The sequence below is a fragment of the Pinus tabuliformis genome, chromosome Q (genome assembly GCF_031772625.1).
Source record: "Pinus tabuliformis cultivar Carrire ecotype Pingquan chromosome Q, CPIR1, whole genome shotgun sequence".
Taxonomy (NCBI): Eukaryota; Viridiplantae; Streptophyta; class Pinopsida; order Pinales; family Pinaceae; genus Pinus; species Pinus tabuliformis.
Genome location: NC_142296.1, coordinates 209,972,025 through 210,044,113, shown reverse-complemented (window position 1 = coordinate 210,044,113; position 72,089 = coordinate 209,972,025).

Genomic DNA, 72,089 nt, shown 5'->3' with positions numbered 1-72,089 from the left:
ACAACCTCCTCCCCTCAACTGACTCAGTGGACGATCTTGGCCAGGTGGCATGGAGAAGGATTGACCAATCAACAATCATAGTCACTTTACAAAATAATGATGAATTAAGAGTGAATCGTGCCTGACAAGACTTACCATAGGAGCATTTGATTTCGACACAAACAACAATCAATGGTGATCAATTTGGTGATAGTGGTGATAAATTATGCAATGATGACAGTGGTAGAAGTAACAATAGTAAGCATAGTGGTGTTGCTACATGGGAAGTTGCAGCATGCCATATCCAGAAGAAGTTCCAGCAAGTGTGCCTTAGGATGTAGCAATTGTGCCTAGGGGTCCAACAGTTGAATCATTAGGGAGTCGCAGTTGATTAATAACTAAGTGTTGAAATCAAAAAATGTTGCAACATTTTTATTTTAAGATAGTATATCTATATATATATATATATATATATATATATATATATATATATATATATATTATTGTTTTATTTTCCTATACTATCCTACCTTACTTTACTTGAAGAAAAAAATATATCCTTCAAGTGTAGGAGTACTTCCAATGCAACCATGTGTGTAACAGATGTAGAAATACATTCATACCCATGTTTGAAATGTAGACTTTAATGTATACCATAGCATGAGGAACCAACTAATTCAATTGATATTATGGCAAGAGTTGTTGAAGAAAATAGCAGTGCTCTAGCCTGATGCTTGTTTAGAACCAAAGTTTGATATAGTTTTAATGTTCTTGAGTTGATTCTTCATCAATGTTGATCCATATGCCACCCTTTGTCATGCCACATGGATATTCTACTAGTTATTGTTGATTGGTTTATTGTGTGCATAAAAGATATGAAAATAGGCATGATAAAAATTCCTCGTTCTTGGGTTCTTTTATCTTCTCCTCATCACATCCGGGAATACTTAAGAGGTATGGTGATAAACATGCCAAAAATTCATCGATCTTTGGCTCTAATGGCTCCTTCTCATCAAATCTAATCCATGATTATTTAGTTTCCTCAATAGATCGATCCATACAGTGCCACATCATCTAAATCTAGTGAAATAGGTAACCCACTAAAGTAGACGTGTAGGTTCTTACGGTTAGCCTCCTATTGCAATAGGTGTTCATATTTCATGATTGACAGTTGAAAGTGCCAAATATGTCATCTTTTCATGCTGCAAAGTTCCATATTTCCGGAAAGAGGCCATGAAAGTGTGCCAGTCTAAATGCCACTGTTGTATTCCAGTTTTGATGAAGTTATTCGATTTTTGAAGAATTTTTCAGTTAAAGGAAAGCCAAACAGCTTAATCTTGGCTTCCCTAGGTTTCAATTGCTTGTTTTAGAATATAGAGAATGAATATCTGTCCAAACTGTTTAATCTTGGCAGATCAGTAGCTAGGTAGAGAAATAAAGGAGCCCAACTGCTTAATCTGGGCCCTTGGAAGATATAAGGGTACGTTTAGATAGGAGGGCAGTCAAAGGAAAAGAATATAATCAGGGTCTGCAAGTCCAAGTGCACCCATGCAAAAAGAAGAAAAAATGCTAGGTAAGTAGGCTGGGTAAGTAGTTTTGTGGTTGCAGAATCAAGCTATGTGATCCATTTCATGTTTTTAAGTGTTGTATCTATTCATATCACAATTATGAGGCACTTTTTCATCTGGAAGAGCTCAAGCGAGGCATGTCTAACTCCCCCTTCTTCTCATTCCCCAAATCTCTCACTAACATCCCCATGAGGACCTTGGGATCTGCCCAACCAATCCTGTTACCACTTCATTTTTTGTATAATACTAAGTCAAGCTTTGACTTTCTTCAGTGAAAAGAAGCCACATTTCTTGTGTAAAAATCATTTCTCCACAGTCCATTCACTTCCTATGCCTAAGTTTCAGTTCACAAATTTAGCCCCTTACACTTCACCTCACAAACTCATATTAACTTCTAAAAAAACATTATTATGTAAATCCCTATCTTTTTCCCCTTCCCCTTACTAAAAGCACTAAATAGCTCCCCTATGTACATATTCCCATCCCCTAGCACTATAGCCCTATAATATCTATTTGGGGAAATTTTGAGTTCATTTGGGGCTTAGAATTAGCCTTCCGCGTCCTAACCCTGGAATTAATTTAACATTTGGTTAAGGTTAATAACCTCTTTCCTCACCCCTCTACCCATAAACCTTAAATATTTTACCCTGCGCGCTCACATTTTCGGGTTTGGTTTAAATATTTTGATTAAACTTTACCCCCGGCGCACAAACCATGTATAAAACCCACAAACCCAAAGTCTAAACCCCCGCAGCATTGTATAAATATTCGAATATTCCAGCGGGCCCCGCGCACAAACTTGCCGCCAGCTCTGCGCTCCGTCAGCCCTCCGATCTGCCCTCCCAGATCCGACGGCTCTCAGCGATTTCGGAGCCGCCCCGTCACTTGACAGTTAGCATCCGATAGCCTGGCGGTTTTGCCGTCGTACAGAGGGACGCGTGTCCGCCCTTGATTGCATCGGAGCCCCTCTGACATTTACCACCCTCGTACAGAGGGCGGTCCGACGAAACCACAAACCACCTTCTGTCTCTCCTCCCCTGACGACAGCACCAGGTCAGCGCCACGTCACCTCTGCGTCGACCCCCCCCCCACTGCTACGTGTCACTGCCACCACATCACCCTGTCATACTGCCACGTCACCACCGTACCGGGACCCACTGCTGACGTCATGCTTACGTCATCACCGAAAAAAGGCGCGAAGGGCGAAATCGCAGCGAAGGATGCCCAGAATGAAAAACTGAGGCAGTTTTTGATGCGCGATTAGCGCATCGCTAAGAAAAAATGGTCAAAATGGAAAGTTGCCTGTGGCTAGGCTACCAGCAGGCCCGAAAATGCGCAGTTTGACAGGATTTCTTCATGAAGGTTCAGAAAAGGGGCGATTTGACAAATTCAAGAGTATCAGAGGAAAGACGAAGCCCAGATTAAATTAAAAGAGTATCAGTGAAGCGGCAAAGAGTATCAGATCGGCAATACCAAAGCAGGTGAACATTAAAGACCCCCAAAGCAAAGTCAAAGAAAACGGTGAAGCCATCTAAGGCTCTCAGATCACAGTTAATGCACATCAAAGTCACTTGAAAGCAGGGGATCAAAGCCCAATGCACAGTTATGGCTAGATGAACAACACAGAGCCAAAAGGACACCATATTAACTCATTTTGATTTTGTTGCCTCTAGCGCAACACAAAATTAGGTTAAAGACATCAAAGTCACTCGAGAGCAGGGGATCAAAGCCCAATGCACAGTTATGGCTAGATGAACAACACAGAGCCAAAAGGACACCATATTAACTCATTTTGATTCCGCTGCCTCCAGCGCAGCTCAAAGATATTTTCCTGCATTAATTTCAGGACAAAATTAGGTTAAAGAAGTTATTTCCCTCAGACCTGTTTTAGGTCTGCTGTAATAGATATTTTAGATATTTTCCCTATATAAACCACCCTAATTCATTGTTTAAAGGGTTGGTTGGCTGATATTCCTCATGCTGGACTTGCGCTGTATTTTTGAGAAGCTCTGTAATCAAAGACTGCTGGAATGCTTTGGATGAAGAAATGATTGTTGTGTTATTAATGGTTAAAGAGTGACTGTGGAATTCCTGTGCTACTACATGGCTCAATAAGTTTTTCTACCTCTGTTTACAGTTTTATTATGTTCATGCACAATTGTGTTACCATCTAAATAGCAAGGAAAAAGAATAGCTTAGGTTTTGCTTGACTGCACCTTATGCTCAGTTCTTGTTATTTCTATATGTTTTCCTCAGAAATGGTTATGAATATGCATACTTAAATGATCATGTTTACCCTGTTTCTTTCACATATGGCTATTTTTTAGGAATTTTTTACTGCTCCTAAACAAACTTTCATCCACCTTCCCTCTATGTTAGCTAATGAAAGATTCTTAGTTGCCTTTCATTTCTGACCTTCATTCCATCTTTATTCCAGCCTGATATTGTTCTATGTGTAGCTATCCTGCTCTATATTCCTCTTGTGACCAAGAAAATGCAACAGCAAGCCCTAATCCATGACTCCATGCCCAATGGTTTGAACTTCTCACACTATGCATCCCAACTATGCTTGAAAACATCTCCTTCCCACAAAAATCAAAACAGAACCCTTGTACACCATAGCTAGCCTAAAATTAACCCAAAACAAAGTTAAATCATAAAGAGAGAGCCCTCTCTGGCTGCAGGTAGGCTAGGACCTCCAGCCCAAAGATTGGTTTGTGCTTACCTCGGTCGTATCCCTTAAGGAGCTAAGGGACGACCTGAGTGCTAACACTTACCTCTCTTATCTCTTTGTGTTTTAGCATGTTAACACTGCAAGAAAAGAGAATCCACAAATAAACAAACCAATCAATACCTAATTCTTCAACACTTTTCTGGCAGCAATACCAAAAATGTTGGGCAATTTAATTGATTAAATTGTTGTCCTATTCAATTCCCACTACATCTTGAGTCCACAATTCATAAATTTTATAGTAACACTAGTTACTCATATGGTAGGGACTAAAACAATTATATAAAGGTTCTATATTTTCATATTGGATACACATGCCATGGATGGAATTTTTTCAAATGCATTCCATCAATATGATATAAGGGGTGGTGCTCATATCATGGATTCCTTCTTCAAAAGCCTAAAATTTACTTCCACTTCCCCCTGTTTGGGAATGGGTGAAGGTCCAGCCAACTAGGGACAACAGTGTTAGTATACAACTTGAAAGCAATGTATTGTATGTTAGGCACATGTTTCTCAAAACTATTGAGGTAAATATCCGATGGATCCCATATATTTAACAAATATTTCCACACAATCAATTATCAAAAGAGACTATATGCATGCATAATGGTAGTGTACATTTATATTGCTTACATATTTCCATTTATTGAAATGTAAGGTACTTCCAAATGATATTGTACTCCTAGGAAATGATGAAGAGGTAAAGCAATTGTTGAAAAGGTTGGGTTTTAATTACATATCATATGAATCTTGTCCAAATTATTGTATTAATCATAGAGGAAAATATGTGAACAAAGAGATAAGTCTGAAATGTGGACATGACATGTATTGTAGAGCCCTACTTCGGAAATTTAAACTGAATACTCAAAATTAGCAACAGAAAACAAGCCCTAATTTGTATTTTTAATCAGACATGAAATTTTACATCTTAAATCTATAATTTAACCACACAATATATATTTTAACAAATCATTAGTAAGTACTTACCTGAAGATTTCGTTTGGAGATGTTCTGAATCAGTTGTTGCTCATGTTCCTGCTACCAAACTGACTGTTTCCTCCCAGCCTATATGGGATCAACCTGTTTGGTTCCCAAATCCAGAAGACTCGTCTTCTGGCCCCCATGCCCAAAACTCCAAGAACAAAAGCTCAAACTTCCTCTTTGTCTATGACTTTCTTCGTCTTTCCTTCTTTGTCTGTGAAAGGAAAAAGAACTCTCCAGTCTCTAGTTCTTCCCCCCTTTTTCAAATAACACCCTCATTCCTTCCTTAAATCCCTGAGGTTCCTACCTTTCCCCCTCATCTCGTCACCGCCTTCAATTAGAATATTGTCTGAAATTCTTCAGGCAGTCACCACCCTCTGACAAGATAGGTTAATAGATTAGGGGCATCGCCTTCATTTAACGACCAAGACTATTTATAAACCTATATGAATTGTATTTCATCATTATTTCGTTTATGTCTTATTTCTTTTAGATTGTGAAATACATATATTATGATTCCTTTTGTTAATATACTATTTATATTAAAATTCTTTTAATTTGTTTAACAATTAATATATATATATATATATATATATATATATATATTATAATTTTCCTTTTGTACAATATAATTATATTCCCTTTTATACTTTGTATAACCCATTATATATATTTTTTTGTATAATATATTCTAGTTATATATTATGATGGTGATACACACATTAAGTACCCTACTTAATATATTCATTATGTTCTAGTAAGTTAGGTATTTACTCAGTATTTCAATAATTAATTTGTTACTTTACACTTCGACATTTTTCGTAATTAGTTAGTAAGCATACTAGTGTAGTGCATGTGATACATGCATATGGAGCTATCATATGCATGTATTGTATGCATGCTTATAATCATATTCTATCCATAATCCGAGATGGGTCATTACATGTACCATGAATTTTTAAAAAGGATATGGCATTTGGTCCTCATCATAATATATTGAACCACATGCCTATAATCCTGAGGATTCAAATGATATTTCATTGCAAAGAATTAGTCATGTTGTGGGAATGGTATGCCTTGCTTGAAAGTGAGCTAGGAAGTATGTGGATCCTAGTGAAATCAATAGCCATGAAGCCTATAGAGGATACATGGCTTGATAATTGCAAGCATGAGTTATAAAGCCTTTGATTAAGAATAACTTGTGTTCTCCATAAAACACCAACTATTCTATTTGGCAAGTGGTAGTGATCAATAAAAATATCCCCCATTGGTTGTCCGTGAATAATAAGCATCTTATGTTTAGATTTATAGGCCCTAGTAAAAGCCAAGTGAAGAGAATGAATGTCTACCTCCATCCAAGTGACCAATTAATTGAAGAAATTATAGGAAGGGATGCATGTATACAATGTATCAAGACCTATCGTAAGGGAAAGGTGTTTTAAGTTGAATGGCTTATGTGTATACATTATACACAATTATATAGGACTATGGGTTTTCTCTGGTAATCATGTTAATAGATTTTTATATCTGTAACATCATTTGACATATTTAGCTTTGTGCAACTATCTTCTTTGGCACTAGCAAGTAATATGGATGCAAATGTCGTGGATCTTTAATAAAGGCTAAGTGATTATATATATATATATATATATATATATATATATATATATATATATCGAGAAGTATTACACTTCATCTGGTATCAGAGCCAACACGAACTGGTGACACCCACAAGTTCTACTGGCCATCAGGCCCTACGGGCTTTCAGAAAAAATGCGGTGCATGTGGACTGTACGTAGTCTGCCTGGAGAAATACGTTAGCCACAAGGAAAAGTTGCGGCCGTCGAGCAACCTCACCCTGCAACTGTTGTGGCCCTACCACAGTTCCATACATTCGTACATACAGTATTTGTCGCTACATTTGCAAACACAATGAAAGTTATATAAATAAGGGTACTTTTTTCGCAAGTGTTAGCTTGTTAGCCATCCTTGCAAATCGTTCCGTTGCACTAATCACCAAAGTGATACATTACTAGTTTAGCCATTTCTTGATTAACCGTTGTTAATTAATTAGTTGTCTATACGTTAGTCATAAATTGTAGGAGCCAGTCATACACAGACCAGCAAACTGTTCAGCCACCAATTATAATTGAATTTTGCACACTCACACACCTTATCGCAACAATTTGCATCCTTATCGACTGCCATTCCCAGCGCCGGGTGTGCTTGCTGCACCACGTCCATCTGCTTGTTCGCTGTACACAGCCCCATTCGATGTCCACAGTCATCCGTTGTCCGTCTGTTGTACATCCCGTCCACTGTTCTGTGCAATGAACCTGTTGTCCGTGCGGTGATCTCTACGGGTAGTTAAAACCATCCCGATTGCTCAAAACACGTGACTGTGGCAGGGGGACATGACGGTCAACTATATAACGTTATTTCCAAATATATATAAGGTCGTCCAATATATATTTTCAATATACATAACGTTATATAACATTAATTTATATATAATATATATAACATATATATAATTATATTATATATTTTATATAATACATATAATTTAATTAATTAAATTTATTTTAATTAATTAAAAGTTATATATATAAATTTAATTTAATTAATTAAAATTATTTTAATTTAATTAATTAAAATTATTTTAATTTAAAAACAAAAACAAAACAAAACAAACAAAAAAACTTATGTCATATAATTAAATTATTAAAAAAAAAAATTACACTAGCAGATAAATACACGCCCCCGCAAACCCGCTCATTGTCGACAATGACAATGGCGGATTTCCAAAAAAAATTGTTGGACTCGGAGCATAAGATAAATAACCACCACGATGAGGTCAATAAAAGATTAGATGAATTCCAAATCAAGCTTGAGAGACAGGCTCACGATATCAAAAATCAGGCTGACGAAATCAAAAGTCTTCAAGATATGACAAATCGAATAGAATTAAAGATGGAAAATTACCATGTCCAAACAAAGTAGACATCAAAGAGGTCTTAACAATGCTGAAAATTCTGTGTAAAAGGGCGAATTGTACACTCGAACAACTACTAAAAGAAAATGAAGAGAATCAAGAACACATCTCATTAGATTCAACAAAGTCAACAGACTCTCATGACAAAGTTGAATCCCCGAAAAAATCAGCGACACCCCACCAAGAAGTGAGTAACACAACCCTTACAAACAAGCAACTCTGGGATACCTTTATCAATCAAAACCCCTTTTTCGCTCAACCATTAGCAACATACCAGCGAAGGGAAAAAGGCGAGATGCCTAAATTCGATGGAAACGAAAAAAACAATGTTGCATGGATAAATAAAGCAGAAGAATACTTTGAGATATATGACATCGATGACGATGACGAAAAGATCCGGCACGCATCCATGAAAGTGGAAGGAGAAGCATATAATTGGTATATGTGGTGGAAAAAGACAACACACGTCATTAGCTGGGGAAAATTTAAAGATGCATTCTTTGAAAGATTCCAAGGTGTAAATGAAGAAGAGTTCTTTTCAAAACTCATCAAATTACGACAAAAAGGAAGTGTGGACGAATACACTCAAGAATGGGAAACCTTAGTAACACGAGTACCTGGGTTATCAGAATCTCATCTAATTCAAGCATATGTCTTGGGACTCAAAACCCATTTACAAGCAGAACTTGAGATGCATGACATTACATCAATAGAAGTAGCAAGACAAAAAGCAAAAACAGCCGAAAAGAAATTCGAACCAATATTTTGGTCAAAAGCGGAAAAAACATATGCAAGACGAAGGATACCCCAGTATGTGGACTCAAATAATACAAGATATGTTCCACCACATCGTCGTGAAGATGAAAAATCTAATGTGGAAATGCAAAGGATAAAAGAGGGTAAATGTAAACGTTGTGGTGAGATGTGGGACCCCAAACATAGATGTGCTAAAGGAAAAAAACCAAAGAACCTATATAATTGTGAAGCAACCAATGATTCAAACAGTGAAGATTATGACATAGAAGAAACAGAAGATGCCCCAGAATTCTCACCAGAATTAGATGACGGAATTATTCTGCAAGTGTCACTATCTACTATGATAGGTATATCACAACCTCAAACCTTAAAGTTAAAAGGACACATAAAGAAGAACAACGTAGTGGTTCTCATCGACTCTGGTAGCACACATAACTTTTTAGATGCAACCATGGCAAAGAGACTCAATATTTTTTCATTTCCCTTAACAACATGAAAGTGATGGTAGCTAACGGTAAGAAGATTGAAAAGGTGGGGAAATGCCATAAGGTCAATTTGCAGATTCAAGACTTTAAATTAGAGTCTTCGTTCTTCACGGTACCGTTAGGAGGAGTAGATGTAGTCTTAGGTATCCAATGGCTATGAACTTTAGGTACTTATGCCGCCAACCATCAAGTACAATTTATAAAATTCAAATGGCGTGGTCAGAAGTACAAATTACATGGATTCCAAGCACCAGAGAATCAAATTGTATCATCGTCTCAGATGATGAAGATGAGTCGAAAAGGAGCACCCACTTATGTACTACAATGTCACCAATTAGAAATGTTATCTGCAAATATGACCAGTGAAGAGTCACCAAAGATACAAGATCTAATTCGGAATCATGAAAAAGTAATTCAAGACCTACCTATGAAGATGCTGCCTAATAGGGAAATTGAGCATACAATAGAAGTCAAGGCAAGATCAGACCCTGTCAACATCAAGCCATACCGATATCCACATCACCAAAAAACGGAAATTGCGAGATTAATCCAAGACCTTTTAAAATGTGGGACCTTGATCATCTTGGAATATCTGATCAAGTGGAAGGACTTACCGAAGAAGACGCTTCTTGGGAGAATGAAGCATTTTGTCAACAACATCCGTCGTTGCGTATGCTTTGAGGACAAAGCATTCTTTCGAGAGGAAGGCAATGTTATGTAAAAAAATAGTTAATTTTAGGTTTATTGTTTAATTTTAGGTTTAGTTAGACGAAAGGGCACGATCATAAGATCATGCTCTTTCCCAAAGGGTGCCATGGCGGTATATAAGCCAAGAACCCCATTGTAATCATTCATCATTTGTCAATTAATTATTAATAAATATTATATATATAAATATATATTCTGTATATCGAGAAGTATTACACTTCAATGAGATTTCATATTGGGAGCATCTTAATATTTCCTACTTACTAGATTCTATGTATATCTTCAAAAATGTTTCATCTTATTTATGGAGGCACATATCATTGAAAAAAGTGACACAATAGCTATGAGGAGAGATGTTATTTCTTTGAATACTAAAAAGTAACATTGTCCAAGAAAATAGTAAAAGAGAGCCTAGTCCCTCTTGGTATTTTAAAGAAGGCGATGTCCAATGGACTTTTATGAAAGATGTTATATATGGTGAAGGATTTTATATTGGGTGTAAATGCACTTTGTTGATATAGGTCAATTCTATGATGTTGTTTCACCATAGAAATACATTGATGGATTTGAAATTTCCTGACCATATAAACCTTCTAAAGATATGTATGTCAATTACATGCTTCATTTTGTGCAATGTAGGTTTATGCTATGTCATATTTAACACCAATTAATTTTTCATGTGTTTATTTTGTAGTGTCATTATCCTTTTCTTGTGCATGTTTGTTTGAGCCATGACTTCCTAAGATATACAACATGCCATCCATATACACACACACACACACACACACACACACATCAAAGGATATTCACATGGTGAGCATTCCACAGTGGTGTTGAGATATAGCTAAGATGGTTTTTATGTTTAATAAAGAACTACCCATCACATACTTGTAATTCCATCTTCTAATTCACAAGTTATTGAGCTTAAATTAGTTGATTATCACATATCATTGGATGTTCTTATTGGAGAGGTATATGAAGGTTTTGAAGCACTTTGTTTGAAAATGGGAAAAACCCAAGGGTTCTATGTAGACAGAGGGATACATAATATATTATTCACCCTATTATGATAGTGAGTACATCAAGAAAATTGATGTCACGCCAAGTAAAGTGGTTCGGGATGGCCATCGAGATGAGGAAAAAAGTGTTTATTTTCTTAGTGCAATTAGGGTTAGCACAATATTTCTGAAATTCTAATAATTACTTTTTATGTAGATATTATTTTAGCTTATTTCAATATATCATTCAGAAAATATACTTCAAAAATTCAACCATAAAGAATAGTAGAATTGTACAGATTACAACACATAAGATTTACCCTAGAAAAACCCAATACCGGGAAAAACCCAACGACATTTTCAATAGAGAAATTATTCTTGTTCAATGAGAGAACACCTAGGTCTATGGTCAAACCTGGTCTTCTCCTTGAATTCAAGTCACCAAATATGATCCTACACCTTTCTCTTGATCCTGCACTTCCAGCTTTTCGGCCCTCCTACAATAATTAGTTGCCCCAAAATTTTGGCCCTACAACAGTTGCCCCAATAACCCAGAAATTTTGGCCCCCTGCAATAGTTGCCCCACAAAAATGCGAACCACGGAGAGAGAGATTACTCCACACATGCGAGTTGTTATAGAGAGAGAGAAAACATAAAACATAGCCTTTATTTTCGTCCTTCTTGTCCTTCGCTCACTTTCCCAGAAAGTATTTTGTGTGAGAGAATGTGAATGTGCCAATGCAAGAGATCTAGTTGCCTTTACATATTAGTTTGTCTTCGGTGAATGGACGTGTCTCTTGGTTGGGGTCGACTTGACTTGGAGGGAAGCTGACTTGTCACTTTTGGAGCCAAAATTTATATTTTAAAAATTAAAATTTTCATCTTTTAAAATTCACAATGGAACTTTGACTCAAAATAAATTTTCCTTTGACTCAAGCATTTATAAATACAATTAGATCAAGTGACCAAATATACATTATGAAGACCGACCATATTTACAAATTAAACACTCCCTCTTAACTAGGGAGGTATTCATAATATTTGTCATAAATTTTCTCAAATTGAACAAATTTATTTAAAGAAAAGGTTATTCATTATTATTAGCATCATCATCCATCATCAGCATCTACTAGTGGCCATATCTGGGGTATTACCAAACCCATGGCAATGTCATCAACATATTAGGACTCACTCCTCCAGAGTGATCAATCCTTGAATCCCTTGGCCTCTACCTAGGCCAAAATGTTGAGACCCTCAACTAGAAAGCACTCACTCACCCTTCCTAGTGAGCTCTCTGGGCCAAGACCTCACTCAACCCCTTCCTGGTTGGTGATTGGGTTTAGATGCTAAAATGACCTCACTCCACCCTTTCTGGTGTGTGATCAAGGTCCATTACCTCACTCCACCCTTTCTGGTGTGTGATCAAGGTCCAAGACCTCACTCCACCCTTCTGGTGTGTGATCAAGGTCCAAATGTTGAAGGACCTCACTCCACCATGCCTGGTGTGTGATCAGGGTCCAAGACCTCACTCCACCATTCTTGGTGTGTGAACAAGGTCCACCTCCAAGAGAAACTCACTCAAAATTTCCTTTTGAGCCCTTTAGATCTCTTGGACCCATTCTCCCTTTTGGGAGAATGTTTGTCCATTCTGCAGACATATAAAAATTCCCTCTCAATGAGAGGGGTAATCTCCATGGGTCCCATCTTGTCTCTAAAGTACATGAACTTGTCTCTTATCAACGACTTCGTCAAAACATCAGTTGTATGCTCATCGGTGGAGATGTACTCGAGCCTTAATGCTCTCCTTTGCACCATGTCACAGATGTAGTGGTACTTGATCTCAATATGCTTTGACCTTTCATGGAACACATGATTCTCTGAAAGCTTCACACAACTTTGATTATTGCAGCGTATCACTATCGGTTCCAACTCTTAGCCAAACAATCCTGCAAACAATTTCTGGAGCCATACTTCTTCAGTATAAGCCTCATTAGATGCAATGTACTCTGCTTCAGTAGTGTTGAATGCGATCGACCTTTACTTCCTACTCATCCATGATATCATATCGGATCCCAAACTGAAGCATACTCCTGAGTTACTCTTCCTATCCTCATCACTTCCTGTCCGATTAGCATTTGTATATCCCTTAAGTTGTACATCCTTGTTTGAAACATACCTCAAGCCATAGTTCATTGTACCACACAAATATCTCAAGACGTATTTTGTTGCAATCCAATGCTTGTTTCTTGGTTCTATCTGGAACTAGATCAAGGTGTTCATAGCAAAGAAGATGCCCATCCTTGTGTTAACCAAACACATCAACATACCAATAAACCATTGGTACATAAATGCATCTACCAATCTAGAGTCGGAACCTCTTAACTTCTTCAAGTTAGTCACCATGGATTTGCAATCCATCATACTGAATCTCTGAAGGATATCTAATACATATGTTCCTTGACTAAGGAAGACTTCACCAAGTTTCTTTCATACTTTTAATCCCAAGTAATAGTGCATCAACCCAAGATCCTTCATGTCGAACTCAGAAGCCAACTGCTTCTTGCACTGAATGATAAGAGGCTTGACACCTGTTAGAAAGAAGTCATGAACATATAATAATAATATCGCAGGTGCATTCTTCACAACCTTGAAGTAAAGGTTTGGATTGGCTTCACTCTTGGTAAATCCCAGTCTCGTCATATAGCTATCAATATAAGCATACCAAGCTCTTGGAGCTTGCTTGAGTCCATAGAAGGCCTTTTTCAACTTGCAAACACGAGACTCTTTTCCATATACCTCAAATCCTTGATGTTTCTCTATTTACACCTCTTCCTCAATCCCTCCATTGAAAAAAGAAATCTTTACATCCATTTGGTGAAGTTCCCATCCCATAGAAGCAGAAAGTGAGATGATGGATCTAGTGGAGATGTACCTGGAAACTAGAGAAAAAGTCTCATCATAGTTCTCTCCCTTTTTTTGGCAGAATCATCTAGCCACAAACCATGCCTTGTATTTGGTAATACTCCCATCTGCAACATGCTTAATCTTGTATATCCACTTGGAATTCACCATTTAATTCCCTTCGAGACTTGGCATGATTTCCTAAACATCATTCTTCATGATTGATTGGTACTTTTCATTCATTGCCTCCTTCCAAACCTGTTGACTAGTTTCTTCTTCATAGGTGGAAGGCTCTTCATCAATGAGTTTTGTCATGAGAGTTGCATAGATGGAGAACATTTTAGGTCTCTTCACCTCTCTAGATTTTTCATTAGGAGTTGCATGTCCTTCGGCCTCTTCCAATGTGGATCAAAGCCATGTTGGTCTCTTCTTGATCTTTGGAACTATGGTTGGTTCTGCTGGATATTGAGACCCTTTTGGCCTTTCGGTACATTCCGTAGAACTTGAATGCTCCTCCCTTGAGGCCCCTGCTTTCATCCAAGGAATCTATGGAGACTTCCTTATGAGATCTTGGCTAACCTCCATCTGTCGTTGCTCTAGAATGTATATTTTGTAGGGCTTTGAAGATTCACTATATCTAACAAATATGCCTTCCTTCCTAAAGGCTCAAGCGTGTTCCTCTTATCCTTAGGAATGAATATATACAAGACAACCAAAGATTCTCATGTGCCTGAGCTCTGGATTTGTTTTAGAGAAGGCTTCTTCAGGATTCATACCTTCCAGAATACTATGAGGACTTCGATTTTGAATGTACGCAATTGTTTTTTATGCTTCACCCCATAAGAATAACGACAAGTCCAAGCCATGCATTATGGCCTTGATAGATTCTTCAATGGATTTTTTATTTTGTTTTGCTACACCATTATGTTGAGGATTATAGGGGACAATTAGCTCCCTCTTAATCCCATCTCGCTTGCAGAAAGCAACAAACTCCTTTGAGGTGTACTCTCCTCCATTGTCAGATCTCAAGATCTTGATCTTTTTGTCCTGTCAAGTTTTCCACTTCAGCTTTGAATTCCTGGAAATTTTTAAATACTTCGTCCTTAGTTGCCAAGACATATATCCATGTCTTACGATAGAAGTCGTCAATAAATTTCACATAGTACAGTGAACCACCAAGCGATTTAACAAGCATTAGACCATATACATCATAACGAATCAAGTCTAAAGCTTCCTTATATTTATTGTCACTATTTGGAAATGGTTTCTTGATGTTCTTCCTAAGAACACAACCTTTTCATACACCATCATTCTTAATTTTCAGTTCAGGTACCCCTGACACTGTTTAACTCAATTCCGGAAAAAAATGAATATGTCCATACCTTCAGTGCCATAACTCACTTGGATTTATTTCATCATGTACTAGTGCTTGATTTGGTTGACTTACAATTCTATACAGTCTTCCATCAAGAATCCCAATAACCCTGGCATCATCGATATTAGAGCCCTTGTACCAAACGACTACTTTGTCATCCACAAAAGCAACTCTATCTCCTTTATCTTCTAAACAAGAAATAAAGACAAAATTCTTTTTCAAACTTGGTACATAGAGAACATTGTTGAGATGTACATTGTTACCATATTCCAACTCTATAGACGCCTTTCTAGCTCCTTTGACTGCATAGATGTTATTATCTCCTGGCTCAACCCCTTGATACAACTTCTTTTTTGTCATGCTTGAGAGATTCTCATGCTCTCTGGTCATGTGCCTTGATGCTCCACTATCTACCAGCCACATGTCATCATCATCTACAAAGGAACCTGTCAAAGCGTAATAGTAGAAGAAATCCTTTTCACCTTTGGTCTTCTTTGGTTTTCAATCTTCTTCAACTTTTATTACAGAAGCATGTTGTTTCCCTTTTCTTTTCTTGTTAGCCATATTAAGACAATCTTTCTTGAAATTTCCATATTCTTGACAACCATAACATTTTATCTTTGATAGTCTTTCTTAGAGGAAGAAGATCCTTTCCTTGACTTTTCGTGTTGAGGTCCAAACTTCTTCTTTCCCTTGTTCATGAAACGAGCTACAAGGGCTTGCATTAGAGAAATTGAGGTCGAAAATGGGCCTCCTAAGGAATATTATAAAATAATAGTGGAAATAATAATAATAATAATAACTCCTTTTTCAACCCATATTTTCAACTTATCTCCCTACGGTTTTACTCAAATTTTGAGTGTGAGAACTCATTGGATGCGGAATTCAATTCCTCATCCAAGGAGTATGCATGTTGCATACTTTCGATGGACACTGCTACACGAAAAATGAGAAATACATGAAAAATGTGATTACAATTTCGTATTTCATGTATTTCTCATTTTTTGTTTAGAAGGGTCCATCGAAAGTATGCAACATGGGTACTCCTTGGATGAGGAATTGAATTTTGCATCTAATGAGTGCTCACACTCGAAATTTGAGTAAAATCGTAGGGAGATAAGTTGAAAAAATAGTTTTTTATTTTATTTTTTAATATCTTTAACTTTTTAATCCAAAAATGGTGAATCATCCCCCACAATTGACATCATCATCTCGAATCCTATTGGTTCTTATAAATTTCGTTTTGGTTGTACATTTTTGTTTTGAGACCCATTTTAGACCCCAAAATTTCCCAAATGAACTTTCTCATCTTAACGATCTCTAGTCATCAATCTTTCTTCTTCTTGAGCACACGATGTCCATAGTTGTTCAAATGTAGGTGATTCCTTCCAACTACTTACACCTACTGCAAAAGCATCCCATGATCTAGGAAGACAATTGAGTGTTGTAATTACTAGTTCTTGATCAAGGATGAATTCTCCAATTGCTTGAATCTGATCTCTTATTTGGGAAATCCTTACGAAGTAAGAAGCCACAATATCATCATTAGTCATCCTTGTATTTCAAAGTTCATTCTTCAAGCTCATTGATTGACCAACATTCTTGATTGTGTAGAGATTCATTAGGGCATCATACATCTTCTTTGAGGTATCAAGTTTTGCAATGTAGGGAACCAAATGATCCCTAATGGAGTCCACTATGATGCTCATAGCATTGATGTCATCCTCCTTGAACTTTTCTTTTCCTGCATCATCTTCTGGTTCAACAACCTTTCCTTTCACAATGTCCAAAACCTTATTCTTGGCAAGAAACATTCCAAGCTTTGAAATTAGACATTCCCTCTAGTTTGTTTTCATATTTCATTGAGGAGGTCATAGAAACTAATATACAAGAAGAACTTGAACAAAATGCTCTATAGGGTTTTGTCACGGTGATCTCAATGTTCCTTTTTCCATTCACCAAAGCTTTGATACCATGTTGACTTTCTTAGTTTAATTAGGGTTAGCACAATATTTCTGAAATTCTGATAATTACTTTTGATGTAGATCTTCTTTTAGCTTATTCCAATATATCATTCAGTAATTATACTTTAGAAATTCAACCATAAAGAATAGTAGAATAGTAGAGATCACAACACACAAGATTTACCTTCGGAAAACACACTACGGGGAAAACCCAGCAACCTTTTCAATAGATAAATTATTCTCGTTCAATGATTGACACACCTAGACCTATGGTCAAACCTGGTCTTCTCCTCCAAGTCAAGTCACCCAATTTGATCCTGCACCTTACTCTTGATCCTGCACTTCTATATTTCTAACCCTCGTGCAATAGCCAGTTGCTCGAGTAACCCAGAAATCTCGGCCTCCTGCAACAGTTTCCTCATAAAAATGTGAACCATAGAGAGATAGATTACTCCACGTGTCTGAGTTGCTAGAGCGAGAGAGAGAAGAGAGAAAACTTGGCCTTCTTTTTCATCCTTCTTGTCCTTCGCTCACTTGTCTAGAAACTCTCTTGTGTGAGAATGTGCCAATGGCAGAGGTTGAGCTTCCTTTGTATATTAGTATGTCTTGGGTGAACGGACATGTCCCTTGGTCAACGCTGACTTGACTTGGAGGGAAGCCAACTTGTCACTTTTGTAGCCAAATTTTACATTTCAAAAATTCAAATTTTCATCTTTTAAAAGTTGCAATGGGACTTTGACTTAAAAGATATTTTCATTTGTCTCAAGCATTTATAAATACAATTAAATCAAGTGACCAATTTTACATTATGAAGATCAACCATATTTACAAATTCAGCACTCCCTCTTAACTAGGGAGGTATACATAATATTCATAAAAAGGGGAGGAGAGCTACTCCAAACCAGTGGAAAAAGGAACATGATAAAGAGTAAGTTGCTTATATTTTATTAATTTTCTATAGAGTAATTGTATACAATGAATTTGATATATATGTATGATCTCATACTAATTGTCTTGATTCCATACATACATTAGTGGATTTTAAAATTATTCCATCAATAAATTTTGTCTTTACAACATGGAGGCAATTTATCCATGGGTTGCATTATACAAAGAGAAGAGAAGGAAATGGGACAATGACATCAAAGAATTTAGAATTTTTAATAGTACAAGCACACCTCATCCTAATCATTTAAAATAAAATGTGCCAATTGTATATCCAAATAGTTGGGTGGATGACTAGACCAAACAGAAATGCGGTGCATCCAATCATTACATGCCTAGTAAAGAGGATGCATGATGCGGGAACATTCATCAAAGCTTATAAGACCCATGAGTCTTATTTCACATTTACTAAAGGGAGTGGGTTCCCTTAATCATTTTATTTATTTTCCTAAGTTTAGTGGAGTTTGAGGAAATTTTAAATTGTAAATTTAAATTGTGGAGAATATGTTGTGAATGAAGAGATTTTAGAGACAGTTGAGTAATCCTAGGAAGAGTGAGGATTTGAGGGATTTAAAAGCTTCATTTAGGATTTTGTTTGAGAAAAGAGTGGAGCTGAAGAGATACTTTAGGAGAAAGTGAGAGATTGTTGGATCTGAACTAAATTGGTTCATGAATCCGTATTTGTATAAATTGTGATCTTTTGAATAATTAAAAAAAAAAAGAGCTAGAGGTTAGAGAGTAGAGGTGTGTGTGAGAGGGATATGATGAAGGCCATTTGATTGCATATCAGGCCTATGAATTGTGTAAATTTCTTGTGTGATTATAAATTAAAATTTGGCAGAGTTTGTCAAGAAAACCTATATGTGTATTTATGTAGGTTTCTGAATTATTGAAGGATTTGAATGTAAAATTTGGTATCTTTCTACACCTCTCTAATTTATGTGCATGGATGGTCAAACCTCGGATGTTTTTTATTCTCCCTTCGAAATAATTGAAGTTAATTGATTTACAAGTTGAAAGCTCGGTTTTCTTTGGTATAATGAGCTTGAAGTATTGGAATACTCTGGGCAATTAACTGTGGAAGACTAAAACCTTTTTGCACCATATTTTTCCTTAGAATTGGACCGCAAGTCTATTGTGAACCCTTAATTGTATCAGGTGATCTCTTGAGTTCCGACATCGATTAACAGTGAATGGAAGTAGATTGTTTATTGATTAAGCTACAAAGGGATAATAGTGACAGTCTAAATCTGGTGGACAAGGAAGAAACATAGCGGAAGTGCAGAACACAGTTTCTCGACGGAGAACGTGAGATCGTTGTGAATCGTCTGATTGGACAGATCCAACAAATATAATGGTCATCGCATGCCAACAAGCGCAGACGTTAATTCCAAAATCGGACGCAATAATTTATAAAACTGAGTTAATAGCTCAGTTAATTGTGATCGTCTGCTTGAAGGGGTCAGATCCAACGGTGATCAGGTTCGAATTAGCAAGTGCATTAACCCAACTAGCGGACCCAATGGGAATTTTAAATAGAGTAATTTCCGTGTGATTGTGGTCGTCCGTTTAGGGAAGGATCAGACGCATATTGAATGTGAACAAGCGCGTGATTTAACACGACAAATGGACCCGAAATGATTAGAAGGAGGAGTTAAACTTCATTGGGTTCCGGTCATAAAAGTTAAAGAGATCGCGGTCATTCCAGTGATTGCTTGGCGTTGGAGATTTCCACGACCTATTGATTGTTGAGAATTGCCAATTGATTGCCGAGGTGATATCGAATTCGATCTGCAATGTTGGCTCTATACAGATCGGATTTCTGATCGGTCAAATTGTTTCAGCACACATCTGATTAACAGATGTCGGATTTTTTGTTTCACAATCAGAGCCTTGCTGCGTGAAGTGGAGGAAATGGAAATATGCCTAAAACCATGTACCCTACCATCATTAGTGGAGCTCTACCATCACTAGAGGTGAAAGATGCAGCTTTTTTGCATCAATGCACTAGACATAAGGATTAGGTTTAGCAAATCTCTCATAATCTCTCGATTCTAATTATTCATATTATACTGTGCATTTGAATAATAACATGTGTTATGTTTTACTAATGCTTATGTTTCATAGCACATGGAATTTTCCTTTGCTTTCATTCGTATAGATGCATTTGTTTTCATTGATACACAAATATGGACATGATCATTGCACTAAGGATTTTGATGATGGACATGCCATACTTTATTATGGAATGGAGGTCGATTTCGAATAATTATGTTGTCATGACCATTGTGATCAAAACTTAGTAGAGGGGATGTGAGATTATGTTGGAAAGATAAAAGCTATAATGCAAGCAAACGTCATATCTTTTTAATGTGTTATTTTTAGGTGTAGGTGGTGGGATACCTTTGGACAGATTAATTTAAATGAAGATCATGATAGTAGGATGATATATATTAACTCTAAAAATATGTTAAATAAAAAAGAAAAAACCTTTTGTTTTTCCAAAACCCTATAACCAAGTGGTTTTTTTATTTGAATGTGGTGGTCAAGGATTGATATTTTATACTAAGACACATTATCATATTAAGGTGTTTTTTTGTAAGCAACAATATTATTATACCAACCAAGGAAAATAATTGGGATGATGGCCAAAAAAGTGATGTGTACATATTATATTTCAACATTTATGTTATGGATGTGTCATTTTATTATGGTATTCTATAATTGGCTAGTTGTGTATGTAATTTTAATTATCATAATTTAGTTAGTTTTTGCTATTATATAATCATATATATTTACATAAATTCTCTACCCAAATAATGGTAGACAATAAATGTATAATTAGTGATGATTCATAAACATATTTAATGAGTATATTAATGTACAAATTTTAACAATTCCATAAAGTTAATCTTATATCGAAATATTTTTTTCATTTTTTGTGATATTGAATAAAAAAAAATCACAACTATTTACAACCATCTTCATGAAAAAAAATCATTTTGAAAAATCAAGCTCTTTGATGAATTATGAAACAAATTTAACTATAAGATCAACATGTTGTATCTTTTTGTATGATTAATATAACCATTGTCAGCCATGCAATCACTTTAATTGAAGATATTTTTTATCTCCTTCTTATATTTAATATAATATTTTAAAATTATTTGTATGAGTTAATATTATAAGATTTCATCAAAAAATTTGGTTTAATAAATTAATCAAATTTGATTTAGAACTATTTCCATGATTTAATATGCAAGTTTTTATCACAATTTGTAGAATTAAGTTAATTGGGTTTATCTCAAGTAGTTGGGAGGAATATTGTCATCGTTTGCAGTGAGACCTAATTCCAATAAGTGATATGTTGAGCTCATATTGAGCATATGGCCTTGAGCTCTATTAAGTTGCAACAATTTATCACTATATAAAATTGGAGGGATAGTAAATTTTGTTAAATTCAGCTATCATAATTTTAATTTAATATTAAAAATAAGTTTAGTAAAAATATTAAAATAAATGTAGAAATTTGATTTTATAAAAATATAATGTAAAAATTAATCAAATCATGCAATTATTGATTGAATTATTTAATTAATCAATCTTGTAAACATGTTTAATCAATGTAGCCCATCGTTCTCGACAACAAATATTTCACCTTGAAAAAGAGTTAAACATTATATGGTATTGTCTTATTATTAGAATATTTTTGTAATCACAATCCAAATTAAATTATTTCATATCATTGGACTTAAACCTTATGGGGTATCTCAAATTTAATTTAGAAAAAGATAAATCATTACTAATGTTAATCTTTGACATACACAATGCATTTTATAAATCAAACAACATTAACATGATATGGAAATAAATAATATACATGAACGATAATATCAAAATCAATATATATGACAAATATACATCTGAAGTCAAATATAATGTGAAATAATATACATCGTTACATCAACCAATATACACATCAAATATTATTAGGTCCTCTACAAGACAATCAGATATATATCTCTAGTAGCATCTTATCATCTAGTAAGAGTGTAGATGACATAAGATCAATATCATGTATAGTGGTTGGATGAGGGTTTTTATTTTTTGTGGTTAGACTATTTTTCGTTTCGGGGGTTCCCTACTTTATTTGTTCCTTGTGCCCCTTGTTTATTCCTTTTTATGTCGTTTTTCATGCTTATGGAGTCAGTCGTATCAGAAAATCCCTTGGGTGGGGTTCAATGTAGCCAGGGTCTAACATCTGGTGGTGAGGGCTTTAGTTGTCTGGAGGTTTCCTCCTTTCCCTCATCCACACCCTCAGGTTTCTTTGGCACGACCTAACCAAGTTCCCAAATCTCTTCATATCTCGGATGAGAAGCCATCACTCTTCCTAGGTTTTGATATCGACATGGGTAGGGTTGCTAGCCTATCGTCCCATGCCTAAATGGGTAAGATTTTCCCCATTTCTCTGAGTAACATGCGGGTTCAAACTTGGGTGTTCATACACTGGAAACCCTTGCTCGATTATTCTTTGAATATTAGTCTACTTATGAATAATTGGCTCCATTTTCATTTTCTAGATGAAGGTGATCTTTTTACAATTCAACAGAGGGCATGGGTCATTGGACGGGGATATATTTGGTTGTAGAGGTGTCATGTAGGGTTTAATCCACTTTCGGAAAAACCTAAATCTCAATATCTATGGGTTAATCTAGTCTGATTCCCCCTAGAACTTTGGACTCCCCAAATCGTAATGAAGGTAGCCAATAGTATTGGCAGGTTCATTTACTTTGATGACATGTCTTTGGGTTTTTATGATAGAAGGATCTTTTGGGTTTTGGTGGAGAGGGACGTCTCCCAAGGTCTTCCTGCTGAATTGGAGATTTCTATTGGGGACACAAACTTTAAGAAAATGTTATATTTCTGAAAACCCCCTTCAGATGCACAAAATGCCAACAGTCAAGACATCTCCAAGTGTCTTGTGACTTTGATGGTGTGCCTAGGTTCTCAAACCCTAGTTTGGGTGTCAAGTATTATGTCTTTTCTCGACGCAATGCATCACCATCCAGTTGTGTTTAGACGACCCAGGTCTCTAATGGGGTAGGGGTGGCTCCCCCGAGGTGGACACCATCTCTACCAAATGATTCAGATGTAAATTAGTTATGGACTATGCATGGAGAAAATTCCCCTTCTATTTTATGTAAAGGGGCTTCAAATAATTCCATTTTTTTTGTTGGGGAGTCGGATCTTGTTGGCACTACTCTCTCTCATATGGGTCTAGCAAAGGAGGGATTCCTAACACTTTCTAGAAGTTCTAGGGTATTGGACGTTATGGAGGGCTAGAGAGATATCACTCAGGATGTAGCAGCAGGAATTTCTCTTCCTACTCTTTCTTCTGGGAATTCATCATCCTTATCTGACGCCCTATGAGCATATTCATAGAGAATGGAACGACCAAGCAGATATACTCTCAAAGAATTCACTCAATGTGGAAGAAGGTTTCATTTCTTTGAAGGAAGACAGCGCAATCACTTAATGAATTGCGGGAGAATCCTCATCTCCACAGATTAACAATCTCCATTTAAGTAGAATAGTCTACATATTTTATAATCCAGTGGGCCTTTGTTATCAATCCTGCATCAATCTCCAAGATTTTTGGGTTTGCTAGCAATTTTTGTCTTTTTTTTGAAACTCTTTTCTAAGTGTTTGTTGCACGCATAACACATTTATGAAGAATGTTGTCTTTTTTTCCACGCCTTCTATATCATTTTTTTATGATTACAGTGGATGAAGATGTATTTATTGGACACACTATGTAAAACGTATTATTTTGTTTTTATCCTACAATCTTGGGTTGTATGCCAAAGACATATAATGCAGTGTTACTGCTTTTTGTAAATGATGCAATGTACTCCTTTTTTGTTAATAGAAAAAGAGGATATTTTATTTATGGAGAAAAAATGTGGATGAGTGGATGGTGCAATTGGTGGTGCATGTGGAGTGATAGGTGGTGTAATTGGTGGTGTAGGTGGTGGAGGAAAATGAGAGGAGATGGTGGATGAGGTGGAGTGGGAGACGCCAAAGGTGGAAGAGGAGGAGGAGGTGGAGGATCAAGATAACTTGGAGGTGACAAAGCAGGAGGTGGTTGAGGATTTCCCTCGGAAATATAGTTGTGTGTAGAAAAATAAGATGAAGAATATTAATGATCATATATTGTATGTTTTCATCCCGCGTCCATCATCCCTCATCCTCTTCCATAGATGTGGACTTTGACAATATGAAACATCAATAATGTAATATATGAGGAATTGATCATATGTATATGTATAGGCTTGGGGTCTTGTAGGATCACACATTGTCATATTAGTTTCACCTCATAGCGAACAAATAATGGACAAAGTGATGTACGAAAAGCTAGAAGTGGGAGAGTCGGAGGATTTGTAGGATTAGGAGAATGCAGAGGTGGAGGATCACGGAAATATGGAGGTAGAGGAGGAGGACGAGGTGGAAGAGGAGCATCCCCATATTTCTTATCATGTGTAGACAAATAAAATGTGGAAGATGAATGGGCACATCTCTTAACTTGTCACCCCTTATCCCTTATCCTCTACACTCAAATGAGGACATTAGAATATGACACACATCAATAATGTCACATCATAGGGAGGGATGATGTATATATTTAAATCTTTGGATCCTGTATCACACATTTTGATATTAACTCCACTCATTGGTGGCTAGCCAAAATTTTACATAACTGAGATTTTGTAAATTTGTTGGTGAAATATGCAATTTGGCGTTTATGGCATGCTAGGCTTATCCACCCAATTTAGTTGATTGAAATCATATGTGTTTGCATTATTTCACTAGTTTTATGCACCCAAGCTAGTTGATTGACATCATCCATGTCTACATCAATTCAAGAAGGCCTCTCACCAAAATATGAACTAATATTTGTAAAATAATAATAAAAATAATTAGATGAATGTAAACAGTCTTATAATCAATTAAATGTGCATTAGACAAGAAAAAAAATTTGTGACTAGATTAATCGAAAGATAAATATAATATTACCTCTCTTTTTGTTGGTTTGACCTAAGTAAATGATAGTTCACACATCCCCATGAGTTCATCCTTACATATTGTGATTGTATCTAATCAAGGGTGTGATTGTCCTCACTAGATAATAGATCAAAAACCTCTGAAGATATTAGCTTGCATGGGTACTCCACCAATTCCCTTTTTCATAAAATCTACCCCAAGTGTGCATATGCACATCATTCATTGGTGTAAGAGGGATATAATCAAATTTTATTAGGAACCTCTCAAAAAATAAAGTAAATAGCTCTAAGTCGAAATGGAAGACATATCTCTCCTCAAGTATGCTACAACAATGACCCTGAGTAATATAAATTGTTGTAACATGATAGTAGACTACCTATCAGTTGAGAACTAACAAATAAACTATATCTCGATAGTGCATAAAAAAAAAACTAATGCATTTCCCAATAGAGGTATATTATGCTAGTATCATCATCATAAGAGATTGTAACGCTCGCTCCCACCCCCTTGGACTTCTTAGGTTGTTGATGGTGTTACTTTTAACTAATATGACCTACATGGTTTCAATATGAAGATGGGTTTAAAAAAATACTTGTTCTCCAAAGCTTATGGAATTAACCTTGGACAACACGATCGCATTCATCTTGTCGAGAGCTTTCTGGCGATATAAATTATATCCCAATTCAATAGTCAAATTGAGAGTTATGCCCCTTTTTAAGTTTGACCAATTAGATAGTGTCATGTCACAAGTTCGGCCACATCATTCGAGCCACGTCCTCATGGACTCTTTACGCAATGTCCACATAGTATTACTAGGATTTCGTGGTGCCTTCCACATCACCCTAGTCTAGCGAGTCCCACAAAGTTCGACTCCCACATCTCATTCACACTTTTCACATTATATCTGGTCCTGAGGGGGAATCCAAGTGTGCATAAAATTTCCCAAGAGACACCCTTCCCGAACCTTTGGATACCATCCTCATTCACAGGGTAATCCAGCCCTGGCCTACATCCGAGGCATCACAAATTTTCACCATGCCCTCACTCCAAAATTTCTCGGATCCTAGATAAATCCTCCACTTCATGAGGTAATTCGGCCCCAAGCCAATACATGTGGATCCCACTCCATAATTACTATACATTTTACGAAATTGACTCCTTCCAAATTTGGGCTCATGCAAACATTTCACTAGGCTAGGCCCAACCCCAAATACTCATATGAAATCTAACTTGCAAGTAAATCTGGCCTCTTGCCTTCGAACACCCAAATGGGCCCCACCCCAAATTTTACCTTTTTACTTACTCTCTTTGTGAGATATATGAATCATTTTGAATACGGTGCATCCCCAAGAATGCATAAGTGTAACCCATCCATATGCCTAGACTCTTGGATACATATGCTATGCCTAAAGTGCATTTGGCATGGATATAAAATCCTCCCAAAAGCTTATCCAGCCTCGGATACAAGACTAATATTCTATGATACTCAGACTTACGAATTCTAAGAACTCAAGGAACTTTTCCAAAATTCCCCTTGAAGCTTGACGTTGCTCGAAACACCAACTCCCACAAAATTGAAACCCTTATTCAAACACTAACATTCCAAGAAATATACATACCCAAAATACAATTGATGGAGTTGTTGTCACATGTCATACCTCTTGTGATTATGTCAAACGGTCCTATTTTTATACCCTTTTATAGAAAAAGATGAGTGTAATCTTGGAAATCCAAAAAGAAAGGGCCTAAGTCTAAAATCCAAAAGAGAGCCAACATTCAGGAGTCTATTATTGGGACCCGATACCGGAAGAGGAATATTGGAGCAATCAAATGTCAGGAGGTCAGATCTCGAAGCAAGCTCATATCGGCACCTAATAGAGAAAGGGGAAGACTTAGATGTAGAATGGTATTGGGATCTCAGATTTCCGTAACTCCTTAGAAATTGAAATTATTCAAATATCCCTGAGGTTTCCGAGGAAAGGAAATACAAAGGAGATTGTTGAAAATCCAAAGACCCGAGGACCATTTTCTCTCTCCTCCAAAGAAGACACATGGCATCTAGTGGTTGGCACTGAAAAGCAGACAGGGTTGATCACATCATTATGATGTGGCCATTCAATGGGCACGTGGAAATCAGTTTTGACATTTTTGGGGGCCATAATGGTGCAGATCTAGATGACACATGTCACCACTCAGAATGCGCCACATGGAGATGATGGTATTAGCATGATGACATCTCAGAGGTCGAAAGTTCGGAGGAAAGGTATTTTGTAACCCCATGTTTAAATTGTTTTATAAAAAGTTTGATCTGATGGAGGGGCTCTGATGTTATTAGCACTTGGTCATGAGGACTCAGGGGACCAAGGGCGTAGAAAAGGCAGAGCACCCAAGTGCTATGTTGAATATTGGAGGTTGGAATTCTCGGGACCCTTTTAAAATTTCATTTTTGAAAAGATTCCAATGAGAGGGGTTTATGATGTGTTGTTGGCATTTGGTTTCGAGGGCCCAAAGAACCAAGGGCACGGACCAAGGTCAATCACCCAAGTGTTATGGAGCCAATCGAAAGAGGGAGACATTGTAACTTTTTTTAATTATTCGAATAAGTTCCGATGAGAGGAGCCCCAAGGGGGAGCAGCACTTGGTCACAAGTATTCAAATAACCAAGGGCAAAGAATGAATACCAAAGGGAGATGGGCTCCTGACAGGATCCTGAAGGCTTAGCAGCCAATCATTGAGCCTACGGTCAAAGCACCTGGTCCTATAAGGGAGAAACGGTAAGGGGGCCAAACTCAAAATTGGGTGAAGTCGTCGGAACTCTATGAATTCGTAAGAATTTTCTAAACAAAGTTATGACGAAGGAAGGCTCCGAAACTGTAGCCCCCCAAGCGCTATACCGATGGTCATAAGTGGTGGTTCTATGGCATATGAACGATAAGGAGCTAAGCACAGGAGGGCTCGAGGCATTAGAACCTTGGATTTTTGTAACAGCATTTCAATTAAATTTATGATGCGCCTAAGCTCTAAAATTACACCAAGGAAGTGTTAAGAGATGTATTGGGGTCTGATAGCGTACCACAAAGTAAATAAAGAGATGGATGGGTCGAAAGCTATGTCATGGGGAACCTTCAATTCCACCACACCTTATCGCCACCAACTCCAAGAGGGGAAGTTTCAAGATGTTAAAAGGAGAAAGTGACAGGCGAACTGGCTAGAAATCGTGGGGTAATATCGTAACAAAAGTATGGCCAGATCATCAACCCACCATTGATCTAGACATTGGAGCCTGAGTCTGCCTAAGGAAATAAGAGGAATCAACATGGAGATATTTTGTTGTGTCCATCACGACACCTCACATTTCTCATGTTTTGTTATTTTGTAATTTTTTGCATTTTCAAGAAGAGAATTGGATATGTTTTGTAATCATTAGGACATTCGCATGCTCAGAAAATTGTAACATTTAAAGATATTTTGTAAGTTTTTTTTCTTTGGTTCTCCCTATAAAAAGAGGGAAGAAACTCATTAGAAAGGTTCTTAAATGTTAATTTTCCATAGGGTTATATTGTTCTTTCCTTTGATAATTGCATTTCTTCAATTAACACATTACATTCACCCCATAACATCATAACATTATTCAAATTTACATCATTATTTAGCAACATAGGCAACTATATAGAAAGAGCAATATCATCATCATCAATGCAACGGAACATAAAGGAACAATAGAAGAAAAGCATTCACACATAGAGACACCAGGATTGGTCGGAGACCACAGAAAAACCCACTATGGGGAAAATCCTTGAAAATTCTTCTTCTTAGATTGTCATCAAATGATTCGGAAAAAGAGAGTATAATGTGTAGGAATTTACAGGGTAAGTTCCACAGAAAGAATACCAAAAGGACACCGCTCACAACCAGATCTCAAATCAATACACCAGTATTTTTGACGTGGTTAAAACCCTCAGAGTGCAAGGAGGGAAACAGTCCACGGCCTGTCCCAACGTGGGTACTACAGGCAATTTATTAATCAAAGAATGAAAATTTACATAAGCTTCTCTCATGCACGGATTACCCGAACAATGACCCTCCATGCGCTTTAAATAGAACTCATGGACCAATCGGGTGTCAAGCCACGGATCAAGTGTCGGTAATACCGAGGTGAGAGTGAACCGTCGGATCACTACATATCGTGACCGTCGGATTGTAAGTTACAAAATGTACAACGGTAAAGAAACACACTTTACCTAACTCTAACCTAACTCTATACTAGACCAAGTTGAACTTAACTATATCCTATGTGTCGGAATATCCTAACACCCCCCTTAAGAACAACTTGGGATAGGATTGAAGGATTTACAAATATGACACAATAGGAGAAGGAAGGAGGCACTAGAGCCTATCCCCCCTTAGTGACAACTTCCTGAACTCCAAGCATATATCGAAGTTTAGTGAACTTCGCCTCTGTGAGAGCCTTTGTGAAGATGTCTGCAACCTGATCATCTGTTGGACAATATTGCACTTCAAGAACATGGTCATGAATGAGCTTTCTGATGAAGTGCATGTGTAGTTCAATGTGTTTGCTGCGCTGATGCTGGACTGGATCTTTGCATAGCTGAATGGCACTTTGATTATCACACCAAAGTGTGGTTGAATGCTGCTGCTCAAAGCCAAACTCTGATAGGATCTGACGAAGCCACAAGGCTTCCTTACTAGCTTCCACGGCACCACGATACTCTGCTTCTGCTGACGAAAGAGAAATGGCAGCCTGTTTCTTACAAGCCCATGTAATAGGTCCTGAACCAAGAGTGAAGACATAACCGGCAGTAGACTTCCGATCATCAGGGTCACCAGCCCAATCAGAATCAGTGAAACCAACTAACAGAGGAGCTGCTTTGGCACTGTAATGAATCCCAAACTGTACTGTACCTCGAACATAACGAAGTATTCTTTTAGCTGCTTTCCAATGACTTTCACGGGGGTTTTGCATAAAACGCGCAACAAGGCCAACAGCAAAGGAAAGATCAGGACGAGTATGGGTTAAATACAGGAGTTTTCCGACAAGTTGACGGTATAAGGTAGCATCAACTTCAGGAGAGGTACAAGAGACTGAAAGTTTGACTCCAGACTGAAAGGGAGAAGGGGCTGGCTTACAGTCTTCCATGTGAAAATGACGAAGAATATCACAAGCATACTTGGACTGGGAAAGGAAAATACCCTCTTGGGATTGCAAGACTTGAAGACCGAGAAAATAGTGTAAATGTCCTAAGTCTGTCATTTCAAATTTCTTTTTAAGGCTGGACTTCACATGGTTTATAAGGTTGGGATCACTACCAGTAAGAATAAGATCATCAACATAAAGAACAAGGATGATAAGAGAGTTTCCCTCTTTCTTGGTGTAGACGGTATTGTCAGAATGACACCTAGAAAAGCCAGATTCTAAAAGAAAGCTATCCATTTTGGCATACCAAGCCCGAGGAGCTTGCTTGAGGCCATAAAGGGATTTCTTAAGTCGACAAACAAGGCTGGAGTCTGTTTGTATGAAGCCAATGGGTTGTTCCATATAGATTTCTTCCTGCAAGTCCCCATGCAAGAAGGCAGATTTAACATCCATCTGATGGACTTCCCATTTTAAAGAGGCAGCAAGGGAAAGAACAAGGCGGATGGAGTTCATTTTGGCAACAGGAGAAAAGGTTTCAGTGTAGTCAATGCCTTCAACCTGTGAAAAGCCCTTAGCAACGAGACGAGCTTTATGTTTATCAACTTTCCCATCTGGTCCATACTTGGTTCTGTAAACCCATTTACATCTAACAAGTTTGCGTCCCTTTGGTAGAGGAACAAGATCCCATGTATCATTTGTCATCAATGAATGATATTCTTCATTCATAGCTACTTCCCAATGTGGATGGCCTGAAGCTTCTGCAAAAGTGTCAGGATCATGATTTACTGGAGCTTGAGCCAGTAAAGAAGAGGCTCTTTCAAACTGAGAACGTGTACGTCGCTGATCTGTAGGATCACCGGCAAGATCACCTGCTGCATCCCGAGTGGCACGGACCCATCTTGGAAGTTGAGGATCCTGAGAAGGTGGGGGAGGATTATCATCCTCGCTTTCATCATCTGAAGAAGAAATGTTTTCAAAGATAGAAGAGATAGGAAGAGGTGGCACATCCGCCGGACTAGGCTCGCAGGCCGATTTATTTTCATCAAATTTTACATCTCTTCTAATGATAACATTTTTGGACTTAAATGGAATAAGTCTATAACCTTTTACATCTTCAGAATATCCAACAAAAGTACATTTCTCACTTTTAGGTTCTAAAGCTTTATGCTTTTCATCTGGAATATGGGCCCATGCTTCACTTCCAAACACACGAAAGTGACTTACATCTGGTTTAATGGAACTCCAAGCTTCTTCTGGAGTGATATTCTCTAGAACCTTAGTAGGAGTGCGATTGATTATATAATTTGCACAATTAATTGCTTCGGCCCAAAAACTAAGACTGAGTCCTTTAGATTGCAGCATACAATTAGCCATTTCCTTTAAGGTGCGGTTTTTCCTTTCAGCTACACCATTTTGTTGTGGAGTGTATGGAACAGTATGTTGCATTTGAATTCCATTTTCGGTGCAAAAGTTGATGAATGTGTTTTTAACATATTCTCCACCATTATCAGTTCTTAGCTTAAGAATTTGATGTCCAGATTGTTTTTCAACAAATGCTTTGAAGGCCAAAAAAGTGGTAAATACTTCGCTCTTGAGTTTTAAGAAGTATACCCAAGTGCGTCTGGAGAAATCATCAATGAAAGTTAAGAAGTACTTGCAGCCAGAGAATGAAGCAACAGGAAGAGGACCACATAAATCACTGTGCACAAGCTGTAAAGGGGCTGAGGCGTGCCAAGAGGCACGTTTGTCAAAACTGTCCCGATGATGTTTTCCGAGTACACATCCGGAACAAACACCATCTCTGCAAGATACCATAGGAAGACCTGTCACCATATTTTCTTTACATAGATGCTGAAGGGAGCGATAGTTTAAGTGACCAAATCGCTCATGCCAAAGTTTGCTCACTTCATCATTATGAGCAACAAATACTGAGGGAAGATTGGATGACCCAAAGTTGTGAAACTTATACAACCTTTTGGAATCATCAGCAAGACCAGTAGCTAGAATCTGTTTAGGATCTTTTAGATCCTTGATTACAACATCATGAGGTGAAAATTCAACAATTTTACCTTCACCTGAATGAGTTATCTGATAGACAGATAGAAGGTTGCAGGATAAGGTTGGAACACATAATACATCATTAAACTGACCATTGTCTAGATGAACAGTTCCAGTCCCTACAACATTAAGAGATCTATCATCACCAATATATATATTTTTGGTGTTACAATCATTTAAAGAAGAAAACATGGCTTGGTTTTTGGCCATGTGACAAGAGGCTCCAGAGTCAATGAGCCACTCATGAGAATGAGAAGAAGAAGAAGATACATTTAATGCATAACCAGACTGAGATGATTGACAATGAGATGCAGAAAGTGCCATTCCAGAAGTTGAAGTTGAAGTAGGCTCCACATGGATGTTATGTTTCTTCATTGCGGCTTCCAAGGCTTCCATCTTCTTAAAGCATTTAGATTCTAAGTGGCCATCTCGATTACAAAAGTTACAATGTCTATCAGTCTTCTTCCATTTGTTTTTATTGGTCTTATCATTTTGCTGAAATGATCTTTCATTTTGAGGCTGAAATGGTTTAGGACCATTCTTTTGAGGATATGACTTCTTAGGATTCTTTGAATTTGGTTGCTGCTGGGCGGCTAACGCTTTCGTGGAAGAGTTTCCAAGATTAAGAAGACCAAGGTGTAAGAGTTTTTCTTGTTCTCTTATTAAGGAATCACAAAAGGAGTCAAAGGAAGGGGGCTTGTAGTCTTGTCCTTGACAAATGAAAGCTTCTCTTGTAGAATGGAAAGTGGAAACAAATACAGAGTAGGCTGGTCCCAACTTAGTAAGGATGGAATAAATAAGGTTACCATCGTCTTTCTTAACTTTAACACCTTCCAGGAGATATCTAAGGTTCTTGAATTTGGACAAGAAATCTTCAATGCAAGAAAAATTATTAGGATCCAAAGTAAGCAGCTCATTTTCAAGTTGATGGGCTCTAATTTCATTTTTAATCCCAAAAACTTTAGCAAGTTTTTCTAATGCTTCATGAGGAGTCTCAAGTTCCGCAATGTGGAATCTAAGATCAGGAGAAATAGACATCCCTATCAAACCACGTGCTTGATCTTGTCTATTTTCCCATTTTGCCGCCTTGTCTTCATCTTTTGGTTTCTTCTCTTGGTCTGTGGCTATTCTGAAGAGACCTTTACTTCTAAGTAAATCTTCGATGTAGGCTACCCATTGGAAGTAGTTAGTGCTGTCAAGAATGACTTGGCATGGGCTTTCCATTTAAAAAAAAAAAAAAAAAAACTGAAGCTGAAGATGCTGAAAGTAGGTGTTCCAATGGATAGATCTCGAAAAAATAGGCGGTTTTAAAAAAAACGGCTCTGAAAAAGGCTTCCGGATGAAGAAGTTATGGCTTTTTGAAAAATAATTGTTGAAGTAGCCGGCAAAGTGCGCGAATGTGCGGGAATGAAAAAATCCGCCCCCACAAAATGGAGACTTGAACCCAAGACCTCTACTCTCTTAAAATAGCTTTGAACCAATTGATCTATACAAAAAATTTGAGAGAGAGAGAGAGAGAGAGAGAGAGGGGGGGGGGGGGGGCTCGGTTTGCGTGCTTGCCTTGAGAAAGCTCTTTTTCCCTACAAAACACAAAACACAAAACCCAACACGAATATGCAAAGAAAAACGAACCTTGCGGCTCGAAGTTAGCTTTAGCCAAAAAACTAGAAATTTTAAAAAAAAATCTCAAAGTTAGCTTTAGCCGAAAAACTAAATATTTTTCTCAATGTTTCTGATTTTCCGAGATCACACTAAGGTGCAGGGAAAAGAGCATACGCATGAGAAAAATCCTTCCTTTCTGTTTCTGATTTGCCCAGATCGCACAGAGTCGCAGGGCAAAGAGCATACGCAGAAATGAAAGGTATAGATCCGGTTAAAAAAAAGGCTAAATAAACTGAGACCGAAATAAGCAGAGAGAAAATAACAATAAACTGCAAAAAAAACTGTATACCTCCCGATCTGAAAAATGACGCAGCTAGGGCTACCGGAAACCTTTTCGCGTGAAACGAAAGGGGTTCCTCACTGGAACAGATGCTCCGAACGCAACAGAGCAGTCCTCTCGGCCCGAAAGCAGTCAGAAACAGCAGATCTAGGAAACGACAGCCGCATGCAGTTCTACCGGCTTCAGATTTGGATCACCAACGGACGCGGCCCTCAAATAGCTCTGATACCATGTAGGAATTTACAGGGTAAGTTCCACAGAAAGAATACCAAAAGGACACCGCTCACAACCAGATCTCAAATCAATACACCAGTATTTTTGACGTGGTTAAAACCCTCAGAGTGCAAGGAGGGAAACAGTCCACGGCCTGTCCCAACGTGGGTACTACAGGCAATTTATTAATCAAAGAATGAAAATTTACATAAGCTTCTCTCATGCACGGATTACCCGAACAATGACCCTCCATGCGCTTTAAATAGAACTCATGGACCAATCGGGTGTCAAGCCACGGATCAAGTGTCGGTAATACCGAGGTGAGAGTGAACCGTCGGATCACTACATATCGTGACCGTCGGATTGTAAGTTACAAAATGTACAACGGTAAAGAAACACACTTTACCTAACTCTAACCTAACTCTATACTAGACCAAGTTGAACTTAACTATATCCTATGTGTCGGAATATCCTAACATAATGATCCATATCTTTATCTATCCAACTAATCATCAAAATAACTAAAACATCCATGAAATGAACCCAACAATGTTTATACCCAAAACTTTGATTCTGAAGACTGTAATGAACTGTCAATGTTTGCAGTCAACTACCGAACCCTGCGGTCACTAAGTGAAATATTCATAAGACCGATATTTCATCTTTCAAATCCCGGTCACATGGATGAGGTGTCATGTGAGTTACTATACATTTCCCAGTCTCTCCTTTAAGCCTCGTATGTGAGCGACTTGGGTCAGATATGGACTGTAGAAACCCTAAACCCCCAGTCGCATGGATGGAGAGTTAACTGTACGACTAGAAGGCTTCAGTCGTATGGATGAGATTTTGTGCATATGAATATAGTCGAATCCTTCCTATTTTGTGCCTAAGACTGGGGCCCAAACCCCTAAATCAAAGATGCAAGCTTCGAACTCTGCAATTTCACCTCAGAGCGAACATGATCCTCCGCAGACAAGCCTCAGACCTGTGCAATCCAAAAACAAGATAGAATAGTGTCTCATCATTGTGACCAAATGAGGTAGAGGGAACTTGTATTTATGGCCTTTCAAGGGGTGCACTTTTCTTTAGGGCTGACCTTATCAAATGTGCACATGTGGGCTTTTCTTCATAAGTACACTTTCCCTTATCCTATTTGAGTGATCTTTAGGTCGATTTTGATCCTCTCAAAAAGAGGAATTCAATGCAATCATTCTCCATAAGGTGAGTTGTCCAAAGTATAATTTGAACGTAGTTTCATATTTTTAACACTCACTCTCAACTAGGGAGAATTCCACCTACATCATGTCATGTGTATCTTGTCATCAAAGCATATCCAATCTCAAGTATCTCATTATCTTGTATCATCATTGATCATCTCAATTCCTCTCTTGCGCATTCTTGCTTATCCCTTAATCATCCCTGCTCATATGTTGAATATTCTCGAATCTAAAGAAGAAAAATTTTAACATCGGAGGGAGCTCAATATACCACCATCTTTCCATCAGGCTACTACCCAGAATCTCTTCCAATGGGCTACTACCTGGAAATATCAGCAAGGAGTCATATCTACGATCCGCATCAACATAGGAGAGCATATCATCAAGGAGAACATCTCAACCTAGAACGACATCGGGGAGCTAATACTCAACCTAGAATCTCATGGGGGAGCTACTACTATGACACTGTATCGAGCAATAGGTGATATAGAGGAGCTACTACTAAACCCATTCTATTGCCTACTGATCTTCCCAACAATGACCCTCAATAGTAATGTGGTATAACACTTGCATCATAATTTGAGCTTGGATGAGATACAAGAGGTATGGATCACATGCCTCCAAGCCTCCTCAACCCGTTGGCCAGATAGGGAGGGACAATCCCAATAAGCCCTGCTTATGGGTATGATGCCAACTGGGGTATACTCTGTAAATACCAATATAGGGTGAGCTATTGCTCCAACCCTATGGGTAACAAATAGGGGTGATACCCTATTGTCCAGATTTCCCTCAACCCCAGGAGCCCTCTATCTCAATTCCACACCCTGGGAGCTCAGACAGGGGAGGAAGAGTTGGCTTAGTGTTCTCGATTAGTCATGCTTTTTGTAGATCAGAAACATATCATCATGCTCATATCTAGTAATCATCATATCTCAATAGTAGCTATCTCTTGTTCATATAGGACATCAAATCAAATATCATATTAGAACATAAATAATCATATATATCAAAAAAAAAGGATATCATATTTATCCTCCCTCTTAAGGAGGTGCCATCCAAAGGCTTGAGCTTGTCACAATATATGAAGGTAACTTATTCCCAGCTATATGTGGTATTATCTTCCAATCGGTTCCCACTCTTTTTCATCATAATGTATCCATGTCATATCCAAATCCTGCTCAGATGAATCTCTAAGGAGATTCTTCATCCTGCCACATAGCTAGCCATGTTAGCAACATCATACTCTACGGATCTCTCATCCAAGATATCATGACAGGATTCATACTAAGGCAGCATCCAAATGTACTCATCGATAATAATCCCAAACATCATCAGTACATCCATGCAGTCACATATTGTAGAATGAATATCTCAGATCAAAATTGATCATCTCGTGCAAGTATCTCAAAGGATGCTTGGTGGTAACACAATGTATATGAAGCGGCTCAATCATGAATTCACTCAAGTTTCATGCACATCATGTATATATACAGATGGATGTTCAAAACATAACATCAATGCTTCAATCAACTATCGGTTGCCAAGTCAAGTTCAAAAATATCTCTTCACAACTTCTTGAAATTCAATCGGAGTGTCCAAGGATTTGCATTTCCACTTTCCAACACTTCTTCAATAGCTTCGCAATATATATTTTCTTTTCCCAACTTCATAAATTGATTCATCATGCCATGATTCAGTATTTTGAGCTTCAGAATCCATCTCCCTCTTACTTAGATCATCAGAGGCTCATTACCTATCAATAGTAGACCATCAATATATAAAAACAAAACCAAAACCAAAATCAAAGTCATACCTTGGAACACTTCTGAAGTAGAGGTTTGGATCAGCACATCATCCTCACTTCACCGAATAATTGTCAATGCGGACATATCTAGATCAGGGAACTTGCTTCATACAATTCTTTCTGCAAACATAAAACTTTACCAAACCAATATTCTCATCCTTACTCAAATCAATATTACCTAATTCAGTGTATCAAAGTTTAGGTTCCATATCAGAACCAATATCAAAATCATCACATTATCAGATTCGTTATACCAAGTGACAAGTAGATATCTCATCAAGCCATGACTTCATCTATTGTCATGCGAGCAATATCAAAACAAACTTCATAAATTCATCCTCATGGTCATAACATAAGTCACTAAATGTAAATGCATACACCAAGGATAAGTCATGCAGGTTCCATCCATTTATCGAGAGATTACTTTATATTAAACACAACTGTCAATACTTCAATCAATGTGCTAAGAACAAGGAGGCCAATACAAAACCATTATCGAATACCAATATTAGTCACTTAAAGTCACTATGCCCACATAGCATTCTCATCAAGGCAAATCATCACTCATAAAATCAAATCATTAGTCATCATGTCAAATCCCAAATTTGTTATCATAGTGAGATCTATAGTCCATATATCTCAAGATCAAGTCAAAGTTCTAAGTCATTATTAAGCATCATGTCAAAACTCCAAACATTGCTCATCTATATCAATCAGTCAAATCATGTCAAACTCTTGTAGCACAAACTTTAAACATAATGACATATTTGTATGCATGTCTCGGCCACTTGAAAACACAATTTTAATATATATATATATATATATATATATATATATATATATATATATTAGTAAACATTCAAACTTTATTGTTCATAGATATTTCTGTTGTCTACTCCACATTTGTAGGACTGACATTCTTATATATATATATATATATATTAGTAAACATTCAAACTTTATTGTTCATAGATATTTCTGTTTTCTACTCCACATTTGTAGGACTGACATTCTTCAGGTGAAATCTGATTTCATGCACATTTTTGTGTCCAGCAGGCATATTGCACCCATAGGCCTTCCCTGCAAGAAGTTGGGAGATTATAGTCGCACCCTTAAATATATTATGTAAGTGACTGAGACTTCCTAGTCGCTTTCTGAAGCACTGTACGTGAGTGAATGTGGCTTCCCAACTGTCAAACCCTAGCTTAGAACTGTCCCAGTGCCTCGGTTTCACCCTTGAGCTTGCTTCCGTGCGGCTGGGAGGCTACAGTCACACTTGTAGGCTTTCTTCCATGCGATTTAGGCTTAGATTAAGACAAAACTCATGCCCATAAATCATACTTCAACAGTAAAAAGTATATAATGAGAATGAAAATAGGAAAAGGGATATTATGGAGAGGTTATCCCTCTGAATGGGAATCCATTAAGTCATCTTCATTCATGCCGTCAACCTTTCTATAATGCTATCATGCATCAACATATTTGTTAGATAATAAAGTCAGACTATATCCACATATTCATCATGGTCATATATGTTATCATTAGTTACTTCATCATGACATCAATCTTGTTGGGGATCACGATTTCCGTGAGACCAAAACCCGCAGGTGTTAGTCAACGATCACATCGCTAGAGATAAGGATCCACAAGAGGTAGTTAATCCATGTCATGAAACACATGGGGAGCATTGGTTTATCCAATGTCCAACAATCTCCCCCCCAACGCGAGTTGGGTGTGTGTCAAACTCGTGACCTATGCTCTTATACCACTTGTTGGGAATCACGATTGTCGTTAGACCAAAACCCACAGGTGTTAGTCAATGATCGCATCATCAGAGATAAGGATCCACAAGAGGCAGTTAGTCCATGTCATGAAACACACGGGGATCGTTGGTTTATCCAATGTCCAACAAATCTATCATCAAGGGTTAGTGTCAAAGAGCTAATAGGAGTAGACATCAAAAATCATGGTCACATGCATTACTTCTATAACTCAATCCATCAAGTCAGGGCATTAAATTTTACCATATGCCATTATTACTAAGCACATCAAAGCATCATCATGGTAAACAAAAGATCATGAATATCAATCTTATTGTTACACTTCTATCATCATGACTACTACTAGAATCAAGGTGTTAGCCTTCTTCATGGGATCAAGATATCCAAAAATGATAGATGATAGCCAAACTTCAAGCATGCCACTATATCAAAGATCAACATTAAGTAGCCTCATAGAATCAAGAAATCCATCATGTCTAAGAAGTGAGATACTTGTTCAATATCAAGTGCACCATTTCATCATAAGAACCAAGAATCCAAATCATTTTAATATGCATGCATGAACCATTTGAGAAGGAGTCATTCCCATCATACCTTCGGCTTACCTTGCCATCCAATATTACAACTGAAATATAACATCGAAACAATATACCATGCATACCTTGTAGTATTCAAATACTTGTGCATCCATTTATTTGACATATGCAGCATGTAGCACTTAGTCATATTTTCATAAGGTGCCTCCTAGATTTTCTTTCCTACATCTCTAATGATCCTAAATAAGGATCTTCTTATTATATCTCATCAAGGAGGTTAGAAACATCCAAACACTCATAAAGGAGCATCATAAGTCAATATATACTTATATTCAATGAGAGGTGATCCTCTCCCTCTAGAACCAACCTTCAAGAGCCATCACTATCCACATAACAATGTTGCCCTCAATATTTTAACCAACTTTATCAATAAGTAGGCCTACTAGAAACTATCCCATCTAGGGCTTCATCAAATTTGTCACAAGTGATTGAGCATCTTCACATTGACCATGCTAGATTTCATATCTCATATCCTTTTCCATAAATCAGGGTTTCTCTCAAACCCTAACCTCATAACATCCATCAAACCCTAATACGCAAATTGCCTAAGGTTATCTTCAAATCCTAGAATTATTTTAGGTCTCCTCTATATTATCTTGCTTCCATTAGAGGTATCTCCATGGGGGTGATCTCCATGACTTTCTTCAACCCATCTCTGATACCATGTTAATTCTCCATAGGGCTATATTGTTCTTTGCTTTCATAATTGCATTTCTTCATTAACACATTACATTCACCCTATAAAATCATAAAATTATTCAGATTCACTTCATTATTTAGCAGCATATGTAACTATATAGAAATAAAATATCATCATCATCAATGCAACGGAACATAAAGGAACAATAGAAGAAAAACATTCACAAATAATGACACCAGGATTGGTTGGAGACCAGGGAAAAACCCACTATGGGGAAAACCCTTACAAATTCTTCTTCTTAGATTGTCATCAAATGATTCAGAAAAAGAGATTACAATGATCGATATCTTCATCTATGCATCTAACCATCAAAACAACTACAACATCCATGAAATGAACCCAACAATGTTTATACTCAAAACTCTGATTCCAAAGACTATAATGAATTTTCATTGTCTCGAGTCAACTATCGAACCCTGTGGTCACTGAGAGAAATATTCGGAAGACTAAGATTTCATATTTTAGATCTTTATCGCATGGAGGATGTGTCATGCAAGTGACTATAGCTTTCCCAATCTCTCCCTTAAGCCTAGCATGCGAGCGACTGGGGTTAGATCTGGACTGCGGAAACCCTAAATCCCTAGTCGCATGGATGGAGAGTTTTCTATGCGAATGGAAGGCTCTTGTCGCACGTATGAGATTCTTTGTGTGTGACTATAGTTGAATCCTTCCTATTTTGTGCCTGCGATTGGGGCCCAAAACCCTAAATCAAAGATGTGAGCTTCGGACCCTGCAATTTCACCTCAGAGCGAACTTGATCCTCCGCGGACGAGCCTCAGACCTGTGCAAGCCAAAAACAAGATAGAAGAGTGTCTCATCATTGTGTCCAAATGAGGTAGAGGGCACTTGTATTTATAGCCTTTCAAGGTGGTCCACTTTGCTTTAGGGTTGACCTTATCAAATGTGCACATGTGGGCTTTTCTTCATAAGTACACTTTCCCTTATCCAATTTGAGTGATCTTTAGGTTGATTTTGGTCCTCTTGAAAAGAGGAATTCAATGCAATAATTATCTCCATCAGGTGAGTTATCCAAAGTATAATTTTACTGCACTTGCATATTTTTAACACGAAATTTTGTTTTCATAGGTATGAATTATGTTTGTTCAAAGGTACTGAGTTCTGTTTGCAAAGAAAGAGGTTCCAAATTTTGGTTCAATTGCTTGTTCATGAGGTGGTACTTGTTATACAAATTTCAACTGTGTTTAACCTGCGATATGGACTCCATTATTGAAGATTAATGAATAATATCTGGTGATTCCAAGCATAGTAATGTCTAGTATGTGTTCTTCCTTTGCATATCATTTCATATGTGTTTCTCTTCCTCGAAAATTTTGTAAGTTGTAGCTATTGGAATCATTCATAGATCATGGATTTACTTATGTTATACTGTAGCATAAAGTACCTATGAAGTATGAATTGGAAACCTTAAAATGCACTCCATAATTTCTGCATTTCATTTCCTTATCATTTCATATCTCTGCTGGGTTTTATTACCTAGGATTTTGGGTATGTCCAGCCCTCTATGTTGAATTCTTTCCTTACTTTCCCTCTTCCCATATTTATTGCAACGACAAATTGAGTTGAATTTACTCTATGTAGGCCACCAGACTTGGAAATTTATTCTTGGGATGATCTATATTGTTTATGTGTATCTTTTAATCTACCTCTATGAAAGGTAATTAAACCAGATTTTAAATCATTTTTCATTTATCTCTTGAGCATCAATAAATCATATTTAAGAGAGACTAAGATTTCCTAGGCACTGACCTCTCCTCAACACAAGGGTTACCTCTATGAGCTAAAAAATCTTATGGCGTCGTTGTCAAGGATGAATCAGAGCATTTTCCCTGGGTACGACACTTGTACACCCTTTGGTTAGGTGAGAAGAAAGGGGTGTGGGTTGAATATATCTCACCTTGGCAACTCCACTAGTTTGAATCTCATTTTGAGCATCATGGATTTCAAAATGCCTCACACTCATTCTAACACTTCACAACAGAGAACTCCTTCTATATCTGACCTAGACAAGATAATATCTAGGAGATTATGGAAAGAAAGAACTCTCGTCACTCTCGGCCCATTGATCTCTTTCCCAGGAGTATCAACCTCTAGCTCTCATAAGGTTGTAATAAATTGCTCTGAATCTTCCTCCAAAGCCTTGGAATATTCTGAGGAACGTTGTACTTTGTTCAACCCATTTTTCTCAAGAGTCAAAATTGAAGAAGCTTCCGCCAGTTCACCTCCCTTCACATTTCACACCTTCCTAGAACCTAAAGAATTCAAAGACTGTCTCATAAATATTCCAACACAAAGCATCAATAGCTTTCCAACTCAGCTCTAGTTATCTGCAACTCATACAACTCCTCAGCAAGGCCCTGTGATAAACCTCCTACCACCTCCCTTGAAAAACATGGTTTCCCCTGCTTTATTTTAAATAAATATGCTCCACTAGACCTACCACAACACTTAAATGGGATGCCACAAGATTATCTTAAGATCTTGCCAAGATTTACTAGAGAGGATGATATCTCAGCTCAAAGGCACATAGAAACCTTTTGTGCATTTGTAGAAAATATGAATGTAGAACACCTGGATGTGGTGTTAAGACTCTTTGTCCAGTCCCTAGATGGGGAGGCTAGGAAATGGTTCAAAGCCCTCCCAAATGCTTCAATCACTACCTGGGAGGAGATGGAAAACTCTTTTATGTAGAAGTGGGGGGAGAAAAGGGACCATGGGTACATCCTCACTGAATTCAATGCAATGAAGAAAAATTATAATGAATATGTTTCAGAATTTATAAAAAGGTTTAACAAATTATACAATAGTATTCCTATTGAAATTAAACCTCCACAGGTTGTTGCCAAAGTGGTATTTTTTGGGGCTTTCGAACCAGAATTTGGGTTCACCCTTAGAGAAAGGAAGTCTCATACCCTAGACCAGATTCAAATAGATGCTCTAGAAGTTGAAGCAAATTTCACCTCCACTGGGAAGTGGAAAGGGAAAACTGAGCATGGAGATAGGAGGAGGGGAAAGGGGAAAAGAGGAAACCAGTTCCTCAAACCATGGAAAGGAAACCCAAGAGAAGAAACTTGAGGAAATGAAAAAACTAATAAAAAAATTGTCTAACAAGATTTTGAAACTTGAGTTGGAAAAAAAAAAGACTCCTCGACAAAGTCAACCAACTCCAAACCGAAATTTCAAAGCTCAATATAGGAGGCCACCCTAGCAGCTCTTGAAAAGGGAGAGAAAGGACCAATAGTACCATATTCAGCCCCATTTGTATCTAGAAGATGATCCTGAAGAGAATGTTGAAGATACTATAGAGGTCCAAGAAAATCAGTTCTCTTCTCTCTCTGATGAGGAGCAGGGAATAGAAGCACATGAGGAAGAATGGGATGACTTGGATGCCCCATCGGATGATGGTGAGATTGATAACTATTGATAGTTTGTTGACTTTATGTAGGCTCATTTGCATAGAAAATATGACCTCATGTCCTCTAGGAAAATGTCTAGAATGCAAGATCAAAACGAGGAACCCCATCACTCAATTCGACTCATTTTTCTGCGCAGTTTCTAATCTTAGTGATGGTTGTGAACTTTTTGGGCTCAGTGTTGGGCTGCCTCCCATGACTGCGTATTTTCTAAGCTCAAGGCTCACTGGCAGTCAAGACTACACAATTCTTGTCATCAAGGTTTCTTTCCCTCAAGGATTCCATAGTTTCTGGAGGCAAGCCCAGAACCACTATGAGACAAAGTTGGGAGATCATCTTGTGACTTAGAAGAATCAACTCAGTAAGAAAACACAAGAAAAATGAAAATATAAGTCTCAGTCGAAGCATGAATACCTGGGTCAATGCGAGATGAGTTGTTGTGGATAAGAAGGAAGGCCTCAAAATCGAAGCATAAGCAAAATTTTGGAGTTTGGTTGTAGCCACTACAACATTGGCAACACATTGGTAGAATTCCAACTGTCTGTATGGAACTTGTTCCGTGTAAAGCAAGTCTAACTCTTTTGGAAGTATTGTTCAATTCTTTGATCATCATAGCTTCTTCACTTAGATTGAGTTAAAGATGTTGTCCCTACCATTCTCTTCATTGGCAACACACATACCAAGCCAAGTCAAACTAATTTGTTTCGATTGGGGATGATGGGTATATAGATGCACAAGTAAAATATATTGTCAAAGTTTTAGTTTCATTTATGGTGTTGCTCCCTGCCAGCAGGCCTGGACAGTACCCCAACGGAGTCACTTCAAGAACACAAGCATTGCTCTGCTGCCAGCGAGCGTGAATAGAATCTCGGTGGAGTTACTTGCTTCACCTCTCTGTGCAGGAAGGCTTTATCTTCTTTTTCCCTTTATTTCATTTTTTTCATTTTTACTTGTTCAAAGAATTGTGCATAGGTACTTATTCATTTCATGAGCTAGAAGAGGGATCCCGACTTATTGAGAGTAGAAGAGGTTCTTCCTTCAGAGAAGTATATTTATATATACCTCTGACATACTTGTTAAGATTTTCCCTCTCTCCTTATTCTACTTGACTTAGTTGACAAGGATTAACTGAAAATAGAAGACCGATTAGAGTAGGCGGAACTAGTTAAAAGTGCAAGCATCGTGATTTCACCATGACTCTCTTCGAAAGGAATGTATTTTCAATCAGGGCATCATCGACCAGAAGAAATGCAAGGTTCACATAAAGAGATGGAATAGACATATAACCAAGTGTTGATAGCAGTACAAGTTCCTCTTGAACTTCACCCTACTTGTCTAAGAAGCCAAACATGGTTTCATGCGAAAACTAACCTACAGCTGCAAAAGAAAACAAACTAAAGGCAAGAAATGGGGCGAGGGCAAAACAAAGTAAAGAAAATCAAGGAAACAAACAAGAAAAGAAAACAACTACTCCTACTCCTAACCTAAGCAGAACATAGGCCAACTTACATAAAGTGATACTTCCAATGCAGTCATCGACACATTGGTTGGCCCATGTAGGCAAGAGCATGTATGTCAAAAAGGATATACAAGAAAACCAATAAATAAGAAAGATAAGACAATACAAACCAGAACATCTAAAGTTTGAATGATCCCATATAAAATAAAAAATGAAAAGCGCGTGAAATGGACTATATGGATGTACAATGGTGTCCAAACACATTGTGAGTTGAAGACAAGCAGGCACAAACTTTCGAACTTGAAAAACGACCAAACATGAAGAAAGAAGAAGATTTATGTTTTGCAACAGTGCTTGCTACGCACGACTCCTCCAATGACTGAGTGATAGGATTGTGTGATACAGATGGAGGATTCAAAGATTGTAAACTAGATTTATTTTCAATTTGAACAACAGAGTTATGAGGAGCTTGGAAAGATTTAGCATTTTTGTGATCGGAAGTGGAACTGACCTCAAGGCTACGAGAACCTAACATAACCATCAGCTCGGGCTAAAGTGCCTCGACAGCCTGGGGAGGTTCCAATTCATCAGAAGATGGAGCATCGAAGATTGATGGCTTCGAAAGATCAACAATAGAAGAATCAGAATCGTGATCGAATGAATGAATAAAAAGATCATGACAACCATGATCAGAAAGTTCAAGATCACGAATAGAGGCATCCTCATGATTTGATGAATCATAAAGAGGGGATGATGGAAAATGAGAAATTTCACCCTTTATGTTCTCGAGATGAGAGATTGGGAGGATTAGGAAGAAAATATTTATCCTCTCCACATTCAAATGAAAAATTGGCATTCCACGTGTTCTGTGAATGATCAAAAGTAGTAACATCCGAAAATGAATTTTCACAAGATTGAACAGGAATGACAAAATCATGGAAAATGTCAGGATAATGTGGAATAGGTGTGAACAAAAGGAGGTCATCCTTCACTACAGATTCTTGGTCAGACTCCTACACATGCTCATCAAAAATGATATTGTAGGTTGGTTGTCCAATGCCAACTCCATCCAGAACTTGATCCTCATGAACATCAGAAGAGAAATGTGAAACCGGAGAACACAAAACATCAAAATATGGAGAATCAGAGGGAGCAAAGGATGGAGGACAAGGATATAACACTTCATCGCAACCATCAGAGTCGCACTCCAACTTTGCACTGAAATTCTTGGTAAGTGGGGTAGGAGGAGATGGTGGTAGATCAACAAGTGAATTCTCAACTTCTCCCAACTCGACCTACAGAGCTAGAGTTGTTTGATGAGAAGGGGACGGAGGGTCACTTGGAACAACAACCTTGTCCGTCTCTAACACCGAGGTATGTTGGGAGAGGTTCGAAAGATTCTAACTCGTGTGGATTTTCAAAAATGTGAATAAGATATTGAAATCTTCCTATCAAGAAATCTCAATCAACTTCATTTCAGGAAATTCAAAGCAGTAAAGAATGAAATGATCATGAAAATCTTGAACAGATTCATCAGGTGTCTTTCACAATTTTAAAATTTTCTTATTAAGGGAATTATGATCATAAAGATCGAAAGCACAATAATATTCTACAAAAAGTTGTTTGAAAGGGTGTATGGAGGCTTCAGGCAATGTGTAACATCATTCCTTCACGCGCCCTTTGAACGTGAGAGCGAACAACTTACAGGCATCATCCTCAAACTAGATGTCATACCTATCACATAAACCAAGAAAAGTAGTTGCATGCTTGAGTAAGGTTGTTCCACCGTCACCATCAAACTTGTAATTGGACAAGTCATTAAAAATGCTCGTCGACACTTTCAAATTTGTAGAGTTAGAAAAACATGTCGGGGTTATGATTTGGTGAGAAGTCATCAAATATGTGCAGAAATTCAAAACAGACTTTAAGGGATTAGCTTGTCATATAGACCTCCTTCTAGCACCAGAAATGTTGACGGTGTTGGACCCGCCAACATTCAGGGGATCTCCCCGATATGAAGTCCCAATTAGACCTCACATTGTTTGGAGTAGGATTCCCAGCAATGGGTGGTAATGTTATGCCTTGACCGCGGAAACGCGTAGAGGGAAGTATGATAACTTTGGGTAAGAGAAAGTGTGTGAACCTGCGAAGATTCAAGTGCAATGCTTGAAGGTTCTAACACACGAAGGGAAAAGGAAGTGTGCCCCTTGGAAGCATGTACTAGTATGCATCTTGAAAGGAACACACGAGCGAAATGACATCGCAAGCTAAGATGCGGAATAGTCCGCAAGTTAAAGTGATGATTTAATCCAACAATACGCATTCAACAAGATTCATACAAATGCAAACAAAATAGTTCATAAGTACATGTGTAAGTTAACTAACATACATTGTCAATACAACAAGAATAGTCCTACTATATTAACAACATATGCATGAGAGTGTGTTGGCTATTTTATTATTATAAGTGAAATTTCCATCCATATATACACCATTGACAACCACTAGCCCCAATAATGGAACATTACAGTTAAGAACACCTGCTCATCTAAAGAAGTATACTCACTCTACGCTACAGAGAAGCCAAGGCTATTCACAATACTCCCAAGCTCTTTCTAAGCCTAAGCCTAGCCAAAAGCTTGGATCCCCAAAAGCCTTGTTACCTGAGTTATGAGGTTTTATTTATAAAAAGAGGGGGTGACTCTTCAACTCCCCTTTGTGAACTTTAGACTACCCTCATGACTCTTCAACTTCCTCACAAAATAACACATTACATTACATGGTGACTTTTCATATTCCATTTTACACTTGTACCCATATAAGACAAAACAGGGTAGAGAAAACTTTACAGCCTAAAAAGACACAACACTATGATGCTGGAGTTTGGGAGAAGTCTAGCTCAGCAACCTCCACATGCTGCTTCTCGGTCACATATTGGTGCCAAGCTTGCTACTGTGTGATGGTGACCCCAAACTGCTTAATGTTGTCTTTCTAGAATTGGACTCTAGCCTCCATGGCATCAGGGTACACTATCTTAGAACCTGTGTCCAACTCGTTATGAAGCATGAGCAACATTGTTTTGACTTTGACAGGACCACCGATGAATTATGCATGTTCTGTGTGTTCAACTCCAAGTCTTCCCTAATGGCATCATGTCTTAGCTGCTCCAAGTATTCTTCGACATCTTGTCAGACTTGGTTCTTGGGTTTAGCTTTGGTGAGGGAACTGATTGATGGGATCTGGTGTGTTCTCACCAAGAAATTCAAACTACTGTACAACGGCACATATGAGGCCTAAATGCTACCAATGAATGAGGCGAGTTGCTTTTTGTTCTGAATCAACATTTGAACTTTCACTTTCTCTAGCTCTGCCTGTGGCTTCATTTTCTTCACTAAGTCAAGCGGGGCCCCTTTGAACCGCATTGGCCATTCTTGCACATAGGCGATGGCAGCTTGTATGCTTTGATACTTTTGACAAACTCTTTGCTCTGTTGTTGTAATCCATACAAACAGAAAAATGGTTTATGTACGGTGACAAAGCCATCATAGAGCTTCTGCGTGCTTTCTCCAAGTGTTTATACTTCAGCAAGTATCGTTGCTCTCATCTCCCCCAATGCGGAAACTACATTCTGTGTTGCTGCTCGGAGTTGTTTTTCCTCTTGCTAGGAAGCCTGCAAGTTCTATGCTAGTTTCTCATTCTTGGTTGTCAAATACTGAACATTTGATCTTCTTGCTCCTGCATAGGCCAAGATGGCTTCGGCAATGGAATTTGGATGCTTCCTGGTGTCTTACATTATCACCCTTTCTTTATTGAATGCGGGTGATGCATGATCATCTGGAAAGTGCTTCCTCCACACTTGTACAATCCTCTTTTTGAACTCATCTAATGATAGATTGTACACATCCATGACCGGTTCATCATCAAGGAGAACAACGTCTTCTTCCTCGCTCAGGGTTGGCTCTGTTGTTCGAGGTGGTGGAGACTGAGGGATGAACTATGGTTCTCTCAGCATCAGATCGACATCTTCATGTTGCAACTCATGTTCCAACTCTATGTTTATCACTTTGATCAGTTGCTCAATCTGCTAAGCAATCTCCTAATCCTGCATTTTTTCACTTTCCTCCTTGGCTATTAGTTGATCCTGTTCCTGCTCTTCAACCTATATCGGTGTTGTTTCTCTGTCATCACACCTTGATTTTTTTCTTCTGCTTATTTATGCTTCTCTTCTCGTTCTCTCCTTATCAACTCTTGTTCTCCCTTCAGCTTCTTCTTTTCCTCCTGTAGCGTCAGTTCTGCTTCCTGCAACCTATGCTTTTCTCTCTTCCTCCACTCTAATCTCTGCATCCTCTGCTTCCTCTTTCCTTCTGTTGCTAAAGATGCTTTCTCGAGAAGAGGATCTTCTTTCATCTTGCAACTTTTTTCTCCCTCTAGACTATCAACAATCTTCATATCTCCCTTGTCTTGCATGGGATTGCTACCTTCTGTTGTTGTTTCTTCCATATTTGTCATTGTCTATGGAGCAGCGCGTGAAGTCCTTGCTAAACTGACCGGCTCATTGAGTCTGGAGGTATTAGAGTTGTACCTCCAAGGATCCTCCTCCAGCCAATGAAATGCCTCACCGGTCCACGAAAATTAGACTCTCGTACAGTGGTCCTTACAAATACCGCGGGGATCTTACAGATTAAAGTCCTCAGTGTCGAACTCAAATCTCACTATCTCCTTACCCTCAGCATCTGTGACTTTCAGGCTCTTTATCTCGTATAATTTGATCTGCAAAGGAAGAGTGGGTCATCGTGCTTTCTCCTTCCTGTGCAATGTTGCTGACAACCCTGTAGCGAGATGGTATGATACTTATTGCATGATTATTTTTTCAGTGGCATACCTTGGTAAGACATGTAGAGGCTTCTCCCCACCAAACATTCTCATGAAGGTGCCACTTGATGAGGCATACCAATCTGCAATGTCTACTATCTCCTCCATTACTTCTCATGACATGTCAGGTGGATCTTGTTCAAATATAAGCTTGTAAAGCAGGATGATAAAGTGGTTAGTTAGTCATTCCATTACTCCTCGATAACTGCAATCTAAAAGAAACTTGCAATAGATGTTCACAGTGGTCTCTCGTGGTGTCCATGTCTAGTTCATGTCAGGGAACTTCTAGTGCACACAGATTGCATCTAGTAAGTATGCAGACATATAGAACCTTGCTCGCTCACCCTTGGGCAATTCTGAGCCTATGCTACATGGGCCTTCAATTGTTGAGCCAACAGGTATGACCAGTTGAACAGCCTCCCATCATTCACCAACTGATCCAATAAGACTGCCTACCCTTCAGGAAAGGTTTTTGTGCTCTCTTGACCATAGATTCTACAAGCAAAGATAATCAAGAGCTGGTAAGCCTTCCTTAGGGACTTTGTCTTGTACACATGGGTGGGTGTCTGTAGAAACTCCGATGGCGCTTTCACCCAATGTTTGACAATGTCTCTTATTTATAAAAAGAATTTTTTGGTTTTAATCACATCAAGAAATATTTGCCGACGGGTTTCGAGCCAACCAGTGTGGTTCATCGTCAGGGCACGATGAAGAATCAGATCATTGCAGCTGGTTAAATAGATAGACTAAACATTCTAATGGCTATATGGAAACAACTACTATAGACAGGGTCAAAAAATAGGAAAGGGGTTAATTTACATAATTTGATTAAATTCAAACGAATATAACCCAATGTAAATACTATTATTCTAAGAAAAAATAATATTGAATAGTAATAAAAATGAATAAAAATAAATAAACTCTAATCAAAGATTCAAAATTAACTTTTGACTAACCTAAGATTAAGGAGAAAATTAATTTTCTGTTAAGATATAATTTAAATATATATATAAGGTATATATATATAAATGTTCACATAACTATCAGTGGCATAGAAGAGTGAGTCCATGCGCTTTACAAGCTCGGTCAAGTGATACATCTGTTGAAAGTCTTCTGCTCAAAAGGTGGGAAGATTTTGACCGTTGGCACTGCTCAATGTCATGGTTTGTTCATCCATATGTGAGACAATCCAATTAATGATGTTCGCACAAGGGAAGGTGGGATACCTGCATGCAACCTTGTATAAACTTGATTGTTGGATAATAAGATAAACTTGTTAGTCCTCTAAGTCTCCCTCAAACTACTTTGCAAAATTGTATTTAATTTGTTGCCATGTCAATGATGGTCACTTCTTTATAAACAGTTGAGTATCTGCATACACTGGCAAATCAAATGATGTTTGCTCAACTACTTCCCCAGTACTTATCTTGATGGTTTCCTTTGATGCAATTCTCTTAGATGCCATAGTAATCGTGATTGTTGAAGATATGCTCAACAATTGTTGTACCTGTGGGACATAAAGGACACTCATGGCAAGTAAATTTTAGTTTTAAGAAAAACAAATTACAAGGCAAGTTCAAGCAACAAACCAGGCACTAGATGGGGAGGATTCCATAATTTTCTCTGACAAGAGGGGTTGGCTGCATGTGGGAACTGTGCACTACGCAGTCCCAGCAGCCAAGGTGGAAGCATGATGGTTGAAATTGTGCAATGCTCAGTTTAGCCTAGGCATAGGCCTGGGAAAGACTGTACATTGCGGAGACTCAATGGCCAAGCTGATAGGCTGGCTCCTAGAACTGTGAAGTTGGAGCCAGCTTGGAGTGCACACTATGCAATTCTAGAGGCCAAACTTGTGGCTTGAGCCTCAGGATTGCGCAGCACCAACTAAGCAAAGTGAAATCTGGTCAAGGGAAACCCAGATTTGCCCAAGGGAAGTGTGAAAAACAAGAAGATTTGAGACATAGTGTGAAGCTAAGTGTAGATATGACTAATTGTATATAAATGCATGTGAATCAAGTGCAGCAATTGATCAAACAGAAGGAAAACAAAGTAAGTAAGGAGAGTCGCCGCAACGGTGACTATTGGTGCAAAAACAAGAAAACTAATGTGACACTTGGGAAAGTTAATCTAAAACTTAAAACAACACTCTTACAAGTTGAAACAAGTCAAAATGCCAACAACCATGAAGATAAACAAGTGAAACAACACTCCCACAAGCCAAACGAAAAAAAGCAATAGAAAAAGAGGCAAAAGACGACAAAAGAAAAACTCATCGGAAAAGTGACAACAATCACACCGTAGGTTCCTTGAACTCCTCAGGAATGCTAGAGCTCCAATATCGAGTGTGAAAATGAGCTCTAGAAGTGTCAATTAATTAGATTTGGACAAATTAGGGTTTATGACGCGCATGCCTAAAATCAAGGAAAAGGCAACACTTGGCGAAAGTTTCTAAAATAGTGAAAGAGCCTCCTTCGGGATACTAAAAATAGATCCTTATTTTTTAGGGATGTTTTTTATTTTTTTCTTTTTTTGGGAAATGCAAACTGTCGAGAAAGACTGTGCAGTTATGGGGAACTGGGCAACTTTCCATCTCATTGCACTGCTCAGTTTATGAGCTCAGTGAGGTTTGTGCAATTTATGGCTCAATGTTGGGCTGCCTCCCATGACTAAGCATTTTCTGAGCTCAAGGCTCACTGGTAGTCAGGACTACACAATTCCCATCATCAAGGTTACTTTCTCTCAAGGATTGCACAATTTCTGGAGGAAAGCCCAGAACTGTTGTGAGACAAAGTTGGGAGATCAACTTGTGACTTAGAAGAATCAGCTAAGTAAGCAAACACAAGCAAAATGAAAATATAAGTCTCAGTCGAAGCATGAATACCTAGGTCAGTGCGAGATGAGTTGTTGTGGATAAGAAGGAAGGCTCCAAAATCGAAGCATCGGAAAAATTTTGGAGGGTGGTTGTAACCGCTACAACAAGGTGACATTGTTATATGCACAGTGGATTGGATTCCACTCATGCCACCCTCAGTCATGAAATTAGATCAAAAGTGCTCAGAGACCATTCCTCCTACTAAATTAAAATGAAATCTTGTTGATTAAGGTACAATTGAAAGCTAATTCTAGCTATGAAAGTGGAAATTCCAATTACTTAACTTGTAGATGCTAATTAATCAATTCATGAAAGGACTAGGGCTAATCTACTTGTAGAAATGAAGTTATCTTATCTTACAAAATCCATCAAACTACAAAATCTACTTGCAAAAAGGAATTTATTCTATCTTGCATAATTCATCAAACTACCAATCACAATTGCATGTATCATCTACCTAGTTCACACTTGCTTGAAAATCAGTAGCCTACTTGCATCATACTTCTGATAAAAAGCAAGAACAAAAAACAAAAAAAAAATCTACTTTGTTTTGCAGTGAAGAAAAGGAATGGTTTGAGTGGCCTAGGAGCTTCCCCTGATCATGAAATCAAATTTGGGGGTCATTATCCATCTTGACTGAGTAAAATTTGCAGTGGGGAACAAAAAATGATGAAGGAAAGGGGTGCTACAGGCTTTCTACAGGTGGTTCCTACAGGAGGTCATGTATTGCTACAGGAGGGCTTGTAATGCTACGGGAGGGATTCCAAGTGGTTTTTGAGGGTGAGAATGATGTCTTGAGGGTACAGAGAGGTGGATGGTAGTTGAAGCAAATGAACGGAGGTTGGGTTGAGCACCTAGCCAAGCTCATGGCCTCTTAGAGGCCTGTCTTGCATTAGGATGAGTGCTCATGGTATACTTAGGCAAAATGACTTATGGAAATAGAGTTTTGGGACAAAATTGAAGGTGGAAAGAGAAGATGAAGGAGTCAAAGATGGAAGTGGTAAAGGTGCCCTTCCCTGTAGATCAACACAACCCTGCAATCAATCACATGCATACATACATTTATCATTAACAAAATGAGATAACCTATGATGGAAAAGATGAGTTGAATTTAAATAACATCTAGTTTATGCCATAACACTGATCTAATCACTAAACTAACTTCTAAGCTACATAAAGCAAATGTAAAACAGAACAAATAACACTAATATATTTCCAAGAAATCATAAACACAATATTTTTGGACTGAGGTTGTGAATCCTTCCACTCATTCTCCCACAAGAGAGGTGAGGAAGAGGCTTGCAACCACAGGTTTTTATATCTTAATCTCTACTAAAATGAAAGAAATTATGAACTGCTTGGAATCAAGAAGAAACATAAGTACAAAAATAGATACCAAAGCCTCTGGGTTGGGACCAAACCCAAGGGTCTCAGCCCTCTGAAACTAACTCATATGTAGCTTAAAATCCAACTTCTCATTATCAAAAAGTGCGGGTCTCATACATCACATAAAAGTTCAAAGTAACAATGTCAAACTTCAATCTCAATAGCTACACCTAGGTAAACAAAAAAAATTAATCCTAATGAGTTCTTCTTCTTGTTTATTTATACAAAACGGCAGATGATAGCAACTCCCTTGCAAGTAGGAGCGATTCCCTCCTTGATCTCAAAAATGGTGGATCTTTTCCATCTTGAGCTTCACTTGGACTAGGTGTCACTCGGATGCTAATGAATTCAAACTGGTTAGAGAGTATATTATGATCCCAAGCCAAGTTAAGGAGTTAAGTAGGTGGAAAAACCCCCTAGATTCTCTCCTAGTTGTCTTCATCAAGACTCTGCATAGTAATAGCCTAAAAAATGCTTCTTTTTCCTACAATTAAACCACTTTAGGCCACATACTATGAGAAACACCTTTTACTCCTCTTACTAAGCATAATATAACAAAAAATGTGAATTAATGTGATAGAATGATAGTTTTAAGGTTGGATGATGGCATAATTATCTTCAAAATATACCTATTTATGGGACTCATCAATAGGACAGTCATGAGAAAAGTAATTGATAAAGGTAAAGTAAATGGATTTGAGGCGTCAGATGCCTTTGCTAAGTTGGGAACTATTGTTCTCAATGTTGTGCATGTTGTGCACGGATAAAGGGATTTCTTTTAACCTTGGCCTTATGCTATTTGGTAACTATGTTGTGATCATGATTCTGCTAATGTCTATATATGTATGCATGTATGTCATTATCTGATAGGGTCGTCAAAAATCATGATTGTTTAATGATAATGTTTATATGTAACATGTATGTATGTATGTCATTGTCTGACAGGATCATGATTGTTTTATGCTAATGTTTATATATATATATATATATGTATGTATGTATGCCGTTGTCTGACAGGGTCATCAGGAATCATTCTTATGGAGGAATGATTGCTTATGCAGGTGAATGGCATGAAGAGTTCTTGGTTTATGAGGAATCAAGTGGGAAGAGAAATCGTGACATATCTACAAGGTCTGTATCATGTGGATATGAATTGATATTATATGCTTGTATTATTCCTATGTTTATGTTATCGACAAGTAATGATGAGGGATACATCAGCTGAATGAAAGCAGTGTGATCTGCAGCATGCTCGGACAAGCATGGATAGCGAAAAGACACTAGAAGCAAGGTTGTTTGGTAAGGACAAGGTGGTCTTAGGATGTGTAGTATCGGTGTTGTGTACATGTAGCATATGTAGTATTGTGTACATATGATGTTGTGTGCCTATTGTATATATGGTGTTCTATGTATATTGCATACGCAGTGTCGTGTATAGATGGTGTTGTGTACATGTTGGATATGCAATGTTTTGTACATATCGTACTATGCGCATGTTGGATATGCGATGTTGTGTGCATATGGTGCTTTATGCATGTTGCATATGCATGTTGTGTACATATGGCATGGTGTGCATGTTGTACATATGGTGCTATGTACATGTGGTGTTGTGTGTATGATTGTACATGTGGTTTTGTGTGCATGTCATACATGTTGTGTTGTGTACATGTGGTATTATGTATGTGCATTATGTAGTTGTGGCATCGTGACATATGTATTCGTTGTGTTGTACTATGTGTATGTATGTGTATTGTGTTGTACATCGGGTGTAGGTGTATGTGTCGTGATGTATATAAGGTGTAGGTGTATGCATTGTGTGGTGTTGTACGCTATGTGGATGTATGTGTTGTGATGTACATTGTGCATGTGTACGTGATTGAAGAAAATAAAAAGGCATTGGGTGTTTCCTGGGTGTGGAAATTGATCCGGTGTGCGTACAGAAAGGATAAAGGTAGAAGCTAAGGATTGATTAAAGGATAGGTATTAGTATTTTATTTCAGTTTTAAATTATACATGTGATCTATGATTTTGGTTTATGATGGTCACATGTGATATATGATTTTGATTATGATGGTTGTGTTTTGAGCTAACTGGATGTGATATGTTTATAGATGATGATTTGATCAAATAGCTAGTTTGACTTGTCGTGAAGGGGAGTAAACAAGATTGTAGGTGTACCTTATTGACGAGCTACCAATGAGGTATGGTTTGAGTTTATTTCAAGTTATTTTGAATCTAATGGTGGTTATGTGCTTGGTACAGAAAATCATGGACATGCCTGGTTTAGGGTGGTTAAAACTAACTACAAGCATTAGCAGCAATAGTAAAAGGAATTGGAACATGTTGCAGTGTGTTGGTAAAGAATTCAGGAGCAAGGCCATTATGGGACACTAGTACCCAATAGTGTCCATTGATCACCATGAGCATGTTATGACTGTTATGACGGTTTTGAGGCAGGGATATGCCTTGGTTTTTTAACCTTCTGATGCAAGGAAACATTTCCAAGGGATGGATCGCCTAGGATAGGGGATTTCGAGGAATTTGGAAGGTGTGTGACTGCACGGAAGGGGGTGACCAAGTTGCCCGAGGGATTGTGTAGCAGAGAAGGAAAGGTCGGGGATGGATTTGTTTCGATCATTAGCATTGCCAGATGGAATCATATGCCCATTGGGAGTGTGACCTGGAACAATGAGCCAGTAACTGTTCACTGAGAGGACAAGTGGTGTAGGATTGTGGCATTGGACATTAGATGTAGCTTTGACTTTGGTAGTGGATTTTGGACTTCTTGGGAAGGAGGTGAATCCCGGAACTACTTTTGAGGGTGGAGGTGTGACCCGCTGGATTCCCTTATTGTTGATGCAAGCATTGTATCATTTTATTTGTTGGTTAGAGAAAATGTGCATATATGTACATGTGTATATCATTGTAAATATTGTATCAAGCTGGATTTATAAAGCTCCATAGACAATATGATTATTTGTTGGTTGAAGCAAATGTGCATAAGTATATGTGGTGGTTATTGTAAATACCATAATGAGTTGTGTTATAAATCTCTAGTAAACGTTATGATTTTCATGTTTTCAGCAGGTTGTTCATTGTAAATACTGCAACAAGTTGGGTTATAAAGCTCCATGGGCAGTATGTTTTGGTTTTCATCGGTTTTGCCGGTTATAGGTGTCATTAAACACCGAAATGGTGTTCCCCCAAGGGCGAGGGTTCTGTGACAACCTTGGTCAAAAATTCATGTAAATAAAGTTAATAAAGGCAATATAAGACCAAGGTCATGGGACACGTATTCCAGATGAATGTTGGGCAAAACCTCCTAGTGTGGGTGTTCATTTGGTTTATTATGGATAAAGGAAATTGGCATAGGCAATGGAAAAGGCTTTGAATAGGCAAAGTGGCATTAATTAGAATTTTATTTATGAAAATAATGGAATTATGAGAAAATGAAGGTGAAAGGTCATAGGTTGTATGTGAGGAGGAAAATGAAGGAAAATAATGGAAAATGAAGAAAATAGAGGCCTCATTAATAAAAAGGCTTTTGAGGATTAGTTGGTAGCTTTTGAAAATTCTATGGTGGAGCTCTCTCTCTATTCTCTCTCTCTCTCACCCTTGGACACCTAGACTTTTCTTGGAGCACTTCAACATTGGATCAAGAAAAGCAAAGGAAGGACGAAGAAGGCAAATGGAAGCAAAGATGAAGCAAGGAAGAGCAAGATCAAGCAGCTATAGCGGGATTACTTGCAGGTATCTATTTGCATGTGTCATTTCCTTCTAGATTTGGCATGCACGGTACATTCATGTGAGTATTTGGTTCTCTTACTATCATTGGCATGGGTTTTTCCAGGTGTGGCAGTGATCTTCATCCTCGCCTTGCCATTTTTAGATAGCCATGGTGTGATGGTGGTTTATCTTATTTGGTTGAGATGGATTTCTAGATGGTATCAAAGCTGAGTTAAGTGGTTTTTGAAAAATAAAACAATTCCTAGGAATCCCTAGTCTAACGAAGGTGGGATTGTTGTAAATCCATATTTTATGTACCTCGGTGGGCCTAGGAATCCTCGATCGATGAATGGAGAGATATATGGTAAAAACTAGAGGTGTGTGCCCTCGAACAAGCCTAGGAATCCTCGACCGGTGAATGGCAGTATATGTGGTAAATCCTGGAGGGTGGAGTCTTGATCAGGCCTAGGAATCCTCGACCGGTGAATAGCAGGATATGAGGTAAAGCTTGGAGGGTGGAGCCTCGATCAAGCCTAGCAATCCTTGACCGATGAATGGCGGGATATACGGTAAAGCCTAGATACTAGAGTCTTGATTAGGCCTAGGAATCCTCGACAGGTGAATGTCGGGATATACTGTAAATCCTAGAGACTAGGAGGCATCTAAATTCCTCACAGTGTAGGTGGAGAGATCTGGAGGCATCCATGCTTGTTTAGGGCCTAGTGATCCAGTGGTGATTGATGAGACCCAGTATTGCAACAGGAATGTTGCAACTCCCGAGGCTACCAAAATTAAATTATCAACCTGGGGTTCGTACAAAAATTAAGAGGTGTCGGCACTATATGTGCAGCATAAAATGTGTCCTTCTATCATTGATCTAATGTAATGGAGTGAATTTCATGAAATCAATGCCTAAACTAATTGCAGAAATGGAAATGTTACTCTATTTGCAAAAAATGGAAATGTTACTTGCTCAAATGTCTGTTGGGTTGTGCTATATTCTTTCCACAACTACCCCCCTGCACGGGGTTCGAGGCAGCGCCCGGGAAATTGTTTATGGACCCTATATTAGGTGGGTGGACCTACCTATGGTTTTTTGCATGGATTTCGCACATGGTTTTGGGCATGATGGTTTTCTGTCCATGGTATTTTGTAGATCCGGTCAAGGGAACTACGGTTATGTTCTAATCCAGGGTTGATGGATTGGGGTTTATGGATGCTTCGACATGTATATATATGTATTGTAACATTGAAAGGAAAATAATGAAAAATTAAATATGTTAGTCCCATTTTTGGGATCCAGGGGAAAATTTGTGTATATTTGCTTTATGTTTTATGCTCTCACCATTATTTATTTTCTGTTTTTTAGAATCCATATGCAGGTAATTTATGTACGGGGTTAAAACGTACATTTGGTATCATAGTTGTTTTGGCTTCAAGGGCACGCCTTTGTTGTTGAGGGGTTTTTTGCTCGGGCCTGTGGTAGACCCTGTTCAATGGGAGATCTACGACATCAATTCTTGTGGTGAAAGAAGATGGTGACCAGTGGAAAGATAGAGGTTGGGAAATTTAATGGTCGGAGTTTTGAGCTATGGAAACTCAAGATTGAGGATCTGTTGGTGGATAAAGATCAGTGGATCGAGCTAGATCTGGGTACTAAACCAACAACAATGTCAGTTGAAGACTGGCGAAGTTGGATCGGAAGGCAAAGAGCACAATACGATTGTGTGTCTCAGATTCAGTATTGTTGAATGTATCAAGGGAAGCTTGGGCAAAGGCTTTTTGGGAAAAGTTAGGGACTTTGTACCAATCTAAGTCTATGGTGAATAAACTATTCTTACGGAAAAAGTTGTATAACCTGAGGATGAAAGATGGAGACTCAGTGACAGAGCAGTTGCATGCATTTAATATTGTGGTAAGCCAGTTATTATCTATTGATATTAAAATTTCAGATGAAGATAAGTGCAACAGTTTGTTTTGTTCTCTACCAAATTCATGGGATAGTTTGGTTGTTGCAATAGGTAGAAATGCAACTGCCTTGCAGTTTGATGAAATAGTCTCACCCTTGCAGTGAGAGGAGATGAGACGGAAAAATATGAAGGGCTAGAATAGTGATGCCTTGTCTGTATGAGGATGGTCCCAGAACAGAAACAAAAATAAGTCCTCGAGTGGGAGATCTAATCTAGAGGGAGATATAAATCTCCAGGAAAACTTGTAAAGGTGTGCTGGAAATGCAAAAAGGAAGGGCACTTCAAAAGGGACTGTAAATATAAATCTCTTGAGAAAGGAAAGGGATCTAATGATTCTTCTTCTACAGAGGTTAAAACCACCTCAGATGAAGGTGGGGATGTGTACTTGGCTTCTTCTTCAAGTACACATGTAGATCATGAGGCATGGTTGATTGAATAAGGTGCATCCTTTCACTTCACTCCCCATAGAGAGTGGTTCTGCGAGTATGATAAATATGGTGGTGGTTATGTCTTCTTAGGTGATGACAGGAAGGCTAGAATCGTCGGCCATGGAAAATTGTTGAAGTTGCAAGGTGGAAGGATTAGAACACTTTTGGGTGTTCTGCATATTCTTGCATTGGCCAAAAATCTAATTTTTGTAAGCAAGCTGGATGATGCAAGTCTAAAAACAATGTTTGAGAAACATACCTGCAAGATGGTTCGGGGAACACTAGTATTGATGCGGGGAGTTCGGATTGGAACTCTATACAAGCTTTAAGGTAACATTGTTATTGATGGGTGCAATAGTTATGTGGTTCTTGAAAGTGGAGCAGAAAATCTAGTGGTCTCTGGAGAAAATACCATGCTATGGCATCAAAGGCTTGGACATATTGGAGAGAAGGGCCTTCAAATACTTCATGGTAATGGTATGATAGAATGTATGTCTAATTGCTCTCTGGATTTTGATTTCTGTGAAAATTGTGTATATCGGAAATAGAATCAGGTGAGTTTCCCCTCTGGTGGTAAGAGGGTGAAACAGATATCAGAGCTTGTGCACAGTGATGTGTTTGGACCTATGTCGGTTCCATCACTGGGAAAGTATGTGTACCATGTATTATTTATAGATGACTTCTCAATGAATACATGGATATATTTCCTCAGGAAGAAATATGAAGTCTCTGATAGGTTTAAAGAATTTAAGGCTCTGGTGGAAAACCAGACAGAGAAGAAGATAAAGGTGTTGAGGGCAGATAACGGTGGAGAGTTTTGCAAGAAGGAATTTGAAGTTTTTTGAAAGAAGTGTGGTATAGCACGGAAGAAGGCTACTCCATACACACCTGAGAAAAATGGAGTTGCAGAAAGAATGAATAAGACATCAATGGAAAGGGCAAGAAACATGCTCAGTGGTGTCGTATTAGGATAGGAATTTTGGGCAGAGACGGTGGAGACTGCATGTTACCTATTCAACAGATCACATTCATCAGTGTTGGAGGATAAGACTCCACAAGAGGTATGGACTAGTAAGAAACCTTGTCTTTCACATCTGAGGGTATTTGGATGTGATGCATATGTACATGTTCCAATGGAGAAAAGAACAAAGTTGGATAGTAAATCTAAAAAGTGCATCTTTATTGGGTATAAGGATGGTTTAAAAGGTTATAAGCTTTAGAACCCAGAAACAAGGAAGGTTGTGTACAACTGAGATGTGGTGTTTAGAGAGGTGAAAGATGTTATTAAACATGAAGTCCTACCAAAGGAACTTGAGAAGATAGAGTTTGAACTAAAGGAGGAAGAATCAGACTCTACAGCAGAAGAGGAATCAGAAGATGAAGATCCACAAACTCCAACTGTGAGAAAATCAGTTCAAGAAAGAAGGTAGAGAAAAAGGTATAGTCCATATGCTTTCTATTCAAATTTTGCTTTATCTATTACTGATGATTATCCTAGAACTGTGAGGGAAGCAGTAGATTCAGAGGATGGAAAACTCTGGAAAGAGGCCATGGTTGATGAAATGGCATCTTTGCACAAAAATAAGGCTTGGGATCTGGTGGAGCTATCGGCTGGAAGGAAACCCATTGGAAGCAAATGGGTGTTTAAGAAGAAGATGAATGCAGAAGGAAAGGTGGAGAAATACAAAGCTAGGTTGGTACCAAAAGGTTATTCCTAGGTGTCGGGAATTGATTTTGGTGATATTTTTTCTCCTGTTGCTAAGGTAGATTCTATTAGATTACTTTTATTTGTTATTGTTGCTTTTGACTTTGAGGTAGAACGGATGGATGTGAAGACAACATTTCTTCATGGGGATCTGGAAGAAGAGATCTACATGAAGCAACCTCGAGGTTTTGCGGTGAAGGGTAAGAAAGAACTTGTATGCAAGTTAAAAAGGTCTTCGTATGGGTTAAAACAGTCACCAAGGATGTGGTATCAGAAATTTGATACATTTATACGAGGACTTGGCTTCACCAGAAGCAAAGCAGATCATTGTGTATTTTAAATTAATTGGTGACCATGTTATTTATCTGGTCTTGTATGTGTATGATATGTTGCTGGTTCGAAATGACAAATAAATTACCCAGGATTTGAATACCCAATTGTCCTCCAAATTTGATATGAAAGATTTGGGTGCTGCAAACTATATTTTGGGCATGGAAATTAAACGAGATTGGGCAAAGAGGAAGCTTTGGTTAAACCATAGGAACTATGTCAATACAATAATGCAGAGGTTTAATATGCAGGATAGTAAACCGGTGAAGGTTCATATTCCTATAGGTGTAAAGTTATTTGTTGAACAGTGTCCCAAGACACAAGAAGAGGAAGAGGACATGACTTGTGTTCCATATGAAAATGCATTCAGTAGCCTGATGTATGCAATGGTATGTACTAGACCAGACATTTCACATGCAGTGGGAGTATTGAGCAGGTTTATGTCAAAACCAGGGAAGGAGCATTGAACAGTAGTGAAACGGGTTTTCAAGTATTTGCGTGGCACTAGTGATTATGTTTTGTGCTACCATGGAAGACCAGGATTGGGCAGATTTTTGGACATCCGTGGCTTTGTTGATGCAGACTAGGCTGGAGATATTGATCAGAGAAGATCTACAAGTGGTATGTGTTTAACCTATTTGGAGGTGCACTCAGTTAGATGAGTAAGAGATAGTGTACAGTGGCACTTTCAACTACAGAAGCAGAATACATGGCATCCACTCATGCAAGCAAGGAAGCAGTTTGGTTGCAGAGATTGTGTTCAAGTATGGGGTTAGTACAGCGAGCTATAAGGATAGATTGTGACAGCCAAAGTGCAATTTTCTTGGCAAAGAACCCTGCTTTTCATTCAAAGACAAAACGCATTGATGTTCAATATCACTTTGTGAGGGATATGGTTGAGGACAAAACAGTGTTGCTGGTAAAGGTGGAAACTTTGAAGAATATTGCAGATGCATTGACAAATTATGTGAGAACTAAGAAGTTGAATTAAGGCTTCTGTGATCCATATCAAATTTTTGAAGATTCTTCGGCGAAAATCACATAGAGAAACATTTGTCGACGCGTTTCGAACCAACCAGTGTGGTTCATCGGATTCCTAGTGTTCATATTCCTTATGTTCAAGGGACCGCGGACAAGATTGCGAGGATTCTTAAGAAGCATAATGTGTCCACAACATTTAGACCTCTTAACACCATTCGTACGTCCCTCAGATCTGTGAAGGATCCTATTGATCCCAAAGACATGAAAGGGGTTTATATTATTCCCTGTTCATGTGGGACCCCCTATATTGGTGAGACTGGTCGCTCCATTAATCAAAGGATTAGTGAGCACGCAGCTGACCTTAAGCATATGAGAACCAAGTCTTCCGCTTTAGCGGAGCATGTGGAGAAAACCAATCATCATGTCTGCATTGAGGAAGCTAGTGTGATTGCTAGAGTGTCGCAATTCCATCATCGGAAGTTTAGAGAAGCCCTTGAGATTGAGAAAAGGCCAAACAATCTCAATAGAGAAGATGGATGGAAGATCAGTAGTTGTTGGGTACCAGCCCTATCCTCCTAGTAGTTCTCTTCCTTTTCCCCCCTCCCTTCAATAAGCTTTTAATTAACTTTTATGGTAATATTTTTCTCTGACGCTTGAATTCTCTAGTATTTTATTCATTTAAAATCTCCTTGATGATTAATTTAAACTCAACTAATTAATAAAATTAAATTAAAATTAATCTATTCTATAATCAATTAATATATGATTTAAATTAAATATGGATTAATTTCTAATATTATAATATTTTTAACACTTGATATTTATTTTCTATATATATATATATATATATATATATATATATATATTTCTTTGACTTTGAATATAAAATTAATTATATTTTAATTGATAAAAAGGTATTAAAATATTTCTTAAAAAAAAAAAACCAACTCTTGAAAGTAATTAATTATTGAATCTAATTTAAATTAATCTATTTTATAATTATTTAAAAACTAACATACTATTTAAATAGATCACTAATTAATTTTTAAAACTTTTTGGACTATGAATATAAAATTTATTTTATGTTATTCTAATTTTTATAACTAACTAATATGTATATAAGAACTTGGATATCTAACAATTCTAATTTAATACAGTTTTTGTGTTTTACTTATTCTAATTATTTTAAGTTAATTTATTTTATTATATATTTATATAAGTCCTTTTAATTAAAATTTAATTAACTATTTATAGATCACTCTATTAAAAAATAATAATAATAATTTATGGTAATTTATATAATGGCCCACTTACAACCGTATTAACCTTTTTAAATAAATAGAGTTTTTACCCCTTATCAAAGTCAAATTAGCCGTTTCCCAGTCAAATCTAGCTGTTGTCATTTTAGCTGTTATCTTGTCTGGAAAATTGGGTCATTGGATATTATGCCCTGTCTATTTAATGTGCAAAACGAGATCTGCTCATTTAACTTGTCCTGACGATGAACCACACTAGTTGGTTCGAAACGCGTCGACAAATGTTTCTCTATGTGATTTTCGCCGAAGAATCTTCAAAAACTAAGAAGTTGTCTTGTTGTAGAGAAACAATGGGTGTTGCATGGCTACATCAATGACTATGCTCTCCTGTGGTCCCCTGTGGAAAGAAAACAACAAGTGGGAGTATATTGGGTTGTGTCATATTCTTTCCATGACTACCCCCCTCAATGGGGTCTAAGGCAGCACCCCAAAACAAAAAATTGGACCCTATATTAGGTGGGCAGACCTACCTATGGTTTTGGGCATGATGGTTTTCTGTCCATGATATTTTGTAGATCCTGTCAAGGGAACTACGGTTATGTTGTAATCCAGGGTTAATGGATTGGGGTTTATGGATGCTTCAGCATGTATATATATGTATTGTAATATTGAAAGGAAAATAATGAAAAAATCAATCTGGTAGTCCCAATTTTGGTATCCAGGGGAAAATCTCTGTGTATATCTGTTTTATGTTTTATGCTTTTGTCATTGTTTATTTTCTGTATTTTAGAATTTGTAGGCAGGTAATTTCTATACGGGGTTAAAACCTACAATGGAAACACTAATCCTAATTACAAGAAGGTAAAGGTTGTGCTATTTGCTGGAACAAAAAGTAATTATCTATTTGAAGAATGTAAACCTTGTGCTACTTGCAACAATGTGCATCATTAGTCTAATTGCATAATGTGAAAAGTTTCCTTGAAAAGAAACTATTCCTATACAAGAACAACAATTTGTAATTGAAATCCTAAGAGCATGAATTCAAGGAAATAGGTCTAATCTACTTTGTAAAAATGAAATTCATAAGTGGTGTTTATTCTTACATAATAATGGATTTAGAGCCTAGGGGTCATTTTTCAAGCCTAAGAGACAAAAACCAAGCTTTTGGAACAAATATGGTCAAGTTTACATGTGCTACAGGAGGTGCTAAAATGACCCTGTTTTTCTACAGGAGCGAAATAACTTGCCGAATTTCCAAGTAAATCAAATGAAAATCAGATGGGAACTTTATTTTAATTAATTAGGATGTCTTAAGACTCCATTCCAATTGGAATCACTCCAAAATACCCCTGTTAACACATTCTAAAAAATAACAAAAAATTACTACTCTAAAAACTAGAAATTCAAGAACTAGTGAGCTAGTTAACCTACCAAATTCCTAACCTAATCAGGTGAAAACGCTATGGGGTACATTTTCTAATTAACTTGAATGTTTTTATGACCCAATGAAAGTGGAATCAACTGAAATTAAGCTCGTTAACACATTCTAACAAATAGCATAAAATTACTACTATTTTGCTACAAGGGGCTTCCAGAAATTCTAGATTTGTGAACTAGTAGACCAATCCAAGTGGCTCAATGATGAATATGACTCTTCAAAGTTGTTATAAGGATGCATAATTCTTTTGAATATGTAAATAACCTGCAAAACAACTCACTTCAATCATTTAACCAATGTAACCTATAGCAAAAGAAACATGAATAGTAAATGCATAAATAAGAGATGCAAGTGAAAAAAACATTCAAAGGACATAAAGAAATTATACAAGAGGGATTTTAGGCTCCTGGGATGGCCAAGCCCAAGGAAACTTAGAGTCCTATGAAGGAAACCAAGCTTTAGAAGGTAAAAATGGCACCAAACTTCAGTATTTGAATCAATCCAAGTACATCCCAACTAGAAATGAAAGTGGAGTTGCTAGATAATAAGTTTTCTCCACAAAAGGACTAAGAAATACATGCCTCTAGAGGAAAATTTGAATTGGTACTTATACAAAGTGATGCGGAAGCAGTCTCCTTGAAATGAGACAACTTTCCCCTCCAAAATCCCTCAAAAAGTGGATCTAGTTCCCATCACTAGGAATTTGCATTAAATGACAGGGAACACATTCTTAGATTTTCTCAATCACTAGAGCTATAGAATTTGTGCAATAATTTCATAATATCTTGTTCATTTATTATCCAATCTCGATCCTCCTATAGCAGGGAGAAAGTCCCTATATTATCCCCTCCTCCAAATCTTCATAATATGCCCAACATTCTCACAATATTCTACAAAAATAAATAATATTAGGCACAAATATGCAATTATCTCTAAATCTTCCTAATGAAAATATTGAAGTTAAAAATATGTCATATAATGCACAAAAAGAGGTTTAATGTGTTGAAGTATGGTTAGATGGGCCTTAATTTATGTCTAATTTGGAGACCCATCAGTGATTGCAGTAAAGCCTGATTGTATTGGTGAGGGTTTGAACCTAATGATTCGGTGGGGATTGCAGTAAAGCCTAAGGAAGCCCTGGTTGGTTTTTTTGTGAGTCCCACATTCATGCTTGGAATATGGAACGAGGGTGATTGGTTGAAGGAAATATTTGGTTCAACCCAATCTATGGTCGGGTGGTACGTGGAAGTCCCTAACTTGGTTGGATTTGCATGTGTTAATAAGAGTTCTTTTCCTCTTGTGATTTATGTGTACATGTACTTGTTATTCTGAGACTTTAATGGTTGTTCTATTATTGTTACTCTATCGGTTATATATTGGTTATAAGCATGGTTTTATGACATATCTTAGTCATGGCTCTTACCATGTTTAGATTAATGAATGTATGACCTAATAGGTCTTATTGCAGCTATTATGAGAAGGCATTAGACCTTCTTGGTGATTTTAAGATAAGTATCAAACCCCTATGTTCAAATTTGTATTTATGACCTATAGATTTCGTGTTCATGATCTGTTTGACGGAACGTTTGTCATAGCTAGGCCTTGTTAGGTCTAGTTCTTGTCTAATATTTGTATGGAAGGTTTTGTCCTTGTGTCATTCATGGTTTTGGAAATTGTCATTAAGTTTTGGGCAGAGCTATGGATCCTAGCCTGAAAAAGTGGCTTAAATCCTACGGTCGCAGACACATAATTGGGTGAAAAAGATTATAGTCGCTCCCTTGTAAGCATCATGCATGCCACTATAAGATTTCAGTGAAAATCAGGTAGTGTTGTGCCAGCGTCTGGGAGATTGGGGCACTGGAAAAAAACAAAAAAATAAAAAACAAAACAAAAACAAAAAAAAAAACAAAACAAAACAAAACAACAAACAAACAAACAAACAAACAAACAAAACAAAACAAAACAAAAACAAAAAAACAAAAATAAAAAACAAAAAACACAAACACAAACAAAAACAAAAACAAAAAAACAAAACAAAAACAAATAAAAACAAAAAACAAAGAAACCAAAAAAAAACAAAAACAAACAAAAAAACAAAACAACAAATCAAACAACAAAACAAAAAAAAAAACAAAACAAAACAAAAAAACAAAATAAAAAAAGAGATTAGAGGTTTAATTCAAGGTCTGGGCACCTAAAAGGGTGGTTTAGCCCTTGGGGATCCTGTAGCACCTAATAGGGAAGTCATTAATGGTTTTGGTTTGTCGATTCCACTTCCTTAAGGTGATCTAGGAGGTTGAATCATATCATAGTAACTCTTCATCACATGTTTACCCCGGTAGACTGGTAACTTGGGTAAATGTGAGAGGAGGGTGTTACAAGATGCCTTTGACTTCCTTCACCAACTTCAGAGGAATTTTTTTGTTTCCACCCATCCATCAAGAGTTCCAAGAGAAAGCCCATCTCCACCCTTGACCCTTGGGAATTTTCCCGAGACCACCTCAACCGGGATCCAAGTCTACCATCCATCCAAATCTTAATCAAAATAGAGAACCCACTACATCATGGCTATCCACAAAATGGCAAGGCAAGGCTGAAACCACTCTTAATCCAGGAAAATCCCATGTCAATGACAACAAAATAACCAAAGAACCACATACACGTACCATGCATCCAATTCTTAGCAAGGAAATCACACATACAACTGTTTACCTACAATAAAATCCAGTTGTAGATGTGGTTCCCAACTTTCCTTTGTGCTCCCTTGCTTTCCTTTGCATGCTTTCTTGTCCAAGTGCTTCCTCTCTCTTCTCTTAGAGCTCTATTTCTGAAAGTGATCAAAGCTAGAATTGACCAAAAGTTTTGAACTATTTCTATGGTACCCTTTTATCATTGATGTCTAGTCTCTTCCTTTCCTTTTTCCTTTTTCTTTCATTTTCCTTCATTTCTCTTTAATTTCCCTTGCATGCATATATGTGTCTCTTCATTTTCCTTTTCTCCTAGTTTCTTTTATTTCCTTAATAAAATGTCAATTATTGCTTATTTGCCTTTGCCAATTTCCATAGTCATTAATAAACCACAAGTGATACCCACTACAATGTTTACCCACCATTTAGCTTGGAATACATGTCTCATAACCTTGGTTTAGTTTATTTACATGAAAAATCAACCAGGAATTGTTACACTGGGTAACTTTTTCATGGAGGGCTTTGGTACCAGGGCCTTGTCTTCTTCATCCTTTTGTCCAAAGTTATGGAAGAGGTTCTTTGATGATATCTTTATTATTTGGCCTCATAGTCGCGAAAGATTAGAATTATTCCTTGAAGATCTTAATGACCATTCCAACTTCATCAAGTTTACTATGGGAGTTGAAGTTAATGGCACCCTTCAGTTCTTGGATGTCCTTATCTCCAAGAGAAAAGATGGTTCCACTTCTCATCAGGTGTTCAGTAAAAATACTCACACAAAACAATACCTTCATGTTGATTCCCATCATCATCCAACCCATAAATTCGGTGTTTTAAACACCTGGGCCACCCAGACTTTAATGGTTTATGGTGAGAACCACCTTAACGAGGAAAAGGCTCACCTCCTTGATGTTTTAATGAATATTGGTTATAAGAAATGCCAAGGCCTAAGAGCCTTCCAAAAATCTAGCCATGTTCCTAGATTGAACAACGGCCCCAATGATTTTGTTTCCAGTGTTCAGCTTCCCTTCATCCAAGGAACCACTAATATGATTTCTCTCATATTAAGAAATAATAAGGTTTCTACTACCTTCAAGCTTTTGAACACTATTCGTAGTACCCTTAAGTCAATCAAAGATCACGTTGACCCTTCAAGCATGGAATATGTCTACTTAATATCGTGCTCCTATGAGGCTACCTACATTGGTGAAATTGTATGTTCCATTACACTAAGAAGTCAAGAACACATGGTTGACATCAACCATGTGCGGTCCTGAACTACAACCCTAGCAGAGGACTTAGAGGAGACTAAACACCACATTTGCATTGAAAACTCCAGAGTCTTGGCCAAGATTGATCACTACCCTCATAGGAAATCCATAAAGGCCATTGAGATTGAGAAACAAATGAGCAATATAAACAAAGATGACCGTTGGAAAACAAACAAGAATTGGATTACCACCCTTACTTATAAATTTGCTTCCTCCTGAAACTTCTGATGTTTCTTTTTCTCTCTCTTTGTCTTTTCTTTTTATTTTGATTTTTAATGCTTCTATTTTTTTTCCTCCTTTGAGGTTCTTTACTAAGTTTATTTTTGTTTTCTGGACTTTAATTATTTTTCCCTTAAATTTCATGGCTATAGTTGGTCCTAGTTTTTTGGTTCATACACACACACACATATCACTTCCCTACTATCATGATAGTGGTATGGTATTTTGTAAGTTAAAGATTGTATTAACTCAAAATATCATGCAATACATACATCCATCAAGCTTCATCATCCATGTCACTGGTAGGTGGTCTCAATCCACCCATTGGGAAACCAAATATTTTTTACCACCTACCAATAGAGTAATTAACCCAAAATTTAAAGAGTATCAATCATTCTAGCATCACTAAAGTGTCTACAATATTATTGGGAAAAAAAACAAAAACAAAAACAAAAAACAAAAAACAAAAAACAAAAACAAAAACAAAAAAAAGCAAAATAACAAAAATAAACAAAAATAAATAGATAGATAAAATAAAAATATAAAATATATAAAAATAATATATATATATATATATATAATTCACTTGTTGGAATTTTAGGTGATGGGAGCAGGGTCTCTAGCACTAGAACCAAGAGGGTCATTGGTGCAGTTTCACATAGAAAGTGGAGTTTAATGTGTTCTAACCTCACATCAATCCTTTATAAAAACTTTTGTTGTTACATTGGATTCTCTTAACATTCACCAAGCTAGAAAATACATTGTAATGTTCTTCTTGATTTTCCTTTATCACCCTCCCTAACAGGGTCTTTGTCTGTTAGTATAAATCTGAGGCTGATAAATAGTGCTTCCTTCTTCCACTAGTGTTCCCCGGGTCAAGAGTCCATGGTGATATGTCTTCCATAATTTCAATATCTAATAGGGCTTGTCTATCTCGGAAAATAAGAGTCTCTAACTAGTAAATTTCCCTCTGAGTTTCACGTGGAAAAAAACATTTAGGAATCAGTAGCATCTTAGGCATGCTATTGACTTCAATTGCGGCCTTGGGGGCCACGACCTCCCCCTGCCTACTATGCATGTGTTGTCATTGCATGATTGATTGATAGAAATAACCTTTGTAATTGTAACATCCTTGGACCCC